Source organism: Anastrepha ludens, chromosome 2 (genome assembly GCF_028408465.1).
Source record: "Anastrepha ludens isolate Willacy chromosome 2, idAnaLude1.1, whole genome shotgun sequence".
NCBI lineage: Eukaryota > Metazoa > Arthropoda > Insecta > Diptera > Tephritidae > Anastrepha > Anastrepha ludens.
The window spans coordinates 36217103-36289191 of record NC_071498.1 but is presented as its reverse complement, the minus strand read 5'-3'; the positions used below and the strand labels follow the sequence as shown (position 1 = coordinate 36289191).

Here is a 72089-nt window from a genome sequence, read left to right as displayed (position 1 = left end):
AGAATCGGTTATTCCAGCGGTTCTGTACTCACCAGAATAACGTATAGCGGCTTCAATGGAGATTTTTGATGATGTTCTCGAATTAAGGGATGGAGAACCAACAGTAGCACCATTAATGCTATCAGCATTTCTTGCATCGAATGTGAGATGCGGGGAACCAGAAGTATCGGAATTTGTACCAACACCCAGTGAACTTGGGACTGCAGTGCCGCATTTAGTAACGCAAGCCGACTTCAATGGCCTTGTACGAGAAGGAAATTTGTCAAAGAGAACAGCCGAACTCCTTGCATCACGCTTTAAGCAGTGGAATATAGTGGCGGCTGATTTTAAAATAATAGCCGCTCGTGATCGACGTAGCAGTATTCCATATAATTTCATTCAAATCCGTTAAGCTAATCCTGAGATCGTCTGGCTATACAGATATGCATACAAGAATTGCTCGTTTAAAGTTATAAAACACAAATTGTGACGTGTACCTGTAAATCGCTGATACACGTGTATTTTTATTTTTTATCCCCTTCCCGAAAAAGTATATTTGGTTCATAGGACAGAATGTGTGTAACGCGGTGTAATAAGCGGACAAATTAGTAACGAGTAAGTCACTGGCACTGAAAATATTTCACACATCACTTTTAAGTTTTTTATTAAAAGCTATGTGTCGAGCGAATGAAAGTTCCTGAAACATCAAGCACCTATCAATTTTTGATTCGAGCAAAACATATTAATTTTAGATTCAACAGTAGCCATCACTACGTTGCACCACGCTCTTGCCCATGAAGAAGAATCTTTCTCAGAGTTTCGAGAACTGCAAGGCTTAAACAAATAAGGAAATAATGAAAAGAATAGCACGTCAAACACTTCTCTTCTCTAATATCTCGGTTTCCCACTCTCCCTCAGGCAAGCCAATTAGTAATAATTCTTTACAATTACGGTGCACAACCTATGAGATACAATTTCAACCGCCTTACAATAGAATTTCACCTATATTTACTTGCCACCTTGGCCGCCTTATTGTCGGTATCCCAAGTTGATGACACTAAAAGTTGAGGAGAATTGAAACGCTTTGAATTCCATGGCAATTAAAAGGCTAATAGAGTAGATATTAAAAGCAGACAAGCAACAAAATGGCTACAGATTTACAAAATCATACATACATACATACATACACACACAGCCGCCCTAATGCCACCAGATACAATTCAATTTTTTATAGTTTCGCAGGCGGATGTATTTTTATATATATGTGCTTACATGCAACAAAGATAGAAACTTAAATACACACAAACTTATATACTCTAACCGTTGCCAGGGAGCAACGTGCAACAAATAACTGGTCAACTAACTGACAATGGAATCAATGGAAAAGTCAACTAAAGAGGAGCACGGACACGAAAGAATGGTTAAGCACCATTGTATTGTGAAAGCGTTTAAAAATAAATTCAAGTGCCACTGCATGCCTGGACGTTGAAGAAGACTCTTGCATTGAAAGGGGAGTGCGTTTAGACTTTGAACTGCTGCAATCAAAATGATGCACAGTGGACGGTAAAATAACTAGTTTTGCAAGGGGCTGAAATTGGATACACACAATGTGTGTATGTATGCATGCTACATGTATAAAAGGTATTTTTTCAGATGTATGGTATATATTTTTTAGAAAATCGAAATATAAACAATACTCAAATCCACAACACACTCAAGACCTCATATATTCTTGCCAAATACCCATGGTTTCTTGCCAAAAGTACAGCTGAATATAAAAAAACATTTTTTCTTTAAGGATAAAACAAAATATAGAAAATTAAGCAGGAGCAGATCTCTGACTCCTTAGCTAAGATGGGCTCTGAGGCCAACTTCTTTGGCCCAGAGCCCGTTTTGCCACTCCCCTCTGCGGCCATCACGGCCACGGTTAGCAAATGGGTAACTACCACCCACAAGCAAGCTTGGCAGGCTGAGAGAGGCTGCTGATGGACAAAACTGATACTGAAACTGTTACCTGTCATGTCCGATCGACTGTCGCAAACCCTTCTGTCATTAGGCAGAGGGGAGTGTAGACGGCTGGTTGGACTGATGACGGGCCACTTTCTGTGGGCAAAGCACATGGAAAGGTTGGGCATCTAAGACAGTGTACTCTGCCCAGCCTGTGAAGAGGAGGATGAGACGGCGGACCACTCCCTGTGTGTCTGCCCCGCCTTCGCTCGAATCAGGTTTGAGGCCTTTGGCACTGATGTGTTAAGAAGCGACCATCTTGACTCCTTGGCACCACAAGATCTACTCAGATTTCTTCGGAGATCGGGTAGATTTAAAGAAAATTAAAAGGAAATCCAAGTGTAGTACAATGGACTCAATTAATGTCTGAGTGCTGCACTTGCTAGTTGTCCCGACAAAAAAAAAAAAAAAAAAAAACAAAAAAAAGCAGGAGCAGCGAATCTCCGGAGGCCCTCGAAAAAAGTTGTTTTGCGGCAACTCGCAAGAGGATCATGTGTAACAAAACCACCCAAATTGCATTTGTTAGGAAAATATTCTTTGAGGTATTCCTGGGAATATTTTTTTCTTTCGATTTTTAAATTCAGGGTTATGCCGTACACGAGCTTAAAAAATAACAAGTTTCAGAAAAAAGATTTATGGTCGAGCAACCCGACACGAGGCAACGGACGCTCCAATACTCATAATTTGTCAATTTTCCGATCTATTTAGAGCTTAGACTCAATTTCCTTGACCCACTAAGCAATACTTTACAGGTTCCTTTCTTAATTCAGTAATGCTCTAAATAACATCCATTTGAAAGGAGAAAACATCTTCGAAGAATAGCGAAATGGATAGCAGGCTGGACTTCACGCAAGCGTTGAAATTTCGCAGTTTGGTGTGCGTAGTTAGGTTATTATTTGGCCAAAGTGCTGCAAGAGTGTCCATCCCAAGTAATAGAAATTATCCACTCTTTCAAAGACCTGCACACGCACTTTTAAAGAATTTGATGGGGAGCAATTCAGTTTTAATGCTTTTGTTTCCCTATGTTGATTTTAAGCCCCAAGTCGTCCCCAAACGTTCATCAACAGCTGATTGAGCTGCATAATGCTAATTTTTTGGCCTCGAATTATATCCAACATCGATTTACGGAGGAAGGTTAATCAATTCGATGTGGCGACTGAAATCCGCAGAAGAAAACGGCTACGGTTCGGCCACTTCCTGAGGAAGAGTGACGACAACATCGCCAAACAGGCGCTGCGATGGTACCTTTTCCAACAGACAGGACGAAGTGCGGGAGACCACGAACCACCTGGCGCCACGCAACGGAGGTGGAAATCTCTTTTTCTTCTTAATTGGCCAGTCGTTTCTTTCTCGTGCTAATCGGTGCCAGTTGGACACCCCAAGTGAAGCCAAGTCCTTCTCCACCTGATCTTTCAAACGCAGAGGCCTTCCTCTTCCTCTGCTACCACCAGCTGGTAGAGCCGGAGCGTTTGTAGCCATTCGGACAACATGACCCAGCCAGCGTAGCCGCTGGATCTTTATTCGCTGCGCTATGTCTATGTCGTCGTAAAGCTCATACAGCTTATCGTTCCATCGCCTGCGATATTCGCGGCTGTCAACGTGCAAAAGGTACAAAAATCTTGCGCAGAATCTTTCTCTCAAACACTCCAAGCGTCGCTTCATCGTATGTTGTCATCGTCCACGCTTCTGCGCCATACGTTAAGACGGGTATGATGAGAGCCTTGTAGAGTGTTAGTTTTGTTCGTCGAGAGCGGACGTGGGTGCCGATAAAACATTAATAAAGTGGAACAAGAGTTGATCAAATTGAACATTGTTTATGGATTCGTTCAGGACATTTTAGTTACTGATTTTGGGCATCGCCAAGGGCATAATTTCCAAGGCCGAATTCGACACAACATTCATCAAACGCATCATTACTGGAGACGGGATGTGGGTTTATGAGTACGATACGCAATCCAGATATCAGCGAGTGAGTGGAGAGATCCTAATAAATAAAGCCCAAAAAATCACGTCGTTTTCAATCAAACCAGAAAACGATGCTCACAGTTTTTAGGATTACAACGGCAATGTACACAACGAATTTTTGTCCGAAGGTCAGACAGTTTATGATGACTATTAACTGGGCGTTATGAGACGTTTACGTGAAGCATTTCGCCATAACGGAAAGGATTTTAACAACCGAAACGAAGTAATAGAAAAATCAAAGACGGCTTTGCGAAAAGTGTTAATTTTCCTCCTTCATTCGAAAAACCGGCCGCTGAAGCGCATCGAGAACTACATAAGGTTTATGGAGATGCTGCTTTAAGTGAAACAACGTGCCGAGATTGGTTCCGTTGCTTCAAAGACGGTGATTTTAATGTTGACGGCCGTCCGCGTGAAGGAAGGCCAAAAACCTTCGAAGACGCTGAATTGTAGGCATTGCTCAATGAGGATCTGTGTCAAACGCAAAAAGAGCTTGCTTCAGTATTAGGAGTTACCCGCCAATCCATTTCCAAGCGATTGCATGCCTTGAGAATGATTCAGAAACAGGGGCCTTGGGTTCCTTATGCGATAAAACCAAGGGATGTTGAACTTCATTTTTTCGTATGTGAACAACTGCTCCAGCGGCAAAAAAGGAAGGGTTTTCTTCATCGCATCGTGACGGGTGATGAAAAATGGATTCATTACAGCAATCCAAATAAAATAAAGTCATGGGGTCTGCTCGGTTATGCTTCCACGTCATCGCCTCGGAGGAATATTCATGCTGCGAAGGTTATGCTCTGTATTTGGTTGGACCAAGTTGGTGGTATTTATTATGAACTGTTAAAACCTACCCCACCCGCCATATTCTCCAGATATTACGCCGTCCGATTATCACCTGTTCCGATCGATGGCACATGGTCTAGCTGACCAGCAGTTCCATTCATATAAAGACATCAAAAAATGTCCTGATCTGTGGATTGCCTCAAAAGATAAACAGTTTTACCGGGACGGTATACGAGATCTACCCTAAAGATGGGAAAAAGTAGTAGCCAGCGATGGTCAATACTTTCAATGATTCACTTGTAACCATTTTTTCAGAATAAAGTTGTAGTTTCATCAAAAAGCAGCGAGAATTAGTTTTATTACCCATTGTAAATTTCTTCTGAACATTTCGACATAAATTCAAATATGTACAGCAAGTGAGGGAAAGAGGCTATTCTAGCGAATTCCATCAGAAATTCGGTCTATCAATTGGCAGGGCCTCGGTTATGTGAGTTGATTCCTTTCCGGCTGTACTAAAAAAGTGGTACAAAATTTTACTAAATGTATAAACTTTATACAAAGCACTTTAAACAGTTGCAAGAATACGACTTAAATTATTTATAAACTGTCAAGACCAAACATCTTTCAAGCTAATAAAAAAATAAAAACCATTAAATTAATTTCTGTTTTTGCGTTATGTTTAGTTTGAAAAAAAAAAGTTAATGCAACTAAAAGCAGCACCCTTTATATCACAGATAAATGCAACAAATGCTTGCAGAAATTTAGTAAGGTACAACAAAAATAACAAAGCCCACAACAGGACCAACTATCAAGCAACAGGATACCGACTGAAGCAGAAAACTGCAAGGGAAGCTCAAAACTGCTGGTACATTAGAGCGCAGACCAACTTTGTCTGCCATTCTGGAACTAAAAAAGCCACAAAAAATATAAAAAAAGTAGATATAAATAGCCAGCAATATAGAATAGGTGTCAAATTCGCTTCTTTTTTTTTGGTGGATGCTGCGCTATAAAAATCATCAGAGCAAATTTGAGTGCGAACACAACCAAATGCTGTCATTTAAAACCAACACAACTGTTAATTGAAATAAGTAGGGAAAGGTGCATGCGGGGAGAGAATACACCGAGGTAATGAAAAACAAAAAATTGTAAATAAGTAAAATGAAAAGTGAGTGCAGAGAATACTAGGAGAAACATAGAAATGTGTAAGATGATCAACGGAAAATGAAGCGTAGCCATTAAGCAACATGAACACGAAGATAGAAACACACTCATACATACACATAAATGCGAGTAATGTGGGGAACTTGTAAAAATATGCTTTAAGAAAGCGTATTGTTTTTACAAACTGAAAGAAAAATATGGTTGAGGATACTTTGGGAAATGAAAAATTACAAGAAACAGCTGAATAGAAAAGTTTTTGCCGCATTACGATTGCTTCAAGTAAAAATGGAGCACAAGATAGATTATCGCAGCAAAAGAAAAAACGCGAAATTAAGAGCAAAATATTGTATTTAATACACGTAAACGTTTATGCTAAAGAAATGAATTTTTATAAGGAAATATAAACTTGTACAGAAGATGTATAATTTTGATCTAAAGGAATAAATAAACTGTAACTCTGTAGTTTAATATAAAGGTTGGTAAAATTTCAAGGGCCGATGTTGAATGTGAACCACACCTAAACGTCAGACGACACGGTTGAACTTCTTTTTTTTTTGGAGTATTTGAAAGGAAAGGTGTACGTCGATAAGCCAGCAACAATTCAAGAGCTAAAGGATGAGATAATTCGGCACATTGAGGGCATAGAACCTCAATTATGCCTCAGCGTCATCGAAAATTTGGACCATCGTATGGAGGTGTGCCGCGGCAGCCATTTGGCCGATATTTTGTTTCACGCATAATTGAGCCATATCAATATTGACATAATAAAGAGAAATAACAATAATTTAAAAAAAAAAATTGTATTTTATTCAAAATCAACACCGGCCCTTGAAACTTAACCACCCTTTTCGAAATAACCGGTACTTTCAAGCTGATATTCGCATGTAACCAAAACTTTAGCAGGCACTTTTAAATTGTTTAACTGTCGGTTCGTGCGGGCTAATCACTGCAACAGTCGAACGGATTTTGATGATGCTTTCACTGACAGATAAAGGACTTTTCGGGTCGTTATTACTATACGATTATTATTGTTATCATAATTTTATTACTTTATTTTATTACTTTATTTTTTTATAGGAAGACGGTGTAGAGTTGGGGAACTATCGACAGTTACACAATCGATTAGGCCTTTTTGAAAACTATCAACGTCATCGCAATGGTATCACTACAAAAATTAGCCAAATGAAAAGTCTGTTATGAAAATTCGTTTTTAAGGGCTTTAAAAGAATTTTGGTGTAGATGTATACGAGTATAAAGATTACGACCAATTCTGAAAACCATGTCAAAAAAAAAAATGCCAGTAACCTTAACTTTCAGTCCAAGCAATAGTTAAAGCATTTTGAGAGGTTTGTTGCGGTTTGTTTGAGGAGCTAAAAGACAAAACAAAAACAAAACTAATTATAACGGGTGATTTTTTAGCTATTATCTTTTTAAACAGTTGGTGTAAACAGCTGACGCACGTTTCGTGTTTTGTTTCACTGTCAAACATCTTCAGTTTGGTCTATAATTTAACCATGAATCGTCTTACAAACGAACAACGCTTGCAAATTAAATCAATCCCATCAATTATCGATTCGTCGCCGTTCGCAGCAATTGGGCCTCTGTTACTCAACAACGTGGAAAATTTTGCGAAAGGATTTAGGTGTGAAGCCTTTGAAAATACAGCTGGTGCAAGAATTGAAGTGAACGACGTAACGCAACGTAGAATTTTTTTGGTGAATGGGCTCTTGGAAAGTTGGCCGAAGATCCACTTTTTTATCGAAAAATTGTGTTCAGCGACGAAGCTCATTTTTGGATCAATGGGTACGTAAATAAGCAGAATTGTCGATTTTGAAGTAAAGATAAACCAGAAGAATTGCAAGAGCTACCAGTGTATACAGAAAATGTAACAGTTTGGTGCGGTTTATGGGCTGGAGGTATCATTGGACCGTACTTCTTCAAAGATGCTGCGAATCGTAACGTAAATGTGAATGGTGGGCGCTACCATGAAATGATATCCAACTTTTCTTTGCCCAAGCATTTCAGCAAGATGGTGCCACATGCCACACAGCACGCGTAACAATGGACTTGTTGAGAAGCGAGTTCGGTGAATATTTTATTTCAGGTTCGGGACCTGTCAATTGGCCACCCAGATCGTGCGATATAACGCCTTTAGATTATTTTTCGTAGGACTATGTTAAAACTGATATCTATTCAAACAAGCCTGCTTCAATTAACGCATTGGAAGACAACATTAAAGCATTTATATGTGAGATACCGGCCGAAACATTGGAAAGAGTATGCCAAAATTGGGCTAAGCGGATGAACCATTTGAAGCGCAGTCGCGGTCAACATTTGCATGAAATAATCTTCAAACATTAAATTATATGGACTGTATTATCGTTTTAAATCAAAGTTTCATGCATTTTTCTGAATTTGCCGTGTGTTTTTTTGAAAAACTTTCCCATAGCTCTTAAAAAATCACCCTTTATATATTTACGTAAAATTTGAAACCGATTTCTACAATTTTAGAATTAATTTTTTAATTTTATATTTTAAAACCTATTAGAAACTCTGCTAGAGTTCTGCACAATCAGCCCAACCAGCACCGCCGACACCGAAAGAACATTAAATTTTAACAAACATTTTTATTTTCCCAAAAAGTATTTTTAGTGAGAAAATTTTGAAAATTCCAGAGAAAGGAATTAATGGAAATTAATATGCAAAGTAACTATCGATAGTGTTGGAAAATTAAAATTGTGGATAGTATCATCGAAAATTTTGTATCTCTAGGAGGGTGGAATATTTTATGCACTGCTTGAAAATTCTAATATAGTATACGGCATACTGACATGAATGTGGACTACGAACGAGTGCACTCACCACGTGTACAAATTTCTAGTTTACTCACTAAAACCCTAAGTCTTTCCACCAGCGCGTTTACTCCGCATCAGGAACAACAATGGCATTACTTTAGATGCAGAGGTACGCTGCATAAGGGATATTCTCTCTCAGGCTTTTCTTTAGATTTTTCTTAGTGGATAACTCTAAGCAGTTTTCCGACATGGTGCACTTTGAACATAGCTCACAACAGATTATCAGTCATTCAAGTTTAAGATGGCACAATCTGATGAAAACGTATTATTATTGTTAATATTATTAATATACGTATATGTACATACAAATATCTCCGCCTCGATAATTCATATTTCATTTCAAAAAAATATATTTTAGCTTACATACGTAATCAAATAGCTTTGAGTGTAATATTTATGTAGCTAAACCGGTATTATTATCTAGGCATGGCGTAGTTTTTAAAGCATTTTTTTTTAATAAAATTAATATTTCGCTTAGATTGCTGGACTGTTTACTTACCGATAAAGCCTTACCAATCAGAGAATGCATTCAATTCAGCAATACCTCTATCGTTGATAATATAAATTCGTTTCAATATCAAATGGTCTAACCCCCATTTTTCTCAAAGCTCATATCTTTTCAAGGAGTAATAAACACTAACTTCATTAAACTTTTTACCAATTTTTGGTATTCTACCATAAATGCGTCCAGTGATATGCAGTATGAAAAATCCCATTTGTATAGGAGGTGTCACGCCCCATTTCTAGCTATCACCAGATTTCATGCAGGTGTTAGGTATTAACCTTATATAATCTCTTACCAAATTTCAGTTGTCTAGCCCAAATACTTCCGGAGATATGGACAATGAAAAATTGCATTTACATGGGAGGTCCCAAGCCCCCTTTTTCGTTTCTCTCAGTTTTCTCGGAGGTGTTAGGGATTTACCTCATAAAACCCCTTCCCAAATTTCATTGGTCTAGCCTAAATACTTCCAGAGATATGGACTATAAAAAATTCCAGTTGTATGGGAGGTGCCACGCCTCCTTTTTCGCTATACGCAGTTTTTCTGGATGTGATTAGGATTAATGTCATATAACCCCTTACCAAATTTCAGTAGGCTAACGTAAATACTTCCAGAAATACGGACTGTTAAAAATTTCATTTGTATGGGAGGTGCCACGCCCCTATATATATCAAAGTATTTTTTAGCCCATGACCACCCCGGTAAGGTATCCAGTTCGTGTTTGAAATTTGGTTACGATCGGTTTATGCGTTTAGGACGCAAGTCGATCTATAGATACATACATAATTTGAATTTTATATATATAGAAGATTACAGAAAACAACGCTGTCCTTATTTTCCTCTAGACTAACCTTAGAAGTGGCCAAACTAATTTTAGCGAGACTTTCAAGTAAAAAAAAAATGTGGAAAACATACCACCCTCTAAATGGCATCATACCACGAGAAAGGAAATTAGTTTTTGAAACCGTTAGCACACTAGATGGCGCTGGTATCAATATGTTGCTGAAGATCATACTTCCGGTCCGGTATGTTATATATTCTATGATTTAAATTTATGATGAAAATTAATTAATTTTATGAAAATTACTAGGTAGGTAGGTAAAATGGCAAAAGTACCACAGGCACACTTCAAGTAGTACTTACGTGCCGTTTTGATACCTTAATGTGGACCATTACCTGTGCAAAGAAAAATGTTTGGGAGAGAAAACCTTCTACAGCCATCCAGTGCTGTTGATGTAGCGGAGGAGAGAAAAGGGATCTAGGCTGGAGAATTCCATCAAGTCATCCCCAAAGGGCATGCTAAAGAATCTCAAGCGCCCAGTCGCCAGAGCCGGACATTTGCAGAGAAAGTGTTCAACAGTCTCTTTCTCTGCAGGATCCCCACAGCTTTTGCAATAGGGGTTGTATGGAATACCGAGCTTCTCCGCACGAGTACCGATCACCCAGTGACCAGTGAACACCGCAATGAGTTTGGAAATTGAATGGCGGGGTATTCCCATCACCTTAAGCGTTCTGTCTCTATCGTATTGAGGCCATAGTGTTTTTGAAATAGCGCACGATGAGGCAGACCTGTCTTGCGCTTTCTTAAGAAAGAAATTGTGTAGTTTCCCTTTAACAACGGACAAAGGGACGCCGATGTCTGAGAGGGGGACAGCTGAAACCGGTTCTGTCGACCCCTTCCTGGCAAGCTCGTCGGTAATTTTATTTCCCTCACCACGGCTCGTTGCGGCGCCCGGAAATAATTTTTTCATCTCCATCTCTGATGATTTTGTCCCACGGAGGTCTTTTAGAATTAACACTTCTTCACACTAAAATCTAGCCCTCAGCGAGAAGGACTTTTCTAAGCACAACCATTAGCTACTTGTGGCTCAGGCGTTCATGAAAGTTATAGAAAGTTTGATATCCTTGCTCGGCTAACCTCTGAGATATCAACGCCGTGGGACACAATGCTACCGATATTCCATTTTGTCAAACGCTTCTAGGGGTTCTTTCTTTGGGGTTATTTGAAAGAAAAGGTGTACGTTGATAAGTCAGAAATAATTCAAGAGCTGAAGGATGAGATAATTCGGCACATTAACGGCATAGAACCTCAATTATGCCTCAACGTCATCGAAAATTTGGACCATCGGATGGAGGTGTGCCGCCGAGGCCGCGGCGGTCATTTGGCCGATATTTTCTTCTTGACGTAATTGAGTTAACCAATATTATCATAATAACGAGAAATGACAATAACGTTCTAAAAAAATTTTATTTTATTCGAAATCAACACCGGCTCTTAAAACTTAACCACCCCTTATTTCTTTTGCTTTTACAAAACTATATGGTAATGGTTAGTAGCTAAAAACTCGATCTAGACAAATATTATACAAAAGTACGTCGTTAATGGAAAATGAATAAAGTATGCACTCACATTTGTCAATCGAAAAATATTCCACTCTTTTCAAACTCTCATTTCTCATATTTTCACTAGCTGCCAAATTGTTTTCTAAACTTTTTTCTGTTTAATTTTCTTTCGCTTCATTTAATTTAAGTTTTAATGAACTAAATCTAGCTTTTTTCCATTTTCCCTTCCTTTTTCTTTCTCCATCATACAGCGCACCGCTAAGCCATGGCCAGTCGAGTTGAGTACCAAATAAAAAATTTAAAAGCAAACAGCATAAAAAACAAAGCTAGAAAAGAAATTTTAAAAGCAATTAACAACATTTACTGTCAGCATACACACACGAGCATTTGCACAGGCGAGTATATACGAATGAAAAAAATAGACATGAAATACATGAACTACCCTGCTGGAAAATTTACCAACGTCAAACTGGTGTGATTCTAGTAAACATAAGACTATTACTGGTCTACGTTCCTCCTTTTCTATGTAGGTGACTCACGCTTTTTCTATAGTTTATGCTAATACTAAATAATATCTGGTACACTCTTCACTTTTTGGAAAGTTTAGAACTTTTTATTAACTCGGAACCAATAGTGCATTGGAAGGACGTGATCTATTGAGCTTTGCGTTCCTTAACGTTAATTTCACGCTAATGTCAAGTAAGGAAAATTAGCGGAGTACTCATACCCCGCTCTATAAAATCACAAATTAGTATTCGGGAGCAATCCATTTGCATTTTTGTTTTGTCGTATTTGTGTATCATATTTATTAGTGTAATGGAACTTCCATTCGTGATTAAAATAACCAATACCCCCCCCCCCAGCATTAAAAAATTATAATTTACTCTGAATTCCAGTTGTTATTGATTTTAAACATTTATGGTATTAAATTTGAATTTTATTCCCAAAAAGTTTTAAGTTTATAACATCTGGGGGTCGATTCTTGTCCTGCGTTAACGAGAAATGAAAAGTTTTTTCCCATTTTCATTACACTTTCGATTCGCGTTCCGTGAAAAAATGAGAAGAAATGTCAAAATATTTTCATATGAAAATTTTCTTTTCACTTCCAATTTGTGTGTTATAAAATAGAGAAGGAAAAATTTTAAGAATTTAATGAAAATTAGAGATGTTCTTTTAACTTGCACGAAGTTTTAAAATAGGAATCTTATGGTTATTATTTGAGAATGAACTCTTTTTATAAAGGTCAATATCTGGTCAATATAAATTCGAATCCTTGACTTGATTTTTAAGTTGTTAAATTAAACTGGCTTTTTTTAATTTTTTAATTCACGTTTTATTCTAGCTTTTTGTTCATTACGTAAATTAAATTAAAATTATTTTTCGGTATTTATTTGAAAAATTGTCATAGCTTTTATGATATTTTCGAAAATATTTTTTAGGTTTTTATAATTAAAAAATCACTATCAATGCTTACTTTCTTCGGCACAGTTTTTCGAGTTGTTTTGTAGTTTTAACATGAGGAAAGTTGTTTGTGGGTGTGTGCGCATGTTGTTGCTAGTTTATTAAGGGGTCACCGAATATATTAATGAAAAACTTATTGTACACTAAAGATGTAGTAAATCTTATAAAAGAGAATACTGGACCACTTTGCCTGAGAGCCACTGTCTGCATTTATGCATAAATAATATTTATGATTAATATTTCTTATCACAGAAAAAGAGCTTATTTGAATTGAATTGTCATACCTTAATTGAATTATCATACCTTTAAACAATAATTTTAAACAAGTGTGGTTTATGCGCCAACGTATTTTTAAAGGAATGGAAAAAAATAAATGAACATGAACAAACTTTATAATTGAATTTTATTGGAACAAACATCTTCCACTATTTGCAAAAGTTGTATTTCTGAGGTGCTCAAAATATTACGACTTGAAATATTTGTAGGGAAACTAGCATGTACTTCAGGTTCCTCACAATCGTCTAAATACATCTCATCGTTGGTGGTAATTTCAAAGGGCTTTGTTCATCGCCAAGTGAGAATTTCAGCACTAACAACGAGTATAAATATTAAATTACTTCCAAAATAGAATTAAATTTACTAAAAATCCTTATCTTACCTTTCCTCATCACAATAATTATTTGCGGCATATTTTCTTCAAATTTTTTCTAGCTTCAAAACAAATGTCATTTAAAATTTGAATATCACACTCACAAAAGCTGCATGGCTACAGTGGCATAAACCAGAATCGCAAAATAATCGCAGTGCTGCTAGAACTTAGTAATATAAAGGCAGAATTTAGAATTTAATAAGTTTCAAGGTTACAAGATTTACCTGTCCAATACGCTGCTATTCTGGAACTGTTAGGCTAAGAAATTTAGTAGTCAGCCAAATCTGGAGTTAACCAGAATAATTTTTGGAACTCCCATCATCAAAATGGAAAGGATTGTCCCACCCCGAAGCAAAGCTCGATCCGCTGTTCGAGAGCTCACCACCACCTCTTCCCGCGATGTGCAATAATATTTCGAAATATTTATTCGCGATTTTTTTAATAATTTTTTAATAATGTATTTTCATCGTTTAAATTAAAATCACTAATTCTTAGCTTCACGTTTCATTTAACCACATTAAAATTGTTTACCTTTAGTTTGCGATAATCGACATGTTAACCGAAACAGCCAATTTTGTCTTGTCGAATTTTGTTATAAACCGAATAGTAAAATCGTTAAAATTGTGGTTAACAAAAAATAACAAAGCAAATATCGTTAAAATATGTTAGTGAATTCCACTACTCAAGGTAATTTCATTCCATGAGTCATTCCTTCAAAACTATGATATAATATTGGTTGTGCCCGTCGAAAAAAAAACAATGCTATAAAATGTGAAGAATTTAACCGAGGGGACATTCTAACGACTGTGGAAAAAATGTTAGAGATAATCGTTAAAGACCAACTTCAAAACATTTCTGAGAGAAATAACTTCTTTGGAGATCTCAGTAAGTTTTTCTTAAAGATCGTTCTTGTGATATGTGTTTTCAAGAGTTTTCGTCTTGCAATCAAAATATGGTTATCTAGGAAGACTACAAAAATTACAGAATAGAGCAGTGAGAATAAACTTGAAATGCAGTCACTTAGCCAGCGTAAGTCACAAGCTGAGATCAATGAAATGGGATATACTGATATATAATATCTTCATTTCAAAATAAATGGCATCAATGTACAATCCGCAACAAAAAAAATTCCAACATTTATTATACTATATGGAGAAAATAGGCAACACCGTCAAATAAAAATATTATACAAAAATAACCTAGTAACCTCAAGCTTGCTCTTTATTCTACGAAAATATAATAACCTCTAAAACTGCATAGGAAATTTGTTCTAGAAACTCCAAAATAAAACTGTAAACCAATTTTGGATGGAAAATTTATGGATTTGACTGCACAAACTTCGATCTCGATAAAAGACTAAGACTCTTAACCAGTTAGCTACATACACAAAACGGATACTAATATTAATAATTTTAAAAGACAAGGGCAACAACTTCCTAAATGTATGGTTAAATATTTACAATAGCATAAAGATAAAGTATCAAATATATAATATTAATAAAGTATTCCCGAGGGGTATTTGAGGGTAGTGCGCTACTTTAACGTCCTACTTCATATATACAATATTTTTTTTTTTCTTAACTGGTTCCAGGAAAGATATCGTAATTCTGAAGGCTTCTAGAAGGGACGTTAAAATAAATGCGTTTGAATAAGAAAAAGAGTAAAAAGAACCAATGGAACCTCGTATAATATCAAAGTTGTGGTTTTAGTTATTGGTTTTAAATTGATTACCTAACATCTACACTATAAAAGAGAATCGAATATGTAAAGTTGAGCTAATGCAGAGCAAAACTTATGAGATATTTCTGAGTCGTTTAATATGTCTTCAGATAAGTATTACATATTCTAGCTTAAGTATCTCTCAAATAAAAGTAAAAATAAAAATAAAATAGAAATAGAATCTGGACTAAAACGGCAAAGGAAACCTATCATAGAGTATGACTTGGCTATAGTGTAATGTATGTAGCTATGGAAATAGAATTTTCAATCAAAAACCACACCCAGAGCGAAGATTTACTCAAAGAGGCCGGAGACACCTACATACACATAGAGTTGAGAGATAGGGATAAGTGGGCGTGACTGTGAGGAAGAGATATGGAAGAGCTTCTCAGAGTTAAATGAAAGTGGCTTCTAGCACGCCATTAAATTGTTAAGACGAATTATTATAGTTATTAAAATAATATATGTAATATAATATAATATATAATTATTTTAAAATATAATTATTAACAACATTATTAACGGCCGATTAAAGACTATCTAGATTTATTCGCAGTTGAGTATAAAATTTGTTTTATTTAGAATTTTTTTTCTTTTGTTTTCTCTGCAGGAATTGCATCACTTTAGCACAGAAGAAAACGAAGTGCGTTAAAACTTTAACAAATTTAACGAATTACCAAATATCGCACTCGATTTTATGTTTTTTTTTTTTGCAATTGTAATTACTGGTAACTATAAGATGTAAAAAGCGTAGAGCTATGGCTACTATGGCCTTAAGCTAAGTAATTTACAACGTTACCGAAGTCTGTCAGAAGAACCCTTATATGTATGTGAAGCAAAACTGCTGGCTAATCCGCACAATTTCCGCTGTCGAAATAGCCATTAGGGTTGGCATTGTTGCATCATTCAGAAGATTCTACAAGGTTTTTGCAAATAGCGTCGTACGTCAGCTGTGAACTAAATAGCCGCAGTGTACAACAGACACAGAATAGAGCGCGTGCAAGTCAAGAATCTTTATCTTAGAGATTTATCGCTCAAAATCACTTTTTTTTTATTCAATAAAACAGTTATTCGAAAACCAAATTTGTCTTTTATATTTGCATATTGTATATGTGCACTTCAATTCACATGTGACATAATACGGGTATTCACAACCTGTTTTTCACTTTCACTGACGCGCTTTGTTAAACTCGGCCAAAATCGCGTAAGCGGTTATAGCGCCAATTAAGAAGAAGAAGAATACTTCTTTTAGTTTATTAGGGTGAAATGTAGTTTAGGTGGACAGATACCTGTAAAATGTCGAATTTTTTTTTTCATAAAGTCTTAATATAATCCTTTAAGAATATATCAAAAACTTTCAGAACGTAAATTTAAATATTTCTTATATTATAGATCGTCAACCGTGGCGACTCTATTCTTTGCGTTCGAGCGCTGGGAGAGGTATAGCTACGTTGAATTTTCATGCAGTCAAACTTTAGACGCGTTTTTCTCAAAACTATATTTTTCGAATTGGCGTACACGATAACTCGAAAAAAGTTATTAACCGATCTCCCTGAAATTCTGCGCACATCTTTTTTATGATATTACTTTCAATGTGAACGTACAAGTTTTCGAAAATATTATAATTAAATATAAAATAGTTTTTTCGAAGCAAAAATAATAGGAAAATTCGCCCCAAAATTCATTTTTTTTTTTTGAGGCACTTTATTCCGCGAATTTTTTTTGTTTGCCATTTTTTTAATTCATATAGAAATTATGACATTAACAAAAAAGTTTTGGTTTTTTGTATTCAGGTCACTGACACCGATTGAGAAGCCCCGCTGCGACCTTCCTGGAAGAATTGAGTGTACATCCGCCATTTTAAATGATTAAAATAAAAAAAAAATTTGTTCTATTATTTTAATGTATAAATAAACTATATGCCAATTTTGAAAAAAATATATTGACTTCTTCATTTTAAATAATTTGAATGAAAATCAGGGAAAATATGGCCGTTTACAGATATCTGTCCCCTAAAAAAAATTGTTTTGAAAAATAATTAAATTTTTTTGGTTCAGAATGTTTTTCTTATAATCATCTAAAAAGTCGTTAAATCAAGGTAAATTTCTGAAGGTACTAAAGACTAACAAAAAAATTCTAAATCATGCAATATTAACCATATCACAATGGAACCATTTCGTGGTCTAAGTGGCATCGCTGTCTCTATGTGTGGGCTGCCAAACCTAAAACCATATCCAACAGGAGTATTAAATATTTAACGAACGTGGAGCATGATAATTTTTTACTCAGTAAACCAATGGAAAATAGTTTAACGAAAACAAAAGTCGTCCACAAATTTACTAAATAAAAAGTAACAAGCAAATATGTGAATACCCTTACTACTCATCTTACATACATTGAATTAAGAAGAAAAAAACTCTCCTTGAAGGCCGAAGTCCAACCTAGTCGTAATGGGTAAGAATGTGACTGATTCCCGTTCACTTTTCATCTTTGCGACTGTGTGGCACTCTGAAGGCAGGTATTGCCACTTGCCACGTGGGTCGGGTAATGGTTTTGTATTGACTAAAATCGTACTAGCGCTACTAGCACGTGAACAAAATTTCCCTGCAGGGTACGAACAGAAGCAACACAAATGCAGAAATAACCAGAAGATAGACAACGTGAAGAGCAAGGCCAACACAAAGAGTGGATCTGAAGCAGCCAGATAGCATTTTGTTGCTGTTTAGATGAACTCGATTGGCGGGCAGTTGGCATTGTGACGAGTTGGTATGTGCAGTGAAGTACAGAATTGGATTTTTTGGTTAAATTAGCGAAAAGTGCAATTAAAATATTAAATCTGCTGAGAAATAACAACAGAAAGATAAATAACAGAAAATATCTGTGCAAATTTTTGCAGCATTTCGCCGCAAAAAGCGCTTAAAATAAAAATATTTACATAAGGTTGCATGTGTGAAATTCTGAAAATTAATTTAAAAATTCGTATTGTCAAATAAAAGCTGTGAAAAATGCATACATTCTGCATACAAAAATATCTCATTTTATATAACGCATTGGCAACACTGTCACCGCACTTGCCACAACACCAGAACCAACAGGACCGGCAAACTGCGACAATGATTGTGTCAGCAACATCAATGAAAACAACTGCAACTACAACGCATGCAACAACTACAGTCACTACAAGAGATTTTGCTAGAGCAACTACAGCACCAGCAACGACAAGGACAGCATCCGCATCCACTTTTGTTGATGAAGTGTTGCCGCATAATGACAGTGTTGCCACTACAAAGTTGCATGCAAAAGCCATTGACAGCAGCAGTATGATGAACAATAAAAATAACAACAGTACCAATGACTTTCAGCAGCTGTTGGAGCGCAAATTGCAGAAAGAGGCGAAGAATGATGGTATTGCTGCGCCACCGGACCGTTTACTCTCTCGCAAACGTCGTTATTTGATCTTTCCGGAGGGCAGCTCTTTTCAATTGGGTAAGTCTGTTGCAAGTTGACAACGCGCTTAAGAGCCACTGGACACTACTGAACAATAAATACGTAGGAGGCGCGTGGATGTGTGTGTGTGTGTTGCTCTGGCAGTCTTACCATTGCACTATGGTCTGAAATTCAAATTTTTTGGCATAAATTAGAAGGAGTGGTACTAGGCCATTGAAATTTCGCATACAGGTTATATATGACTTAGTTAAGAAAAATTCCAAGAATGGATAAAATCTTTCATTCCCCAGGGGTACCTCCCTTGGACCTATAGTAAAAATTTGTGAATATCAGCTCCAAAAATTGCGGTATCTTAACGAAAATTGGTAAATATGTTATTCTCGTAATACGCATCGACGATACCGAAAATAGTTGAAATCGGCCAGTCCCTAGGAGTACCTCCCTTGGACCTATAGTAAAAATTTGGTTTCATAAAATGAAAAATTTGCATAAGAAGCTTGCATTTAATTACTTCCTCATAGCTTGGATATATATTGCAATTCCTTTCTTTATTTAACAACAAGTAAAAATGCGAGAGCTTCTTCCGGAGTTAGTGGAACTGCTTCGGGTTTTTTGGAGGTAACAGCTTTTCTTATTTCGCTTTGTTCTACTTGCCAGCTTCCTCTTGAGCCGATCTTTTGCACCTGTGTAGCTAACCTTTGGTCGTGCTGCTTTACTTGAACAGGGTTTTTCAAAATCATTCTCAGAAAATTCAATAACAGTTGTTGTGGAAACCCACTGGGGTATTTCTCTTTAAATCTATTAACCGTACGATTACATTTTGATAATTTTTCGCTAACATATGCTAATAAATTTTGTATTTTTTTTTCTTATTTCATCTTTTTTCTTTAAACTTAACTCATTAGTATTAATTTTTTTAAAAACCCAATCCAAAACAACATTAGTTTTGCGATCGCCCTCTATCCAAACTCCAAGCATTTCTTCGTGTTGGAATTTAAAGGTTGCTGAAAATTACAAATATACTTAAATGGGGCAAAAACGGGTAAATGTTACATACATGTTTTTAAAGAGCATACCTCAAACTTCCACCGAACATAAAAATCTGGAACAATACGGGACAATACACACAACTTTCACTCCACAGAACACAGGATAATTCGAAATTTTCGGTTAAAAAAGCTATTAAACAAAACTCCACACTATACAGATATGACACAATAAACCACATTTTTTTTTATTAAGTTAAAAAATAGATACCTTTCTTATATTCTTCTATTATAAATTTATTTCTTTTCTTTCCTTTTTAACTAATATATTATCGAACAGCTGTTTTCTTACCATATTTTACTGAACTGTTTACAAGTTTGTTGTTGTTTCAGAAGCATCATGTTTTACAGCTCATATTTAGAACAGAGTTGCTATATCCAAATATTTTTTTGTATATTTTAGACCACTGAAATGTCTCAATTAATACTGCGTACCTATTTTTTTGAAATAAGAAAAAAAAAATTTGGATTTATGCCAAAATATTTGAATTTCAGACCATTGTGCATTGCAAAGTCTATTGCATAAAAAAGAGTGTGCTTGGGAAGGTTCTGCAAAGTGAATATAAATGAATTTCAGGCAGCAAACAAACTGAGAATTTCAAGATGAGAATTCAATTTAGCGCAATCTTATTCTTTCAAGGTCAGGAATGACAATCGCTTTAAGGCGTTATCATAAAATAGTAATGACTGTTTTTCATTGGTTGTCCAAGGTATCTAAGAGTGTTCGCAGAATGCTGTGTTGAAGAACTACATTTCTCTTCAGGTTTAGCAAAAATAAAAAAAGAACAACTGCTACCTGGTGAAATTTGATAATGCCTAAATCACACTGAATTTTTTCAGAGGCACCTAACAATAAACGCAAACGCATCCTTGACTGTTTTATGATCGCTCAGTGTCAAATTGTCTTTCAAGGCTTACATTTTGGACAGTGAATTTCATGAATGGGTAAAATTTGAAAATAGTAAAGTTTATAACCAAGACTGGATGTCCATAATTGCAATTTTAAAAGTTTTTATTTTGTTCACAGTTGTTCTTGAACAGGATTTGACACTGTGGAAAATTTTGCGGAAACATCATAAATATGCTCCGCACCACTTGAATAGCACATCTCCATGTTTTATTTTTTTTTTTAATCTTAATTTCGTCTAGCTAGAGGCTAGTGGTGTGTGTAAGGCAGATGTAATTTATTTTTAAAGCCTAATTGATTCTAGAATAAGTGCTGAAACAAAAAATGTAATTTGCGAAACTGTTAATTTTGCATAAATATTTTCTAATGGAAACAACAACCATGATTTCTGAACTTGATAGTCCTTAAATATCACATCTCCTCAAAAAGGCGTTAATTAAAATAATTGAGTGCCAAACAGATTAATTTTTTTTTAATTATTTTTTTTACAATAATTTTCTTATTTTTTCACAACTACTAATTTGTGCATTTAAAGTCGTATATATTAAACTAATGATGGGTTGAGCCTCCTTTGTTGAGCACCATTTCGCTTATCCTGTCTGGCAAAGAGTCGTACAACTAGAAAATATTGGGCAGTGAAATGGTACTGCAGGTTTGCTTGGTGTTCTCGAAAATTGCAGGTATGGGCTAATAGGTATTTCGGTTTCGACCCATAAACTTTTCGGGCTAAATATCCTCAAATGTTTTCGTTAGCATTTAAATGTGATGAGTATGGCGGCCAGTTCATCAGCGTTACGTTTTGGCTCTGTACAGGTTAGTAATTTTTTATTTTTTTTATTTTGGAAACAAAATGAGGAAACAACTATTTTTTTCTGTACAGGGTGAACGATATGAAGTGTTACCTATTCAAAACAATATGACTTTTTTGTGTGAAATTAGTTTTCATTGATTTCAAAGACAAAATTGTTCAAAAATGATTACAATTTTAACATATATTCACTTTAGCTTGATATGATCACCTTTTGCCTTGACTATAGCCTTCAAGCGGTCAATAAATGAGTTGCATGCTGCACGAATGTGATCTTGAGGTATTTTGGCCCATTCTCGTATAATCGCTTTTTTCAGCGCATACATACTTTCATATTTTTTAGTCCTCACATTGCTCTCCAAAATGGACCAGATGGAATAGTCCATCGGATTTGCGTCTGGCGAATTCGAAAGCCATTGTGTGGACGAAATGAAGTGTGGAACATGATTTTTTAACCATTCTTGGTTCACACGAGCTTTATGAGATGGTGCCGAGTCCTGTTGGAACGTCCATGGTCTACGACCGAAATGTTTGCGTGTCCACGGCTCTAAAGCAGCTTCTAAAACATGTTCCCGATGATAAGTCGCATTCACTTTGACACCAGACACTGGAGAGCGTCCATCAGCGATCACTGCCGCCCAAACCATTACTTGCGTTGGGAAATTGCTTCGAGTGGCCATACGTAGGCTCAAATTCTTGTAAGAGCGTTCGGTCAAGTAAACACGATCGTTTTGAGTGTTTATGAACTGCTCAATTGGGAAATTTTTTTCATCAGAAAACACAATGTTAGGAAATTCACCACGTTCGTGGCAGCGCAACAACGCCTCTGTTCTTTCGCATGGAACTTTGTGTTGCTGGGGTTAAAGGTCGTGTGCTCTTTGGAACTTGTAAGCCTTGATCTTGAGCTCAATTTTCAAAATGCGTCGAATGCTGTCTTGCGATATTTTCAGTTCTTTGGCCATTTAAATTTGCTTCCCTAACTATTTTTCGAACAATTTGGGGTTGGCAAGGATTTCCTTTAATACTTTTTAGTCATTTCAGTTAACTTTGGAGCACCTGTTGATGGATTTTTCATTACTTGGCGCACTAATCACTGGCACTCTTTCTCTGTGAAAGGTTTATTTGGAGCCTTTCGTCCCTTATTTATCACATGATTTTCATGCATAAGACGTTAAATAATGTGCTGAACTATTGACGAACTTAAATGTACAATTTCAACTATTTTACGATGCGACATTCCTTTTTTGAATTAATCCAAATCTACCTCACATTTTTCTACAGAAGTACGCGATCCCATGTTAAAAAAACAAGCGTACATAAAATTTCGTATTACTTTATATCAAACTCACTCTGAAAACTCTCGCATACTAGTGGTACTTTTGACTGTATCATTTCAGCTGCGGCGTCTGTATGTTTCGCATTACAATGAAAGAAGTGGACACTTTGTTGAGACACGAAATAAAACAAAATAAATAAAATATCTGCATACTCTGTTTTTCCATTTCCACAAAATGTTATGAAATATAGAACTCTTTACGAACAAAGCGTATCTGTATCACATAAAGTGTGAGTGACTGTGTACGTTCATACGTGCATATTTTAATTTTCAAACAAATTCTTCAAGATAATTATTTTAGAAAACATCCTATGCTAATAATTGCCTTGTAAAAGTAAATTTTGTTACGAAGCTTTTTAGAGTGAATATTTTTCTGTTTTCATTACATTTAACAACTTATAGGTGTGCAACTAAGTTCTTGCTGTTTTTTTGATGAAAATACAACTTTATTCTGAAAAAATGGTTACAATGATTCACCATTGAAAGTATTGCCCATCGCTGGCTACTACTTTTCCCGATCTTGCTGGTAAATCTCGTATACTTTCGCGTTAAAACTGTTAATCTTTTGAGGCTATCCACGGATCAAACCATTTTTTGATGCCTTCATATGAATGGAACTGCTCAGTCAGCTAGACCATGTGCCATCGATCGAAGCAGGTGATAATCGGACGGCGCAATATCTGGATAGTATGGCGGGTGGGGTAGGATTTCCCATTTCAGTGTTCCCAGGTAGGTTTTAACGGGTTTGGTAACATGAAGTCGAGCGTTGTCATACCGTAGAATCACTTTTCCATGCCTCTCCGCGTTTTGCGGCCGCTTCTCACAAAGTGCTCGGCTCAATCGCATCAATTGAAGTCAATACCAATCCCCAGTGATGGTTTCGCTTGGTTTTAACAGTTCATAATAAATACCACCAACTTGGTCCCACCAAATACATAGCATAACCTTCGCAGCGTGAATATTCGGCCGAGGCGACGACGTAGAAGCATGACCGGGCAGTCCACATACTTTGGATTACTGTAATGAATCCATTTTTCATCACCTGTACGATGAAGAAACCCCTTCCTTTTTTGCCGCTGGAGCAGTTGTTCACAGGCGAAAAAACGACGCTCAACATCCCTTGGTTTTATCGCTTAAGGAACCCAAGTCTCCTGTTTCTGAATCATTCTCAAAGCATGCAATCGCTTGGAAATGGATTGGCGGGTAACTTCTAATACTGAAGCAAGCTCTTTTTGCGTTTGACACGGATCCTCATTGAGCAATGCCTCCAATTCAGCATCTTCGAATGTTTTTGGCCTTCCTTCATGCGGACGGTCGTCAACATTAAAACCACCGTCTTTGAAGTGGCGGAACCAATCTCGGCACGTTGTTTCACATAAAGCAGCATCTCCATAAACTTTTTGTAGCTCTCGATGCGCTTCAGCCGCCCTTTTTTTCGAATGAAAGAAGAAAATCAACACTTCCTGCAAATGACGATTATTCAGCACAAAATTAGTCATTTTCACAAAACCAAAAGTATATGTATGATACCAAAACAAAATCACTAATGTGTCGAAACAGTTTGTTTACCATATGTCTAAGCTTGTTTTATGACGTTTAGGTTATGTTAGAATCGACTAGCACACACTGCTGGCGGCATCTATTGACAAGCAACGGGAACTTAATTGCGCACCTAATACAAAATGCACTAAATGCAGCAGTGGCTTGAGCTTTTCCCTGTACCACATGTATTTTTATTTATTTTTTATCATAACGTTGCAAGTTTTGCTATAACAATTAACTTGATAATTAACTTTTATTTCGCAGTTTATGTTTTCACTCTAGGTACTTATTTTTATCAAATTTCCATTATTCAGAGAAAAATTACATACAACTTTATTTTTAGCAATTTTCCACAAACGAACTTTCGGAAAATTATAAAAACCTTAAAAAAAGAATTTGAGAAACTGAAGATGTAGAAATTTTCTATTCTCCTTCCTCCATATGTTACAGTCATTGCATATTTAAAAACTCAATTTTTGGAGATTTTACTTAAACAACGAAAGAAGTAATGCACATCACATCAGCTCACGCCGCATCTGTTGAATAGTTGTGTTTGTACTGGACATAATTTTTTTTTTAATTTTCATTAACTTAATAGTGAGTTCGACTCAGCACTTTAACTTGCTCAAAAACCTCATCTAAAACTAATTATAAATTATACATTGCACTTCACTTAGATTATCATATCATATAATCTCCTTTTCTTCTTACTACAGTGTACGACGGCATCTATGGCATCGTAGATTATACCAACTATCTGATTCTCGGCATCACCGTCGCCTTAGCCTGGGAATTACCAAGTAAACCTCAAGGTGAAGTCATCGAAGAAATCGCCAATCGACTGAGAGATGGTAGACTGGAGGTGAGGCGTAACGACACAGCGACAGACATCATTTATGTGGACACGAAAAAAAATCAGCCAGACGCAACGAAACAGCATGCATTGCAAGCTGTAAAGAGCCTCCAGCCCAATTACATCGACGTGATGACGGGCACAAACCCTGCTGCAAAGAAGAGTGACTATAAAAACTATTACACGAATGCAGGCCGGCTGCCCGCTGCTTTCCATGCACCAATGCATCAGAAATATTATTATTACAAGGGAAGTAATAAATATGATAGCAACAACTACGGCAAGTATTCTCTGTGGCAGCGGCCTGCAGACAGTTACTACCGGCAACAAATGGCGTCGCCAATTGGTGGATACTACAAGGAAAGACCGAATGATTGGCGACGTAAAGACAATCACTACTATAGGGGCAGCAATAAAAGCAATAAAGGGAATAAAAACAAAAACATCAACAAGAGTTACAAGTTGAGCTCACTGAAAGTGAATCCTTTCAGCAAGTGGGCACCAAAGCCACAGCGTCCATCCTCAGTATACGGTTACAAAACACCTCAAGCGATGCAAGGCGGCTACGGCCAATACCCTTGGTGGAATTTGCCAGCGAGGTAAGGGCGTTGATACTTTATAAAAACCGTTACAGTTGAGTGGTGCTTGCAGATATGTGATGTGAAGTGTGTGAAAATGCAGTATCAGCTGTCACCCCACGCTACACACATACATGCATACATACTTACCTGCTACATGTTGCATGCATGCTGGAGTGGAAAATTTAAATATGCGCTGCCTTGCAGCTGCTCAAATTCAACTTATGTTGCTACACATTCAAAGTGTATCATTTTTTCTGGAATACTTTATACATTTTTCTACTACAATTTTTGCTTTTTCTTTGCTCATATTTACACACACACGCACACACACATGCATATGTACGTACTTTGCTTTGCTTTTATAGACTATCGAATTCATTGCGTAGAAAACCAATTCCCTCAAGACGTACTGACAGTAGCAGCACTAGCCAGCCAGTGCAACAGCAACGCCTAAAACAACAACAACAACCGGCTAGACAACAGCAAAAAGGATCCGCATCCGGATTTTATCGACAGTCACCTGCCACAGCACGGAAACATCGAATTTATCCGGTTTTCGGTAAGCGTAGCATAGCATATGAGCCTCCAACTGCAATGTCAGCAGCAACACATAACAACAGCTCAAGCAGTACGAACCATGCACAGCAACAGTCAACGCCGCATCATCGCCATCGTCGCAGCGGCATCGTCGGTCCGGATTTGAGTCGTATGGAACGCATTCATATACGACATCATCGCAGCACGAGGCAAGCGCTCTACGAGAAGATTGAAAAGTATCTGGACAAGTAAGTGACAAACTCATTCTGGCTGTACACAGCGGTGCATGTAAGACTATTCCATGTTTACCTTTGCCCAGCTCATCCCCCTCCCTTCGCTGCAGCCGATGCATGCGTTGCAGTTGTGTCACGTCGTAAGCGTGATATTTAAAGTAACGATACATTCGCAAATACATACATATGTACATACATTAGGGTGCATCACTCTCCATACAAACAAAGAAGCGGTACTGTTTTTACAACGGAATTACAAAATTTATTACAGGGTTATCTTTTTAAGCAGTTTTATTAAACCTTTCGACTTAAACAACTAATATTCTTCAAAATAGGACCCTTGTGCGTCAATACACCGCTGGTAGCGGTCCTTCCACTGCAGGAAACATTTTTTAAACTCATCCGTCGGAATCGCGTTCAATTCGGCTGTCACAGTTTTTTGGATCGCCTCGATGGAGTCGAAACGCCTCCCCTTCAGCTTTCTTTTCAGGCGCGGGAACAAGAAGAAGTCCGGAGGGGACAGGTCTGCGCTGTAGGGATGGTAGGGAAGCACCGGAACCCCCATCTTGGCCAATGCAGAGGTGCAGAAGAAGGCGGTGTGCGCTGGCGCATTGTCGTGATGAAGGGCCCAATTGTTGACGAGGGCGGGCCGAACCCGGGCACTGAACAGAGATTGGTCCCCGTAAGCCTCCTTGAGTAGCCCAATGGTTTCGGTAATCGTTTTGTTTAGCTTTACGCAAAATTTGATCGAGTAACGTTGCTCCTAACACACTTTTAAAACAGCGTTCACGCGCGGAGCGATGTTGACTGCACCGCTGTTGCCAGCGAACTGGGACCGGTTTCTAGTGGAAGGGGAAGATCCAACGCTCATTTTCCCCTACCAGCCGATTCGGTTGATCGCTTGGCAGACGCTCCGCGCGGGAAGGCTCATTACTTTTCAATCAAACCCTGTATACGTATTTTAAGACTTATGCAGAGATGAAATCGTAACCAATGAAGTTCTACTGAGGTGCGATTTTTGCTAGTTATAAAAGAAAAACGACAAAAGAAATATTTCTGAAAAATATTAGATTTATAGTACTTGTCTTGTCAAAATAGTGATGATTTTTGATGACACTTTTGACTTTTTTTGGAAGAACAGTTAAAGTAAAACTTGAATAAATCCCTATCGAAAGGTTTATAATTTTTGCAAATGATGTCTTTTTTACGTCAATCTTCACTGTTTGGCACTTGTAAGCAAGACAGCTGCAGTACACAAACAGATAAGCTATAGAGCGCGAAAAGGTCAAAATAAAGATTTCCATCACACAAAATCACGAGCTAGACACACTTATCAGGGGTGCAAATGTAATCATATCAAAGCGCAAGGAATTCTATGGTAAGGCGACATTCTACGAATGAGAAACGATAGAGCTATAAAAAAGATCTTAGAAATAAATCCACAAGGCGACAGAAGAAGAGGCCGGTCGAGAAAACCATGGAGAGATGTCATTGAGGGCGAGTTTGGAGCTATGGGCATTTCTGATATTAACGAAAAGCTGATGCCCGAATGACGTGGAGGCGAATTGTAACGGAAGCAATGGTTCACCACGAACTGTGATGCTATGATGATAATGATCACTCAAAATCCTTTATTTTTTAATTCAGCAAAAAAGTTTTTCAAAAACAAAATTGAATGATTAATTTTGCGTCACCATGGGAAGGGTGTTTTTTAAAACTTGAGTACCTAAAGTAACTATAAAAAACCTGGCAGATAATTTCATAGCACTTATTTTTTGAATATGATATTCGCATAAGCCCGCCGTAGCTAGGAGTGACATGGTCCATTCCATCAATCCAATTTTTGATCATAAATCTGAATGATAAATCTAAATGAGGTCAATCAGCAAAAAGCAATGCAAACAATGGTCGTTTGGCTTCAATTCTTGCACGAGCTGTATTTTATAGGCACGCAAGCCAAGATCCTTACATAGTATTTTCACGTAGTCGAAGGGCAGAGGCCAACAAGCTGAGACCGACGACGAGTCGCCATTTCGGTGTATTCTTCAAGACTTCGCTGCATAAATTCGTAAGCTGATTTTTTTTTTCATAACAAATTTTCACAATTTGGAAGCGTTGTTCTGGCTTTTTTTTTTTTTTTTTATTTGTTTATTTATTATCAACTAATATTATTAAGTACTACAATAAACAATAGTATTAGTATAGTAATGATGTGTCGTACAATGTCTCTAGACGAGCGCTCAAGTACGTATATTATCTGATGTCGAGTAACTTTTCCTTAGTATTGAAATTAATTTTGTTTTAATTTAGAAGTTATTAAAATATTTTATAACTTTGATGCAGGGAAAAAGGGAACAAAAACGATGCATAGATTATTGATTATAATAAAAGGCTTAAAAGTAGTAAAAGAAGGTAGGCAGACTAGAAAGGTGGTGTGAGTTAGTGTTGCGTGTCATTTGTTAACCACCAGCAGTTTTTAATGGTAAGGGTGGATTCGATTTTGTCGCAGCTTGAAATATATGTATCAAAACGTTTATTATTTGCATTAAGTGTTTTTGATGTGATTATTTTATTGTTCGCTCTTCTGAATATGTGATATATTATTGGCGTGTGGTTTTCGTTTTGTATAAAGCCTTTTTTGTCGAGGTATAAGAATGATTCGGGAGATGTAAATCCATTAGAAATAGTTAGTGAGAAATAATCGTCGCTTTCGTAGTAAAACGCTCTAATTAATATGTTATTGGTATTGTATAGGCAACGCCGGATATGTTTTCTTATTAAATTTATAATATGACAATCAATTCTGGGCACTTTCGCTGTGTTATAAAGCTTTGAGTTCGAGATGTATTTGGTGTAGTTACTATTTTGTGATCTATATAAGGAAGTACATGATCGTAGTATTCTTCTCTCAAGCTTCCTTAGTCGTTCCATATATGAGGGTGAAATGTTGTACCAAATAGCGTTGTTCTGGCGTTAAAGGATGCATGATGATTGTCACATCTTACTGAACTAAAATGTCAACAGAGTTTGCCATTTTCAGCTGCCAAAGCATAGTTATTGAAATCGATAGTTCTTATGCAGTTAAAAAAACACCCAATAATATGAAACCTTAAATCTAACATCAGACAAATATTTCATAAAAATTAACATCTAATAGCTAAAATTATTATTCCTCACATTATAGAAACCTGATAACTAAATTTAGTGTAGAGAAAGGTAGTTAAAAAAGGAGAACGAATTAGAGAAAAGAGAAAAGCTAAGTTGCTATCACTTTCCTCGTATAAATTAAAGTAATTATGCATTATCCTTTTGTAGTTGCATCTTAACAGTATCAGGAATGGAAGTCCAGATTAGTAAAAACAGACTCAAAGAGGACAAATATAAATATTTAGGGAAAATCATTAGTGTGTATGTTTTCCTTCTTCGATATATTCAAAGATGTTGCATCCAAAAATTTTTTTTTTCGAGAAAGAAAAGGGGTGATATTTTTTGAGGTCATAAACAGAACGCGTAACAATGCGACATCAATTTTATGATACGAAATACATTCAAGCTTGCTATATGGCATAAAAACTTAGGTGTGGTGCAAAGAATTGATTAGGTACCTTTCTAAGTAAAACAAAATACACATTCATCACAATTTTATTTATATGGTTAGAACAGCTCAACATAGAATTAATAACATAGCCTGAATTTCTATTTTGTCAATAAACACTGGAACAATATTACCCACAAAAAATGTTGTACTACAGCATTATTGATAGACAACTCATATGAATTTGCCGCATTTAATAAAAGAAAATCTATTACTTGTTCATTGCGAAATTGCAGGCAAGTCGGTGTTTATTTTATAACACCTCGGCTAGACCAGCGAAACTGAACAAATGCAATTAAATGTCTGCAGCATAAACAAGGTAATTGACAAACTGACACACAGGGAACAGCTCATTGATTAAAAGAAGGTGATCAAGCAATTAAGGTGATCAAGCACAGATCCTTGTGGCACACAGGAAACAACAATATTTTTAAGAACTAATTTTATTTATAAAAAATACATGTTTAGATATATTTCAAACTAGTCCAGCTCACGTAAATTCTAATAATTTTCCGTCATATTTAGGTGGAAGTCTTAAAATATAATAAATTTAATTATACTCGTGGAAGAACTGCAACTTTGTTTTGTGACACACCCTAATATATGTATGTATTTACATATGTATATAATCTTATAGACGACAACTTAAATGCGTGTGTGCTCATGTCTGTGCATTTAAACATATCTGTATATGTTTGTCTTTGATGTGCTCATACATTGGCTGGAGAAAAATTGCAAATAGCGGCAAAGTAAAGACAGCCACGAGATTGCTTTCGTGTCGATACTTGACATTAAGGTGATTTGTTTGATCTGTATCCATCGAGGTTTGCTTTTAAAGTCATGACTTTCAAGCTATTAGAGTAAGTAGAATTATGTATCGTAGTTACTTATGGATTCGGTGTACTTCAAGCATAAAAAACGCAGAAGTACTTATAGAATGTACATTTACATGTAGATAAAAGGTTTTGTTCGGCTGCTGCCAACTTTATATATACTCCTTTTTATACCCATACTTTTCTACAAGCGTTTGTATGTTACCTGTATATTTATGTACACCAAAATTTTCAGAATGACGAGAGAATTGACTTAGCTACGTCTGTCCGTCCGTCCGTGCGTTCGTGCGCACAATAACTCGAGCAAAAACTAATATATCTCAATGAAACTTGTTAGGATCTGTACTTTCGTGTTCTTCTTCTTGATTGAAGCTAAAATCGCTTACGCGATTTTGGCCGAGTTTAACAAAGCGCGCCAATTGTTTCTTTCTCGTGCTAACCGGCGCCAATTGGACACACCAAGTGAATCCAAGTCCTTCTCCACCTGATCTTTTCAACGCAGAGGAGGCCTTCCTCCTCCTCTACTACTACAACGTTTTGCCTGAGCGATTAAGTTCTGCGGCTCGTACGATGAACTCTAACATCAGGTTAAAGAAGTCATACGACAGCGAGCCACCCTGTCTGAAACCTCGTTTGGTATCAAACGGCTTGGAGAGATCCTTCCCAATTCTGACGGCGCTGCTAGTGTTGAGCAACGTCATCTTGCATGGCCGTACTAGTTTTGGGCGGATACCGAATTCAGACATCGCGGCATACAAGAAACTGAAATCGACGAAAAGATGGTGTGTGTCGATTCTCCTTTCATGGGTTTTTATAAGATTTGGCGTATTGTGAATATTTGGTCGATGGTAGGCTTTCCAGGTCTAAAGCCAAACTGATAAGGTCCAATCAGTTGGTTGACGATGGGCTTCAGCCTTTCACACAATACGCTCGCTAAAACCTTATAGGCGATATTTAGAAGACTAATCCCGCGTGGGTTGGGTAGAGCACACTTAAATTCCAATCGGCAGGCATGCTTTCATTCGACCACATTTTGCATAGGAGCTGATGCATGCACCTTTCCAGCTCCTCGCCGCCATGTTTGAATAGATCAGTCGGCAGTCCGTCGGCGCCCACGGCTTTGTTGTCCTTTAGCCGTGTTATCGCTATTCTCACCTCGTCACAGTCGGGTAGCGGAACGACAATTCCGTCGTCAACAATTGGGGTGTCGGGATCTTTACATTCTCTCTGACATTGGTTTAAAATACTGTGTAGCCGAGAAAAGAAACTTGAATGAAAAAAGTTGGCCGTTGTAAGATATTTAAAAGCATAAAAACCAAACAAAGAACCCCCCCATAGATAGAAATGACCAATTCTTCAATTTTATATTCCATTTTACAAACCATTCGACCTTCAATAACTACACTTGCTTCAATGTTTCAATGCTTCAATACCACACAGTTAGCATTTACCAACGCATCATTGAGTGGCAATGCCATTCCTAGAAAAAAAAACCAGTGCTGCTGCAACTGTTGGTGCAGCAATAACAGCAATTACATACAGACATTCGTAAGCGCCCAGCAATATCATCTGCTTGTGCAACATGCAAATTGCAGGCAGTCATTGACGACAATCCTATTTGGTTGCAGTTACGCAAAACTTCCTGCTTTATGGCGATCTACTTTGCAACGGCAACCGGCAACCAGCAACCGGATGCTACAATGGAATTGAGTTGCCAACATAGAGGCTGTGTAAGAACGACTAAGGTAGCAAAAAGTGTAAAAAACAAAGACAACAATAACGCTGTTGATATACTGTTATATTGTGACTAACTGGAAATTGGTTTATTGGGAGCTTTCCACGGTAAGTGGTAATATATGGCTATGGGATAATATCTCTTTTCATATACATTTTTTAATATCACCCAAAAAGCAAAATAAAGCAATGAAAATATTATTTTTTTGAAATAACCTGGCCGAGTTTAGGTAGCGTGAAATGGGTCCTAGTCTCTTCTTGCATTTGTATGTTCCCTGTTCTCATGCTCCCAGCAAACAACTTACCAACGAAAAATGTTTCCTACTATCAATGGCAAAAGTACCACAGGCACACTTCAAGTAGCACTTACGTGCCGTTTTGATACCATAATGTTGACCACTACCTGTGAAAAGATTTAGGGAAGAGAAAACCGTCTACAGCCAACCAGTGCTGTTGAGGTAGTGGAGCAGAGAAAAGGGATCTAGGCTAGAGAATTTCTTCAAGTCATCCCCAAAGGGCACGCTAAGGAATCTCAAGCGCCTAGCCGCCAGAGCCGGACATTTGCAGAGGAAGTGTTCAACAGTATCTTTCTCTGCAGAATCCCCACAGCTTCTGCAATAGGGGTTGTACGGAATTCCAAGCTTCTTCGCATGAGTACCGATCACCTAGCGTCCAGTGAACACCGCAATGAGTTTGGAAATTGAATGGCGGGGGATTCCCATCACCTTAAGCGTTCTGTTTCTATCGTATTGGGGCCATAGTGTTTTCGAAATAGCACACGATGAAACAGACCTCCATCTGTCTTGCGCTGTTTTTAAAAAGAAATTATGTAGTTTCCCTTTAACAACGGACAAAGGGACACCGATGTCTGAGAGGGGGTAGCTGAAACCGATTCCGTCGACCCCTTCCTGGCAAGCTCGTTGGCAATTTCATTTTCCTCTATTTTCCTGTGCCCAGGAACCCAGATAAGGGAGATGTTTCCTGCTCGTTCGAGATGTTTGAGTTCCTCCTTACAGGAGTTCACCAGAAGAGCGCTCCAATACGGCGACGACAGGGCCTTGATCGCAGCTTAGCTATCGGAAAAAATATTAATGTCTCCCTCCCAACAGCGATCCCGAAGCATTTTGCATGCCTGCAGGTTCGCGAACTGCTGGCTGATTTAGAGAAAACCCCCGCTCCCACTCCAGATTCTATCTTGGATCCGTCAGTGAAAACAGAGGTACCTATATCCTTGGTGACTCTCCCCTCTTTCCAGTCTTTCCTGCTCGGAAAGATAGCCCTAGCACAACCCTCAAAGCATAGTTTGCGGATGGAGAGATCAGAGCGAAGAACAGAGAAGGAAGGAGAGATCTGCTTCAAGATGCTACTATGTCCTACAGGAAATTGTCTGCAGAGGCCAATCTCCTTCAACCTAATAGCGCTCTGAGCAACAATGGATTTAACTTGCAGATACACAGGAAGTAAGTGCAGTGGGACCTGTTCTACAAGCACCAGTGATGCCCACACATACAGTTCTCTGCACTCTCTCTAGTTTAGTGGTGTTGTAGCCCTTCTGAAGAACTACCCACCAAACTAGGCAACCATATGTCAAAATTGGCAGAACCACTAAGTTGTACATCCGAAGTACGACACGTGGCTTGAGACCCCATTTTTTGCCGAGCATAGATTTACAGTCATAGAAGGCTATACTGGCCTTCTTAACTCGATTTTCTATGTGCAGCTTCCAGTGGAGCTTGAGGTCAAGTATTACACCATGATACCTGACTTCCGATGCGAGTGTAAGACACTGGTTGTTTAGTCTTGGAAGCTTAAAAGCCGAAGGCTTGTATTTCCTGGTGAATAGCATCAATTCCGTTTTGTCAGAGTTGACTCTGAGACCGCAACCTTCAACCTACCTACCATCAAGGCTGGTACAAAGCTGGCTGCCAGAATCCACCTGGCAAGTTGCTCCGTGACTCAGCGACTTTGCCGGTAATAAATGCTGAATGCATGAAATCTCTAAATCTCAGTAAGTGGGACATTCGCCTAACTACCGCGGTAATTACTGGACGTTGTTTGATACGCTACCATTTCCGTAGCATATTCCGCATTTTGGAAGAGGAAGATATAACAGATATAAGGATATAAGACACCTTCTCTGCACCTCTCGTCACCATCTAGGCGAAAAGCTCAAACATCTCTAGGCTCTTCCGTAAGGAGCTTGCTGGTCTCAGTACCATGCATATCAGGAGCATGGCGACATTTCTTCAGGTTCAAACTAATATTAAGGCGCAAGGGTAACTGTAACCTCTAGCGGCATGTCAAAGGGTCTGAATCCTGACCGCCCTACCAAACTTAACCTCGCCATACAGAAAAAATTCTTAATCGATAGTGCATTTTCATGGATTTATTTCTTTTATCATCGGTTGATATCCCTTTGATTACATCTAAGTCTAAGATAATTAAAAAAAAATAAAAATCGATTGTCCATGACTGGCAATCCATACTAGTTTTATATACCTAGGTCAGTCTGACATATCTTTATTTTGGGCAAAAAGAAATCCATTCTGTTTATTTTTTTATTTATTTTGCGCAAATGGTTTAAAACTATTTTATGGTCGATCTTTAGCTCCTGGGCGATGCTACGACTACTAACATTGTCAGCCTGTAACTCACAACCGAAAAAGAATTTGGTTAGGGTGCAATGTCACCTTGACAACGAGCATGAAATATAAATTGTTTGATCGATACTTTACGAGATATTTATCACTACACCCCTCTACCGAGAAAATAATGGATTTGTTTACACCCTTTATTGGGTTTTTGACCGAGGGGAGGCCCCTATTTGTGATGTATGTACGTATTGTTGTTGTTCCACAAATGGGTGGATCTACAATTTTATCACGGTTCCGAATGCAGATGGTTTTTTATGTGGAGCTTTTTCTCGGCTGAAATAAACTTGGATGTATGCCATTGCCTACCTATTAAAAAAAAATGTTTGGTATTTCATGCTCGCAGATTCGAACCTGGGCGCTACCGAATCTTAGTCACGCACCAGGCTATTTAACTACGGCGACCGCCTGAACCAGGAATATCCACAAGGCTCGTTGTTATCATTTATCTCGACCATGGTATCTTGGCAGCGTAAATTTCTAATTAAGTGACAGTGTTTAAAAAGGATGCACATCATAAATGGCTTCTCAACGAGTGATTCACTTTGGATGTTCACCAAAAGTAATACAAAGCAAATAAAATTTTAGATGCTTACAGAACAAATCAGTTCTAAGAAGATGTCAAAAAAGGCGAGAGTTGCTTCTAGCTATCAAGCGACGCAAAACGGTATATTTGGGACATATCGTTCGAGGTACTTAAAATAAGATAGACAAAATCTGAATCAGAGGAAATAGAAGAAAAGCGTGGCATAGGGTGGAAGCAGATGTCCTGACTCGGTCATATTCACGAATGGGCCGGACTGAGGACGATTGGAGAACTCATTCACTCTGCCCGAGATAGATAGATAAGTGTGTTCAAATTATATAATATTATAAACTTATTCTAGTGTATAAGTCGTTTAATTTGTAGGTATATTTTTGTATCTTATGAAGATACGTAGATTCATTTGCAAAGTAAATGAGCGTATGCATTTGAGTTAATAAATGTGACCGCCAATATCTAGGAATGGGTAGGCAGTTCAAGAAAAAGAATGAAAAAAATCAAGCAAATATTTTTCTAGTGCAATCGCTACTCGGCTGATGATCGCAAACTGACATACCTATGAGAACAAAGTCATTATAACAAAAACCGAAAGGCCGATGGCTCTAGTGACAAGTGCCTTTTTATTCTGATATTAATATTTATAGTTATATTTTGATTTATATTTATTGAAAGCTTGCACTTCGACCTCATGGTCTTCTCCCCACGCATCACAATACCTGGTTCAGTCCCAGTTCCCTTATTAAACTTAAGATAGAGCTGGGTTCGTTTGAGCGCATAGGCCTCAACCTTCTCCACGCTATAGCGCTGCATTCAAGAATAAGGAGCATGGGAGTCTCTTGGGATTGATCACAGAAACGACAAGAGTCAGTGGAACATATCAGAACTTGAACTCACAGGATGGCAAAGCCTTGAGTGCCACCTGACTGTCGCTCAGAATGACAATTCGATCATTCCGGAGGTCCCTGTCTAAGTTAATCTCTGCACCTAGACAGATGGCATACACCTCCGCTCGGAAGATGCTTAGATAAGTATCCATCAGCAGAACGATATATTCCAGCGCCTATGCGTCTATGTCTTCGAGCCATCTGTGTACCAATGCAGAGTACACTCTTGGAGTTTACTTTCAAATGCCGATGTACTCCAGTTTACCTCGTCGTCCAGTTCAATTCTGAATTTCTGTTTGAATGTGATGTATTTAGATGACCTCTTAGATGATATTACTTTTCCTTTACCGAAATCTTCCCTATTAATATTTAACTGGGTACATTTGGCTGATTGCTGGATAACTATATGAATCGGTATCAGCACGAGCATCACCTTCATCGCAGCTGTGCCATCCGCATCTCATTATATAACATAAATAAATAGTATAATAATTTTTTTTCTATTATTCGTATGAATTGCTTTAGAACTGCAGTGCAATGTTTAGATATAGGTATCCAAAAGATATAACGTATTATCTTAGATCCGACTTTTCTACAAATTTCAGGGATATAACACTTGTAATAGAGTTTTCTCAACTTTTTCTTGAATATTGATTTCGAAAAATATTCTTTGCTTTTAGGGGGGTCCATCTAACGCTTGGAATTTGGCTAAAAATAAAGGACACAGCAATATTTTTCAATCAGTTTTTTATATTGAAGGGAATGTCAATCATGGCATTGCCAGTTATAATGACGCGCATTTTAATTCAAATGATATTTTCGCTTGACTTTACAATGATCAATTATATTAACACAATTTCTCAGTGCATTTTGACAAGTTTCGGCACTTATTTCACCATTGACAACTTCGATTTCATGCTTCAACTCTTGAGTTTTGGAAATGTCTCTGGATGATTGGCGAAACATCTAAGTCAAATTACAGTTTCTAAACGCCCAATAGGCGTTTCGGCAGATTACAAAGGTTCGCAAATAACTAATAACTTTTTTTACCCAAGAACTAAATCATCCAATGCCACTATAAAATCTGTCGTTGACTCCGAAACTTAAATGAAAAATATTTTTTTTTTGTCAAGTAGTATTCCAGATACCGCCAAGTACCGCCAGTTGTGGGTAAAACAAAAATTGAAATCAATAAAATTTCTAATATCTGAAGGATCCCTTAACCGATACAAACAAGTGATATATCAAAGTAAAGCTAACTTAATTTTATACAATATATTATAATCATACTTAATTTTTTATTTCAATCACTAGTTTTGAACATATTTTCTTAAAACAAAGCTAAAAAAAATTTTTTTTTATGATTAACCTTTTTCTCTTTAATCAAAATCTTAGAAACTGCATGTTAAAACTAAATTAGCTACTGATTTGACATAGGAATTGAATGGTCTGATTCTAAAGCTTTTTCGGTGTAAAAAAATAACATATTATTTGCTTTTCGAAGACAGTGCGTAAAAGACGGAATATAGAATTAGATGTTGGCTGTGTGGCACAAAGCGCTGACGTGGTTGAAACCAAATATCGCCTTTGGTATACTCTTCAATTTCTAGTTAGAGAAATTTAAAAATGGTTAGCATGACGCATTAGGAATCGCTATTGGCTGTAGCAGAGATTTCGAAAAAAAATTATCCAATAATGCCGACCGACCAAACTCAGCACCAAGTAATTGTGGATGCATCGTCGTCTCCGTGACGACGTGTTGATTTTCAGACCACCAAATGCAACAATTCGATTTATTACCATAGGTAACGAAGTGAAAATGAGCTGCTCAAAAAAGGCTCATCTTCAACCAACCAATATTTTCCCTTTGTTCAATTGAATAGAACATAGCATATTTTATATATAAAGGCTTTCCAGGTGTTATTTTGAAGAGCCCGCTATTTTGGTAGATGTCAATTTTGAAGCTGCCATTTTTTGATATTTGACAAGTAGAAACTACGCCATTGATAAAAATGGTGATACACGCTTAACCAACGCATTGAAATTATTAAAATTCACTACAAAAATGGTGAAAATTTGACAGAGACGGTTTGTAAAACTCGAAAATTTTTGGGTCATCGTGAAGCAACTTGTCGGACCGCAATACAGAAGTTAGTGAAAAAATTCGAGCTGTTGGGACAAGTTAGTGATGTGAAGAATAAAACCCGCGCATGTTACTTACCCGCAAATTAAATATCTGACACATCACGGATGTTATTAATGCTAAATGAACCACCCAGTAGTAAGCTTAATTAAATTGCGGGTCAAAATTGAGATTTGTTTCACTCAATAGTTTCAATATAATTTGAACTCGAGTATGTCACATAAATTCCGATAAGTTCTTAAGTGCAGCATTTGACACGCGATAACGTTGAATGGAGCAACAATCCACATTGTTGTACTATCAAATATTCTACATTCTATCTAACAAACAACTTAAATCGAAAAGGCTAATACGAGCATACCTAAATACGCATACATATGTACATACAAATGTGCAAATGAGAAAGAAATTGCTGTATTTTGAGGATTTTTCCAACATAAAAAAACTTTGTAAGCGTCCTTGGCCTTGCATTCAACATTTCAAGCTACCATTTATACACTCAAATATGATTCTATCTATGAAATTGCCAATCAATTTCAATTTACTTCTGCTTGAAAAAATTATAACTGTACGAACATACGATTCTGCTAACATACGTGTATGTGTGTGTATGCATGTATGTACATGTTTGCTAGTATGTAAATGATGCTGATGCACCTAAAACTGTATTTCCGAGCAACCAAAGAAATAAATTCAATCGTTTATATGTAAATATAAATTTACATACGTATGTACAGCCACGGACATATATCCACATCCATGTACATATTTATAGATGTAGAAAATAGTGATTGTTCACATGCTCGTCGCTGCAGAGCATTAGATATGTCAGCAACAATAACTATCTTGTAACACAATTCAAATTTCACAGCAAACAAAGGACATGTGCTAAAGACGAATTTCAAATTACACACATACATACGCATGTATGTACTATATGTCGGTATGAGCTCGTATAAAGTTATGTTCGTTTTTAGAGATTTACATGAAATCGGAATGCTTGCAAGCAAAGTGAAAATTGATTTTATCAACATATCAGTTAACATAAATGGAAGAACATACAAACATATATACAAAAAAATGCGCCCAGCTGTCAATCGGTAAATCTCCAAATGAGCTCAGAAAGAGCATACTTTAGGTAGTTAGTGATGATCGGAACAACCAGTGGTACCTCGGTGTTTGCGTGTCAACTGTTCGTCGTTGGACTAAATCGGTTTTGTTGCCAGACTAAAAAAAACAAAGGTAGTTTCTCCTTCTCAGCAAAAAGTTGAGGGAGTTCCACGTGATACCATGGGCATTTTCTTTTCGCCAAGCAACTTAGCCAGTTACGAATAGATGAAGCAACTAGTAAAAATGAACATATGTCGGCAATGCTTGAAGAGAGCTGCCTTAAATTACATATCGATGGTTTTCGAGAAAAGTGGCATTAATCAAAAATACAAATACTGAGTTGGGTCAGTTTTCTAGATAAGTGGCGCGCCAATTCGATCACCTGACAAAACGACACTAACGCCGTCTCTCAGAATTGCTTCAAGATTCGCTTATGACGCTTTTCCAGATAAAAATATATAAACTCTGTAGTTGATTTTTGCTTTTAACGGCAAAACTCCGAATTTGAGTTAATTTTGAGTTGTGTCGCTTTTCTCGAAAACCTTCGATATGTTGGTAAGACAGTGCTTCTGATAAGCTATCACCATACCTGCTATCGGCGAATCTTACTCGATAACTTTGTTGTTGCTTTCGCATGCAAATTTTTCGTCAAGTTAATCGAGCATAGAGATAGCAACCGGGGCGTTTCCACGACAGTCGGTTCTATGTTACCGAAACGACCCGGATTTATATCCGGCCAAGGAGTGTCACTACAGCAGCATTCCCCGTGTGTAGGTAGGGGGAATGTTTATGCTGCTACAACAACAACAGCAACAATAGCAAGCGGGGAAATGACGAATAGAACAGGCCCAATATTATCTTATGTGCTGGACTCGATTTTACTGTTACTTAACCGCTAATAAATTGAAAAGTATGATTTCATGAAAAGATTAGGGTCAACGTTACTTTATACGGATCATATTAATCCTTTTAAGGTTAATTCCAATATAGAGTGACCAGATGAGTGACCAACGACAACCAGCTATTAAATTATTCCGTACAGTTTGCATCGTTTTAAGATTTCTGAATGTGAGGAGTCTTCGAAACTCCGGCTCAATTATAAATGTGAATTTTATCCTTAAGGCCGGTCGTCATCATGGCTGCCGTGTGCAGACAAGTCGTCACACCGTGTGAGCGTGAGTACATTACTTGGCCCACAGACCACAAACCAGAGAGAGTTTGGTGGAAATTAAACATAGTCGCTGAAGCGGCCAGTATCGAAAAAGATGCAGATATATTGATTCGGCGCCGTTCAGCTGAATTAGGCATCGCGTATTTTTCCACTTAATTTGGGCCCCAATTCATATAAGATTGTACTGGCGCAATAATTGAAATACGACGAAATAAACAGCGGTGTGTGCTCTCTAATTGGGTGCCGAAAATGTTGGCCATTGGATGTTGAATGTTGGACTTGGACCAAAAAATCATTTTCTCAGACGAGTCTGATTTTGTTTCAGGGGCCGCGTCAACAAACCATATTTCCATTCGTAAAGATTTGCTATTTGATGAGGTTTATGACATTTTTTTAAACGAGGAAGGAGACACCGTTAATATCAATGGTCTTCGGGACAAGTTGGCGCTATATGCCAGACAAATCATGGTGATGAAAATTCAAACATATCAGACCATTAAACGGCCTTCAGCGAATTTTAAAGGAACAGCTGATTGGCTGGCCTAAGCGGGGTCATATTTATAACAAATCAACACAGCCTTCACTCTTGTTGCTTCGTTGCTGTCTGAACAACGACTGATTGGACGAGTGTGTGAATATGTGTGAAATAGGCGGGCAGAATTTTACTGCCGAGTACCCGGTGGCGTGGCAGCCAAAGTTTATTCGGAGCGTTCGAAGTGTTCGCAATTGTGAAGGAGAGAACGGCGCGCGTTCATCAATGATGCGACTTGACATAATGCCAGAACCACTATTTTATTTTATTTAAAACTAGCTGTACCCGGCGCGCGTTGCTACGCCAACAACTAAAATAAATTTAAGAACATGTCATATTCGTTTCCTTTGTGTAAAAATACATGGTCATACTAATTTGTATGACAATCGGTTGAACGGAGCAGAAGTTATTACTCTGCAGCGCCACCTGGTGGCGAGTGGCATCAATGAGCATATTCTGCATATATATACCAATTTTTATAATAATCGGTCCAGTAGTTTTTAAGTTCATCGATGACATACAGACAAACATTCATTTTTATATATAAGAAGAAGATTGTTTTCATATCAGTTTTATCGGCACTTTTGACAACATCCTTTTTATCAATTTATGCAACTTTACTTACTTTACATATAAGTGATTACTTCCGCCTCCAGGTTATGAAATTTCATGTTGACATTCATCGTCGAAAAATTCTTGATATTTTATTTATTTAGTTTATGAAAAGAAAACAAAAAAATGGACTGCTTACTTGTTCGAGCCGCTGCTTACATTTTCAAGTTGAGTTCTTCATTTTTCAACTTTTTAGACTCCAATATTGTTTTCTAAACATCTTAAGCAAGGAAATTTTTTTAATTTAAAATATTGAAACCGAAACATTTACACATTATGTCTCCAAATAGATTTGTCAAACTAATAGCAGCAAGACAGTAAGATCTTCTTCTTATTGAAAATATTTGCTCCAGCTTACAGTGCACCATGAAGCTAGCAGAGCGGCTGCATTATATAATATCAAACTTTTATTTAAAATTATTAATTAATTACTCCCCTTAGCCTTAGAATTTGTTACTGGGCATCGTATATATGTACATACATAATGTAAATGTGTGCGGGAGCTTGTACTAAAATCAAATGCTCACAAACACATATAAGAACTTTTACACTATGCTTATTAGTAGCTTTTGAAATCAGAAAAGAAATCATCCATTGTCATGTAGGAAAAAAGCTGATAAGCAACTTGACACACCCACACCCTACACGCATTATTCCGATAGTGCAGCGACTGACATATTCATAGAAAATTCCTTCACATTCAGCATTCAAAGTGCAAAAGACAAAAGTGCATTGATATACGAAATTAAAAAAGAAGACAGCTGCTAAAGCCACTTCCTGCAGAGCAAAACTCAGCTACAACGGAAATCTTCAATTACTTAAAACAATTACATGGGATAAGAGAGCTTAACAAAATTCAGAAAAGAAAATGATGAAAAAGAAGTGTTAGTTGAACTGATAGAAAGGGCATCTTTGTAGGGATAAAAACTGCAAGAAAAAGTTAGAACCGACATTGATAAAGAGAAAAAACTGAAAGCTCATAGATGGTTGTAATGAGAATTAACCAGAACAGCGTAAATTTTATTGAGTGTGAATTAAGAGAGCTTTGAAATGTTTGTTTCATTCACATTGTCTAATATTTTTTACAAAATATCTATGTATCGGGAAAGTCATCCCAGATATTTAAGGACATTGCTATCAGGGTCATTTCTGATTAATATGGTTATATGGCATGGTGTCAAAAACGTAACCGTTTTTGCGATATTCGATTTCAAAGATTCAGGGCTATATGGTGGATGCATCAAAACTTTCCAGCCAAGCTCTCCCAGTTTTAGCCGAGTCATCAAAGATGTGTGTGGCCTAGCGTTGTAATGATGAAAGACGACGCCCTTTCTGCTGATCAGTTTTGCCGTTTTTTTTTCGATTGCTTGCTTCAATCTCATCAGTTGTTGACAGTAAAGCGTAGAATCAATCGTTCGAGCAGGCTGGAGCAGCTCATAGTGGATGACTCCTTTCCAATCCCACCAAACACACAGCATAACCTTTCGAGGCGTCAATCCTGGCTTTGCGACCATTTGCTGAGCTTCACCACCCTTGCACCATGATTTTTTCGCATATTATTGTCGTATTTGATCCACTTTTCGTCTCCTGTTACCATTCGCTTCAGAAAGAATCGCAGATGTTAATTCGGTCCATTAAATTTTTCACAGACAATTCATGTGGTACCCAAACATCGAGCTTCTTTTTGTAACCAACATTTTTTAAATGGTTCAAAACCGTTTGGTGATGAATGTTTAGTGCCTTGGCGATGACATGGCAGCTTATGTGACGGTCCTGGCCAATCTTTTCCATAATTTCATCGACTTTTTCAACGATAGGTCGACCGGAGCGAGGTGCATCTTTCACATCGAAATTTCCAGAACTGAAACGAGCGAACCAATGTTGTGCTACACGAACTGATACAGCATCGTCTCCGTAAACTTCACAAATTTCATTGGTGGCTTGCGTGGCATTCTTCCCTTTTTTATACAAAAATTTCAAAATATAGCGAATTTCTTTATTATTTTCACTCATTTTTGAACAGCTATAACTTTTTTCAACTTCTCCGAATTTAAGTTTTTTTTTTTGTTAAATGAAGCTTAAAATGTCACCTCTCTAACACCATATGATATGACACAATGTGATTGGTAGCACTGGAGATAGATGACTCCAACGACATCTATTGACAAAATACGAAAAGACTTTTTCGACTACCCAATATATACATATACACTTGTACTTGTCACATAAATGAATCACTTATACAATTTTTGCAATAATTTTAATGCTAAATTTGTTTCGTTAATTTTTTATAAAAATCTAATTCATTATATGTATATCATAAAAGTACATTTTGAAGCTTTCCATTGCCTGCCGTAGGGCGAGCGCTATTCGAAAAAATATTTTTATAATTTGTAGATTCATGCCCACCGTAGGTCTTAGCCTACCGAATAGTAGCCACGTACAAACCCATACCCCAACAGTGGCCGAGGCGATACAAAATTCAGAGATAGCTAAGTGTTAAAAAATAAAATAAATAATTAGCGCATACACCTCGGTTAGGAGTTTGGCCGAGCTCCTTCTCCTATTTGCGGCGTGCGTCTTAATGTTGTTCCACAAATGGAGGGACCTACAGTTTTAAGCCGATTCCGAACGGCAAATGGTTTTTTATGAAGAGCACCAAACCATTCGGCTACGACGACCGCCCGAGTTAGTTTGCTAAGTGTTAGTTCGCGGTTAAGAGAATACAGAGGGTCCCCAATTAAGGTGTTAGGTTCTTCATTACTTTCATATTATTTTTATAAGAGTGAAGTGAGGGCTCCATAATTTAAGTTCAATCGATGGTTCCAAATATGCCTTTATTATTTCCATAAAAAGTGTCTCCGACTGTCCTAACCTTCTGATGGGACTCTGTTCGGATTTTTCTGCTAGCCAATATTTAAGGCCTGTGACTTCATATACAGAAATAAACGAAAGTGAAACACGTTTTTGAATATCATTCACCTGGGCGTAACCTAAAGAGGGCTACTTTGCAAACATTTCAATCAATCCTCAACTTTAGTCAAATTAGCTCTGCTGAGCAACCATATAACCGATTGAGTGGAAGTTTAGTTGAGAAGGCGTACCTTGACAATGTATTCAGTTTAAGAGCCTACGGCGGTCTTCATCATTTATTCACCAATTAGTGTGGATGCTTTAAATAAACAAGACCTAAATGAAACTATTGCCCTGGAACGGATTGCGGGCTGGATTTGGCATGTACACCGTTAAAATATCTCCCCATAAAAATAAATTAAAGGCTCCGACAAGCATTAGGGTCCTCTATCGATTAACCAAACCATACTTTATAAGCCGCTCCAACCCCAAAAATATTCAAAGCGATATCTAATTCGTAAATATAACACATGGGCAAGAAAAACCTCTAAATAGCATGAAAATCCCACTAGTTATACTGGGGTCCTGCTGTAGGGGTACACTTTGACTTAAAGTTCTTAGGAAAATCAAACTTCAGATTAATTATGACCCCCGTAATCGAATGGGTTGATGCGTCACTACCATTCGGAAACTCCGGGCTTGAAACATATAATAATAGAAACAGGTTTTTAATAGAGGAAGACCACTTCTCGTTCAGGGGCGGCATAAAACTGCTGCTCGCTTTATTTGTGGAAGGAGGGGGAGCTCGGTCGAGAACTCAACAAAGGATGCACGCACCAATTGTATGCCATATACTTATCTCAATGTAACTATTACTTAAAGCACCTCTTAGCCTTCATTAAGGAGTCTGAAGATGCTTAGGGTATTGGAGGTTAGGGATGTAATTCGAGATACAAACGTGTTTCTAGGTCACAGTAGTTCTCTGTAAAACCCAAATATTTTATTATTAATTTCTTATATGTAATGAAATATTTGAATAAATGTCAAAAAAAATATATTATTATGAATTTCTATATTCTCATTTGTAGACTTGAAATTAAAAACAGTCACCAATGCATTTTGCGGGCCCTTTGTGAGACCGGACAAAAATCCAAAGAACGTGGACCAGGCACTTTTGTAGGTGAAATAATGCGAGCTGTTTTTACAATACCAGAAGCATTGGATCAGGACCTGCTTTATAATCGCATACATTACAAGGACCAACGCTACGATCGGGCAAATGCTTTTGAAGGTAGCTGCGACAAAGAGTACGCGTTATGTCAGCAATCGCTTTGGGAAACGCAGTTCGTCAAATGAGAATAATGACACGGATGCAGAGATATGAAGAACTAATGACTAGAATGGCAACTGTTTAATCGTAAACTATCTAAATAAAATATATGAAACACATTCCAATTTTTTTGTCGCACTTTTTTTGCTTTTACTAAATTGTTTTTGTTTTTTCCATTTTATTATATTTGTTTAATATCACCAGTTGTTAGCCCTGTTTCTGTCCCATTAGCCAAGCGAGTATGTTAAAGGGGCACGCTGTTCTTAACTGCGCATCACACGTCTCATAGTTCTGTTTCACAATTCGGCTGAATTCGTCCTCCAGGCCAATTTTAGTGGGAAAGCTTTGTTGAAAAAAATGAATTTATTTTATTTCTTCAATAAAGTTTTTTATTCTATTTAATTTAACTTTACTATTTATTATTTTTTTTAATTTATTTTCCCTAGATTAATGTTAATTTTATTTAATTTGTTATATTAAATAGTTAATAGTTCCGATCTTCCTATTTCTCTTAATTTAATTTTATTTTATTTCAATTTGCATTTTTTTTTTTATTATTATTCTGCACTTATTATTTTATCTATTTTTCCGTTATTTCTGTTTTTTTTGATTCTTGTATATTATTTTATTTGAGTTTAATCCATCTCGGCTATTGCCGGAACTTACACATCCCGGATAAAATTTTCAAGTTATTGTACTCTTGTGGAGCGTAGTCAAAGTTCTACTTAAATATTTAAAAATCTGCAAACCATTGCACATGTATCTAGTATATTTATTATACATGTCTTCTATTGGCAGTCACACCTCTTTAAGTTTTGTATTAGATGCTTCGGTACTAATCCAGTGGAAGATTATTGGAGTTATGTTCACTTCCCTCACTTTATACATCCGGTTTAATTCAATAGCCAAAGCTGCACATTTTGATACATTAATGGAGAATGTGTTTTGGATGTTGCCATTAAGAGGCACCACTATACGAGGTGTGTTCAAAAAGTATCGCGAATTTTGAATTTTCGCAGGTTACATATATTCGAATTTCGATTTTTTTGTGGCGATATGTTGGTACTCATGTCTCTCACTCATGCCGACGCGTTCGGCCGTTTTGATTGTTCAGTTAATTGTTGATATCTGCTTTGCTTGTACGTGTTTCGGCTCGTCCTCGATTTTTACCTATTCGAAAAGATGGATCAAAGAACCTGTATCAAATTTTGTGTGAAAAACGAAATTAAGTACGCGGATGCATTCCGAATGTTGACTGTGTCATACGGAAAAGCTACTTTGGACCAAAGCAACGTTTATCGAACGACGAAACGCGTTCCGGACAGCCGAGCACTTCAACAACAGACGAAAAAATTGATGAAGTGCAGAAAATGGTATAGGCCAATCGTCGAATCACCGTTAGAGAAGATGCTGAGGATCTAGACATATCGATTGACTCGTGCCATTCGGTTTTTTTTTTCAATGATTTGGAAGCTGCCGCACGAACCAAAGCCGAAAAAAGAGCGCCAAGTTCGGTCAAATGTAAAAGTTTTGCTTACCGTTTTCTTCGATTGCAGGGGCGTTGTGCATTGTGCATATTACCTGCAAGTTATGCGCAATTTGCGCTAAGCAGTCCGCCAGAAACGCCCGGATTTGTGGAAGAACAAAAATTGGCCCTTGTATCACGGTAACGCCCCTGCTCGCACATCGTTGCTTGTGCCACAGCCACCGTATTCCCTAGATCTGGCCCCTTGTGACTTTTTCTTGTTCCCGAAACTGAAGAGGCCCATGAAAGGACCACGCTACCCTACGATTGTCGAGATAAAGACGGCATCGAAGGAGGAGACGAACAAGATATAAAAAAATGATTTTTGAAGTGCCTCGAAGGTTGGAAAAAACGTTGGCACAAGTGCATAATATCTCATGGGGATTACTTTGATGGGGACAAAATAGATATTAATGCGTAAATAAATAATTTTTGAAAAAAAAAACAAAAAATTCGCGATACTTTTTGAACACACCTCGTATATTCTTCTTTATTTCTTCTGCTGTTATGTCGCAGAAGTGCATGGATGCTACGTTGTCAGATTTTTCTTTTTCATTGGCTAACCAATTCGCATCGGCATTGCTTGTGCCCATATTTTCTCGCAAAACTGTTCTATATCTTGTTGTTGTGGATACGATGTCTCAGATTCTGCATTGCTTTTTTGTTGCAGACTTCTATAAAAGCTCTTTTGGTTTTTGTGAAAAAGCTGGTTTCCCCTCCGTCTCTGATTACTTTTGAGGTATCTTCTTAATCGTTTTGAGTAAGCGGCGAGTTGCTGCACTTTCCTATCAGTTGTCTCGAATAGTTGGTGAAGTCTAAGGTTTAAGCGACGTGATGATTCTAGATACAGTGACTCACAAAAGTATTTTGCATGAGAAGACAAATAAGTTCACGCTTCAATTCCTGTATATTTTTTAAATTCATTTGTTAATTATTTCATAAATTCTTAAACATAAACCTTATATCTACATAAACAATGTATTAAAACTTTAAAAGAAAAATATGTTCCAATGTAAACGTAAAAAAAGTAAAATAAAATAGAATTCATTGCTCACAAAAGTATTTTGCTTTTGACTAGGTGGTGTACAAATATACTAATTTCTATTAATTCAATATTTCGTCTGATAACCATTATTTTTGGAAACTGCTTCCAAGCGCCTTGGCATAGATTCTATTAACTTGCGACAAAAGTCAAGGGGTATTTTTTCCCATTCTTGGAGTAAAACATCTTTAAGGTCACTTTTTGACGAAATGTTGTGTTCTCGCACTCTTTCTTCGAGATAGGCCCACAGATTTTCTATGGGGTTGATATCGGGACTTTGGGGAGGTGTTGGCAAATGTTTTGTATTAAAAAGTATCCACATTTTGACATCATGAGCTGTATGCTTGGGGTCGTTGTCGTGTTGAAACAAAAAGTGGTTAGACGACATTCCCATTTTTTCTGCACTGGAATGTAAGTTGTCTTTGAGAATAGACAAATAAAGATGTTTATCCATCGTTCCATCTATAAACACCAGCTTTCCGACTCCTTGGGCCGACATACAACCCCACACCATGACGGAACCTCCACCGTGCTTAACAGTGGATTTAACATTTTTTAATCGCAGCTCTTCATTTGGCTTCCGCCATACCATACGACGTCCGTCCGGACCAAAAATGTTGTATTTGCTTTCATCACTAAATATGACGGTTTTCCAAAACTCAAAACTTTTGGTTTTATAGGTGTTGGCGAATAAAAGCCGCTTTGCTTTATTGACTTGTGAAATCAGTGGTTTTTTCCTTGCTGCACGACCGTGAATATTGTTGCTTCTGAGGGCTCTGCGCACTGTCTCATCGGATACTTCAATCTGAAAGGTTGCTTTTATTTTGTCATTGATTTTTGGGGCTGATAAATGTGGGTTTTTGCGATTTTCTTTCAATATTTGGCGTTCTTCTCTCTCAGTTAGCAACTTTGGTCGACCAAAACGGGTTAAATTTTCTAAATTACCGCGTTCTTTACACCGTTTTATTACATTTTCTATCGTTTGGCGGCATCGACTAAACATATTGCAAATATATTTCGTAGATTTTCCTTCATTATGGAGATGTAAAATAATTTTTTTTTCAGCTGTAGTTAGTTCTTTACCCTTTGGCATTTCCGATATGCACAGTACCACAATTACAAACGAAATGAACTCAATTACAAATAAAATTGATTATAATACGCACTTGTAGCCACAACTTCAGCGAAAACAGAAAAAGTAACTGAACTGCGTCCAGTAACGGTATCTATAAACAATAAGCAAAATACTTTTGTGAGCACACATTTTCATTGCTACGCACGTTTTTTGTTATATGCACCTAACGGTACAATTTTTGTGCATGATGTGTAGCCCAATTGCTAAGACAGTGCTCAATAATGCGTGTAAGTATTAACATTTTTATTTTCGGATACTTAGTACATACAAAATCTTAAATTTGTACATACGCGCTATTATGCAAAATACTTCTGTGAGCCACTGTATATGCCTGTACAACCTTTTAGATCTAGCAACATTTCTATATGAAGCAAATGAGGGAATAGATTCTCTTAGACCGACAATTCGTGTTTCGAGTCTTCTTTAGCACATGGAAACTACTGGTGATTTTTGCGTTGTCGTATTTTGTTTGAACAATGTTTGTACCTTTGGGTGCTTCCCCAGTGATCGTACAGTAGTGAGAGCAGAAACATAAAAGAGAGTGTTAACATATTCCAAGTGGGTGCTATTGGCGACATATGCTGGCAGAATTTTCGAGTTAAGTGTTTTTACAACTTCGTTTAACTTTTCCGATTCGCCTAATCGGGGTATCCTTGGTCTTAGCAAAGGATCCATAGCTTCATAATTCGCCAGATAATTATTGAAAATGTCTTTTACTTCCCGTTCCTCATAAGTTTCTGGACTATCGCTTTCAGTACTTTCATAAATCAAGTTAATTTCTGGTCGTACGTTGGTAAATTCTGCTAAATTTTCAGGCTGTAGGTGGCGTGCCTCGTTTATATCTTCGCTTCTTTCCACTTCTCGTAGCTCGTTGCGTATTGCACTTTTAATTTATTCATGCTTTTCTTTTCTTGCATATTCGTGTTGGAAGATTGCTTTGCTTTTTTTGTAGCAAGGCTATTTTCGGTAAGTTTCCCATTCAGATGTCTGTAACTTCTCAGAAACAGGTCTAGTATTCTCTCACCATAGGTCGTCATGTGCACCGGTTTTTCACAATTTATAGAGATGTAGTAGCAGCGCAGGACATATTCATTCATTTCCGTTGTCCATTAATACGCTATCTACACGGCCTGCTCCTGTAGTCCCATGATTAACTTGAGAAACACTTGTCGCAGTGTTGGGGTTTACGTGTTGTACCACTGGCGACTCCGCTATCTGATGTCGATGAGCGGAGCCCTCGCTGGCAGCCGTGCCTTCTGCCGACACGAGAGCGAATATCTTCACTCGGCTGCAAATATTAGATTTCTCTATAATGCGGTGGCTCTCCGTCTTTTGAAATGGGAAACGCTGAAACTTCGGAGCTGTGGAGTCGTTACTTCCAGCACCCCTCTGTGAAAGATATCCATGCGGGGTCGTGACTAGGGGCCGCGGGGTTGTCATGCCCGTCAACTCTCTATGAAAGATGCCCTTGCGGGCACATTATTTTAATTTGTTTTATACAATTTAATTTTACTTTATTTTAATTTTAATTATTTTTATTTATTTTATTTTCTATATTTTTTTTTTAATTATAACTTTTTTATTTTGTTGTATTTTATTCTTATTTTTATTATTTTACTTCTAATTAATTTTTATTATTTTTGCATTTTTTTATTTGTCTTATTTATTGCATCCCAAAAAAGGAGTAATTTAGATTAATTGGCGACAGCTTAGCTGCAACCCAATAATTTATAAAAGGTACAAAATATTATAATTAAAATGTATAAATATTATCTAAAATAGTTAACAATTTTACAAGCAATAAAACGTTTACTGTATAAAGTTTCGGACATATGACAGGAATTGAGTAAAACTTATTTACTTTAATTTAATTTTTTTTTTGTTACAATATTTCTTTTACTTTCCATTTTTTAAATTGTCTTACATATTATTTCTTGTTCACCTTATTTCATTTCCTCTTAACTTATTTTATATTGTTTTCATATTATTTTATTTTTGTTTTTTAAATAATCTTATTTTATTTAATTTTTTTGTTTTTTTACTTTATATTAATTTTATTTTACTCTATTTGGTCTTATCTCATTTTAATATTTTTATTTATTTATTAATCTTTTTCTAAACTGAATTAAAATTTTTACTTACGTAAACAACTTTCTCAGTATGTCCTGTACCATTGAATAACCTGGTGGAAGCAGGAAACGTTTGCAGTCACAGATGACGCGCAGAACACACGACTTCAGGTCGATACCGAGACTGTAAAGGGAACGATGTTAACTTTTGATATAGACAAATCAAACTATATATTTTTTTGTTAAATGAATATAAGAGCATGTGTTCATATTTATTTCCTTACTACTACAAAAAGATTTGCTTCCAAATAAAATACTTAAGGTATGAACTCTGAGCTGAGGACATTTTCGAAATAAAAAACTCTTACTTTAGTCTCTCAGCAATCTTAAAAGTATATGATATTAAGGAGGCAAAAACTAATCAATGAAAGGTCAGAATATACTAGAACACATAATTTTTTTTTTTTGTGGATGCGGACGTTTAAAATGCCTAATGCAGCATCAAAGCTGTCGTCGCAGCAGTGGTATGTCCGGAGACTAAAAAACGGCCCGTTTGGAACCGCTAGTAATTTGCCCTAATCAATGTAGTTCGAAAACATAGAACTCGCTTATACTCGCATACGTAACTGCCACGGAAAAAGCGCGGTCCTGTGAGATTCTTATGCCGTTGTAAGTTGAGTATTGGTTGCAGAAGCAGTTCGAAAAATCATATTCTTATAGCTAGGACCACTTAAAGAAATTCCGGTTTCATAGGTGTAACTGGTAGTTCAACCAACATGCCAGTAACAGTGCTAATATATGGTAGTTCACATTCCACTTTTCGCGAGACCCAAAGAGCCCTCTTGAGGTCTTATTCGAATGAAAATATTCGAATTGAAGTAAAATAAAACCCATCCTCATCTAGAGCGACATGATTGAAAACGGTTATGAGATAACTTTTTTTTCTAATTCTGTTGTCTGAATAATATATTCGTTTAAAACAATAACATTATATAACCTCCTACTAAGATATATAAACTCTCAAGCTAAGAGATACTACACTGACTAGGAAAAATTTGAGGGTAGTATTTTAAAGCAAGCTAATGTAACAAGTCAGAATTGAAGAGGGGCACATATTATACATACATACATGTCTTAACGCATTTATCCCACTTATAAAGACCCAATCCATCGAAACGGATACTATAACTGGTAAATGGTAAATGATGGTGCCAAGCAAATAATAAATAGGTGAATCTAGCCATGTCGACTCTTTTTCAGTCTTATATCTATGGTAACTCCAGAGGTACTACTGCGTTTTACAATATTCAATGAGAATATTTGAGCATAATCGAGCCAGTTCATTTTCTACTGAAACACAATTTTCAAATCCCGTTCATTTATGGATTTTTGCTTTTCTGAAACACTGACCAAAATGTTGATATGCTATCGTTTGTCTCGTGATGTATGTATTATAGTTAGACATATTGATATCTTTACTATTTTACCACATATCCTTCAAAAAGTTTAGGAGTAATATTCGTTTCAATAAACTACCAGCTTTGACAGCATGCTTTAGAATAAATAATATAGGGTCAAACTAGAAGATTGGCTGCAAATAGTAGATAGACGCACCAGTTGCAGTGTGAGAGAGGGGATTAACCAAAGATCGCTTATAATAGAACTGACAGACGGCGGCGTCAGTTCAGATAATTGGGGCAGTTAATCGGTCGCGTAGCCGAATGGGTTGGTGCTATTCGGAATTCAGGAAGAACGTAGGTTCGAGTCTCGGTGAAAGATCAAAATAAAGAAAAAGTTTTTTCTAATAGCGGTCCCCCTCGGCAGGCAATGGCAAACCTCCCAGTGTATTTCAGCAATGAAAAACTCGTCATGAAAATATCAGGAGCTCGGCTAAACAAAAAATGAATCGCAACTTGAAATTGAAATTTGAAATTTGAAAAGGTCAAGCCAAGGAGCACCAGGGGCTTTGGTGGCTCCTAAAACACTCAGGTTAAAAATCCCATTGTATTTAAAGCTCTGGAAAGGGGGTAGATAGTCAAGGAAGATAGGAGAAAAGTATCAGAGAAAGAGATAGGAAAGAACAGAAACAGAGATAGAGATAGTTAGTACTGTGAGAATTTTCCAGATTCTTTGGCAAATCTGTAAATATCCTCCACTTTTAGAGAACGAATATTACTCATTCTCATGACATCGGAACCAATACTCGTAGCCTTGCTCTAGCAAATGCAGGACACTCACAGAGAAAGTGCTCAGTGTTATCCGCCTCCTCCAAGCGCGACAGGCACATTGGGTCCTCAATGATTCCAATGGTGGTCATATGCTGACCCCATGGGTTGTGTCCTGTAACGATACTGACCATCAACCGAACGCCTTTCCTTCCAAGTTTTGGTAGAAAGTCTGACAGTTTTCTGTTCAGACTTGTCACAAAACACTTTGCAGCTCTGCAGCGTTCAAGACCGGACCATCGCTCTTTATGTAGATTTCCTACATAATCGCTGATCCAATTCATGATTCCTGCAGAACTGATTCAGATTATTGACTGTGGTCCTTGTGGGGGGACCACTGATCCACGGTTGGCCAATTCATCGGCAATTTCGTTTCCTTGAACCTCGGAGTGTTCTGGAACCCATATAATTACAAGCCTGTTTAAATTAAGCTTCTTCTTACATTCTTGAACAATCTTTGAGGTATACTTCGCGTTCTCCAGGGCCTTCAGTGCAGCCTGACTGTCACTGAAAACTCCAATCTGTTTCCCGCTCCATCACCTCTAGATTATCCATTTGGCTACTTTCAGGATTTCAAAAACTTTCGTTTGAACTTAATTTCGATCGTCTTAGTGTAAACTACCATTGCGTCCACTCTTTCTTGTTCTTCTTTTTAAAAATTTGATTATTTTTCATTCACAATCGATATTAAATGCCACATTTCGGTAGTTTTGAATAGAAAATTTCCCGAATCCGCTTAAATTATGAGAATTAATTCTAGTAGTTAATTCGTATTAGTTTTCATATTACTTTCCGAAATAATTTTGAATTAAGTCGTTAACCCCGATCAATGCCACCGTCTATCTAAGCTTTTAGTTAGCGAAATATAATTTGGCTTAGTATTCCAATTTAAGTTTCACTGCAAACAGCCAACTTAGATACAATAAAATTTACAGCAAATGAGCTATTCAGCATAACAGCGATTCCATGCCGGACATTTTTCTCATGAATATTGCTCGAAATATTACGAAAAACCAAAATGGGCTCAGAAAGTGATTGCTGAGGAACTGGATTTGAATGTTACAGTCGAGTTTCAAATACTTAGGAATCATCTTGGGTGCATGAAAGGACTCAAAAATCTAAGGAAACTAGCGGCAATTATGTCGACAAGTTAAAAATGCATGGAGCTTAGAGCTGTCGAACTAAACTTGATTTTGGCCTTTTTCCTGTAGTCTACTAAGATACATTTTGTTAGACACCTCGTAAGTACGCTTGATAAAATAGAAGTTACTGCCCGACCAAGACCGCCCGATTTAAAATGCAACTAAGCTGAACTGAGAGGTAAGTACTAAAAAAGCTTCTGTTCAGAGTTAAACAGCTCTACCTATGCACTACATTTCCGCCAATTAACGTTGGTACCGCTATATTCTGCAGCAAGTCTCTATGGAGTTTTCTTGGTTGAAACTTAAGCAGATTTTTTTTTGCTCATTAAGCACAAAACTTGTGCGTCATTGAAATCTCTGGGCAAATTAAGTAGACAGTAATTTCCATTTCCTGGCTGAGAGAACTTTCTGCGGCACATGCCATAAATTTGAATATTTGCTTTCATTAAATAATAAAAAAACACACTTACATGTCACTCAAACCATGCAACTGATGATACAACTGTCTACGATCACGATAGCTATGGTAATGTTTCCACTCGTGATGATCCTCCAGTTCAGGAAAATGTGCATACAGCGGTTCAATTTCCTCCAATTCCTCTAAAATTTCAGCTGGTGCAGCAGGTTCCATATTTTCAATGTCTTCTATTGAACGTGTATCGCGCTGCCAGCGGGCGTTTTGTGTCCAAGCGTTGTTATCCCATTGCTGCCATTTACTGGCTTTTTGCTGCCACTTCTCTTTCGGTGCCACCCACGGCAATGGCGTAGTAGTCCACTTACTCCATTTAGAGTCTTGCGACAGCCAAGTGGGCTGCTTCTCCGGCCACTGCTTTGCGGGTGTCCATTCATAGCGCTGCGCATAGCCAGGCGCGCCATACTTGGACCATTGCTGCCACTTCAGCGGTTGCGTGTAATATTGGGCGGCAGCAGAGGTGGGAGCTGCTGGCTTCGCACCCACCCATTGCAACTGTTGGCCCGATTCATCGATGCGTTGTACTTTTGCCGGTTTGGCAGCGGGTTTGGCTTTATAGCGTATCAATGAACCAGGTATTTGTACGATTAGTGGCGGGGTGGGGCCGTTCGCTTTAGGCTTCGGTGTGGTTTTCGGACGTAAGCGCTTAGGTATTAAATCTAGGCGACTTGTGATCATGGGATAATAAACAGCCAATTCGATGTTGAAGTTGAAGCCTGTCGGATAGTTGGCAAGTAGTTTTTTGCTCATTTGTAGTGTAAATTTAAAACGTGTCTTGGCTGGTGCAAGTAGAAAACGTTTCTTGCGTGAGAAAATGCGTTCCACTACAGGACGGAGTGTAGTGGAGCCTTTGCCGGCGCTGAGACTATGTGAACACTTTGAGGAAGACGATTTGGCGTTAGCTTTCGAAGTCAACACATTTTCGAAATTTGCGGCTGCTATTATGGATTTCATTGACGAATTTGTGAAGTTCACTTGAATTGTATTTTGATCTTTGCCGTCTATTAGCACAAACATAAGCAATGTACACAAGCAATGGAGCGATGGTATCAAATTCATTGCAATTTTTCTCTTATTAGTGAACACAAAATGCAAAGCGTACTTTTCGAACGACTTGAAAATGGAGACTACTTGCTGTGACGCTTTTGAACTATCGTGCAGTCAGAAAAACTAGAGTGAATTCCATTTTACGTTATTGAGTAACAGCGCTCGCATGCTCTGATTAAAAATGAAAAATCTTACAAATTTATTCTTTCGATATCAGTTTTTCAAATATATATTTTTTGTATTATTATATCTTTTTTATTACCTCTATATCACAATAATTCCACTTGCGCTCTCCACTAATTGAGCCATCAACGATCTTTCATATAATTCTTTTTTTATTGACTCAAGCCATTTACGGCTCGTTAACATTTCTTTTTCAATCAACCGTTAATCAAGTTGTCAGCAATTATTTATAAACGGCAGTCACTCTGATACTCCAATAACCTAGTTGCTCGAAAATAATTAATTCACTGCATCAACAGTAACTTGGAGTTGGTTCTGCGCTTCAGCTATCTGAATTCTCAGTCAGTCTGATTTCGTACTTCTTAACAGGAATATCAGCCGTCGGTATGTGGCTGCAACGCATTATTGTAATACTCACCGCATTGCTAGTGAGACGGCTGCAGGCTTTGATTTATCCAGAAAATTCGACCTCTTTAGGTGTAAGTAGCACACAATATATCATAAATATCCTCCCATTTTGCTTTCTTAAATAATATCGCTCAACTTTTTCCTCAGCTTGTCCACTCCGTTTCATATCCTGTCGTTGAGTATCTGCCCGAGCGTAGCATACTCATAGATTGGTGCTTTCAAATGTCCTACACTCTACCCGGTAGTGTTTCGGCTTTTTATAACATACCAATTTGGCCAGGCTTTCAAAATCCAAAATCACGCAGTGTACGTGAAAGCGAAAGCCCTGAAGTACAACAGCATATGCAGTGGTTGGAGAAATATAATCGCGCAACCGGTGAAAACCAGCATCCAATGGATTTGACGGCTGGTGAGCTTTACCGTGGCATTGAAGATTATTTTTCCAGGTATGTGAAAAATCATCTATGCAATACTAAAACTGGTCAGTTATATGAGTAGAAGTGATGTGATAATTTTGTGGATTTAGAAGGTAAACAGATTAGGATATAATAAATATAATTCGCGCTTACATTCCAGAGACAGTTCCTTGAAAACCTCTATCGTGCATTTAATACTTACTCCAATCAGGTAATAAACAGGGACATCTTGCCCAGCATCTTCAGTATTTGATGCAAAGATGGCATACGAAGTCTCCTTGCTAATTTTTCTAACTCATGTTGCCTGAATATATCATTAAGGGAACATCCCATACATTAGCGAAGCCCAGGCCTGGAGTTGCGAGGATTTTCACCTTTCTTATCCTCTACCCACTATTGTTTCGCACGTTAGAAGGTTAGGTACTGCAGAAAGGGATAGAAAGGTAGGGAAGAGAAAACAGGGTATCGTTGAGCATACTCAGTCTAAATATCTAACGTTATTGTGGAAACGGAGGATAAATTAGCATTAGCATAGCTCTAGGAGTATTTGAGTGCAGGATTTATCCAACTACAGCCTTCACAAGACCCTTAACTTTATTAACCCTGCGGGTTAGTGGCCCAGGTAGCCACTAAGGCTCTTCGACAGAATGTTGGCCTAACATCAATCAACTTTCGGTAGTATTTTGTTTTTGTTTTGTAATATTAATTTTTACTTATATCTTCCATTGCGTGAAACTGAAAGGGTATTTTTTAGAGGTCTGAGAGATTTGATTTATTAGATGGCAACACAGCTTTAAATTTACCACGTTTTTCTATTTCCACCTTAATTGAAATGTTTGCGAATTAAATTAATCTACCTTGAAAACCATTGATCAGTTTCCAAAACTCAATGAGCACATTTGAGACCACCAAAGCAAGTTATAATCAGCAGAAAAATATTGACAAGCGCTTAATTTCGCGTGTTTGGATACTCATGTGATGTCACTCCAATGGAGTATTTTATATCCGGATGTATGACGTCGGTGGTGTACGCGAATAAACCAGAAACAATGAAATAAAGGGTGGTTAAGTTTCAAGGGCCGGTGTTGATTTTGAATAAAATATAATTTTTTTAGGAAATTATTATCATTTCTCTCTACTATGATAATATTGGTATAGCTTACTTACGTATGGAACAAAATATCGGTCAAATGACGGCCGCGGCCTCGGCTACACACCTCCATCCGATGGTCCAAATTTTCGATGACGCTGAGGCATAATTGAGGTTCTATGCCGTTAATGTGCCGAATTATCTCATCCTTTAGCTTTTGAACTGTTGCTGGCTTATCGACGTACACCTTTTCTTTCAAATAACCCCAAAGAAAGAAGTCCAACGGTGTCAAATCACATGATCTTTGCGGCCAATTGACATCGCTGCGACGTGATATTATTTGGCCATCAAATTTTCCGCGCAAAAGAGCCATTGTTTCGTTAGCTGTGTGACAAGTGGCACCGTCCTGTTGAAACCACATATCGTCCACATCCATATCTTCTAATTCGGGCCATAAAAAGTTCGGTAACAACTCACGCTAGCGAACACTATTCACAGTAACTGCCTGACTGGCCTCATTTTGGAAAAAATACTGCCCAATGATGCCGCCGACCCATAAACCGCACCAAACAGTCACTCTTTGTGGATGCATTGGTTTTTCGGCAATTACTCTTGGATTATCATTCGCCAAAATGCGGCAATTCTGCCTATTGACGAATCCACTGAGGTGAAAATATGCCTCATCACTGAAGATGATTTCCTTCACGAAGTGCGCGATATGTATTTTGATTTGAACGCCCATTTTCATAATAAGCCTGAATAACTTTAACGCGTTGCTCGATTATGAATCTTTCCATGGTTCAAGTTGAGTTAGTCTAAAATTGAAAAATGTCAAATGAAATGGAGAAAAAAACTTGACGTTTAGGTGTGGTTCACATTCAATATCGGCTCTTGAAATTTAACCACCCTTTACTTAGCTTAGACCAGGTTAAAGTTACAGCCTATGGCATATGCTGGCACACATAGACTTGTGATTGTTCTCATTGTGATACAAGGGTTGCTATTTTTATTTTTGGCCTAACAATGGAAATATTAGCATTGCTGTTTTTCAAAATATTCTTCATGATTATTAATACTCTTTTACAAAATCTTATTGATGCTTGTCGTACTGATGTGCAAGGATATCTCAATCATTTCGCGCACAGGCTCGATATTTTCTGGCACATTGACTGATTTTAGATAACCTTCCCGGAATTCGTCGGCGAACATGACCGCGGCCAGCTTTTTATGGTGCTTCGAAAATTGTATAAGATAATCGAATGAAAATTTTCATGGTTTAATTCCACTGATTAGACAAGAAATATTATATAAATAACGATCCCCGTACGAATCTAAAAAATTTTCGTATGCTAAACTTCTTGTTAGCTGTATCACTAATTCTGACCCTTCTAGGGGTATAAGTTTGGTTTTATTATGGTACCAAGTTGTGTCCATTTTTAGCCTGCATATTTAAAAAAAAAATTGTTTATGTACAATATTATAAGTATATTGAATTTTGAAAAGTAAAGCGATAGACCACTTCTTTATTCTTAACTGGTCTAAATAAGTAGCCTCAATAAATAATTTTGGTAGGGGGTTTCATCGATTCATATTTCCCCGTACTTTATGTTGATGCTTGTCTCTATCGCCTCGTAATGTGGTGTGCCTACCTCAAGCTTCTCACCAACTCGATGGTTGCCAGAGTTGCACACCCATTGCTCCACTGATACAGAGCTGCGCCAAGCTTTGCAGCTTTTTTGTAGAAAGGATGGGTGTTTTCTGTCTTAAGGCGGGCCACCTAACCACCATATCTCATAGCGGCTTGGACATAAACAATGCATTATTTTGAAGGCATGCCACAGTTTTTTAATTGCTCTTTTACAGTGCATAAATGTGTGTATTTTGTATCTACTTTAGTTTGTTTTTGATTCAGTAATTTTCGAATATATTTTCTGATTCATCAATTTTAAGTGTAGTTTTACTAGTACCGATGTTCGTGGGAAAGAATCTTATGTTAGGTAAAAAAAAGTTTTAAAAATTCGTTGGCTTTATTTCGACGATAAAATTAATATAGTTATGGTTGTCCAACTGAACTTGTGTTCCTTTTAAAGAAAATTTCATATTACCGCCCTCGTCCCTATTGCTAAAAACATTGACCAGCTCATTTTCACAAGTACCCCTTCTACCAAGGCACAAAAAACCATGAAGCGAAGTGCAAACCTCATAAAGAACCTAAATCCCTTCTACCATCAAGAAAAGTTTGCCTTGAGAGAACACAACTCTTCCTATTTACCCATTCTGGTCATTGTCGGTCAATCAGGCGATCTTGCAAGGCATAATACAGGATCTACCCATCTACATACATGAAAAAGTGGTGATGTAAATGATCTCTATCGGTAATCAGAATGACAAGTTGGAACCAAATTTGTTGCCTTTGGTCTAAAGGAGTGTCGTACAAATATCAACCCGGAATCTGTTGCCTACAACACCCATTTATCCATGCTAGAATTTCATCTTCTACTCTAGGTGTAGATAACGACCTTGATCTTCCAAATAAATATCATTGTATTGAACCGTTATCAAACCCTCTTTAGTGAATTTTAACATACGATGTGAAGGTGGCAATCCTATTAGCATAACAATATATGAAATTCATGTCGGAAAATTCTACATTCCATGCAGACCAGCCATAGTAAATCAAGATTTGTCGAATTGTTGAAAATGAAATAATATTTTGGATGGTGAACAATAGACTTGAAGAATACTAAAACCCTTTACTGCTGGTAGGCACATCGATTACTCTCGATGGTTGGGGAGAATCCCTCTGTACAGAGTTGAAACCCCATTCTTTTTTCGAACTCAACACAAATAAGTTCACAAAATATCAAGCAACTGTTATAAGAATATCAATATCAATATTAGTTTGCGGACCCATGCTTATTAAGAGTCGTTTGCTTCTTGTGGCCCATACTACTCCTCTTTAAATATTATATTTTATAACCGATTTTTAACTCTTTTTACTTCATTCTATTAATTACTTCATTCTATTAATTCCTCATAGCTTTGGTCTACACGAGACCTGTCTTCTACGCAGCGTTTGTGAGTTGGCTCAACATCCCTTCGATGACAAATACCACACTATAATCACCGAGTTATTGACATTTATATTGACGTAAGTAACACGTTTTGAAAAACCATAGGTATTAACATAAACACTTATTTTCCTCTACTCTTTAGACCATCTCTGCATCAAGGCTTCGCTAAACACGAGAAAACGTACCAAGAAGCCTACGAAGCAGCTGAACTACATGGTTTTCTGGGGGAAAATTGTACTGCTTTATATGCTGATTGTAAAAGAGATATATTAAGTGTATTAACTAAAATTATATTAATAAATGATTGAAAAATTAAAAAATAATTATACAATGTGGACTTAAGTATATAAAAGTTGCTGTGAATATCTTCGTCAATATTCTTTTTGAAGGAAAGGTTGAACTAATTTCCGCCGATATCAGTTGTTTGGTGACTGAACGTCAATACTTTGTGTTCTCTGTCCGTCTTTGGAATACCTTCTTCTTCTTCTTAATTGGCGCTATAACCGCTTACGAGTTTAACAAAGCGCGCCAGTCGTTTCTTTCTCGTGCTAACCGGCGCCAGTTGGACACACCAAGTGAAGCTAAGTCATTCTCCACCTGATCTTTCCAACGCAGAGGGGGCCGCCCTCTTCCTTTGCTACCACCAGCTGGTACCGCATCGAATACTTTCGAAGCCGGAGCATTTGTTTCCATTCGGACGACATGACCCAGCCAACGTGTCCGCTGGATCTTTATTCGCTGCGCTATGTCTATGTCGTCGAATACCTTACCTTATAAATCCCCACTATTTAAATCTCTTCCTATTAATCCCTACTCTCACTACTACTATTTTTACCGTACTTTCCTTTTAATACTTTCTCCAACTTATACTTCTTTACTACTATCTGTAATTTTAATTTTAATTGTGATTTTACTGTTAATCCTTTTATGTAAACTATTCTCAAGGTCAATCATTGTAAAAATAACCTATGGTTGTATGTTTTGACTTTAATAATAATAATAATAAATAATAATAATAAAAGTAAATCCTACTGATATCTAACAAATTAACAGGAAAAAAAACCAGGAAAACAAAGTTGTGAAAGTTAAGAAAGTGAGTTGGGTAGGATACATCCATGCCGCCAAGAGAAGCAAAGCCGCTCAAACACCGATTGAGCATCTGTATCCAGCGGCGAGGAGCTGCAGCATCAAAACTGAAACAGAATATGGTCAGATAAATGCGTGGCAGCAGTGAAATTGAAGTGCATATTTCACAATTCACAATAAATGGGTGCTGTAATCCTTGAACACCTCTCTAGAATTAATCTCCATAATGAACTGATTGGACGTAATCAATGCGACCTTAGACCTGGTAAGGACCTGTTCGAGTACTTCCTATTATATAACGCAGAAGATTGGACGTTGGCGACCGCTACGACACTTAGAGTATTCGAGATAAAAATTCAGTGGATTCAAGAAGGACTGTTGAAGTACCATGTTAAAGATGAACTCGGCTCATTTTGGTGTCTTGGCCGGTTGGTCTTAGCGTCGGTTAGCCCGAGTAAGAAGCTACTAGTGTATTTTGTTGACTGACCCTCTTCGAGTTGAGAATTGCCAAATAAAGCAAAACTTGCACCAGTATGTCGTCATGCCTCTCTCATGGAATGCATATCCTTTAGAGAAAAAGCAAAAAGAGAATTTTTCTTCCTCACTAAACTGGTATCGAAAGTTAATAAAGGTCGAAAGATAACTTAAACAAGAGCTTAATTTTTGTTTTGTGGCTCGCGTCACCACTGGCTTGTGATTGTTCCCATTGTGATACAAGGGTTGCTATTTTTATATTTGGCCTAACAATGGAAATATTAGCATTGCTGTTTTTCAAAATATTCTTCATGATTATTAATACTCTTTTAAAAAATCTTATTGATGCTTGTCGTACTGGTGTGCAAGGATGTCTCAATCATTTCGCGCACAGGCTCGATATTTTCTGGCACATTAACTGATTTAGATAACCTTCCCGGAATTCGTCGGTAAGCGAACATGACCGCGGCCAGCTTTTTATGGTGCTTCGAAAATTGTAAAAGATAATCGCATGAAAATTTTCACGGTTTAATTCCACTGATTAGACAAGAAATATAAATAGCGATTCCCACTGGGAACTCCTAATTATGATTGAGAATATCTTCCCTCTACTTGGTTAGAGTTTGTAGACATCGTCGACTGTGTCTACTAATTCTTGAGCTGCTATTGAGCGCCCTTCAAGATGACAGCATCCTACTGCATTTTTTTCTAAGCCGAGAGGTGCTTCAGGAGAGCTTAATTATTTTATTTTGCTTATCGACTATTACTTGGATTACATTACTTTGGATTAATTACATAATCTTAACCAAAACTATTTCACGTTTAGGTTTTCCGGACCAGCCGACAACTACACTATTTCAATAAGTGATCACCTCGACCTTAAACGTGTCATGACTTAAGGGGGGAGCCTGGTTTATAAGAACAAAAAAATTAATTTTTTTTTTCATTTTAAGCGATTCCTAATATATTCCAGAATATTCACACAAAGTTACAGAGCCTAATTCTGAATATTTCCGTAGACACAAAGCCATAGGTAGGCGAGCGTTAGGTAGTTACGCTGTGACCGGACAGCAATAATACAAACTTTATCTTCTTTTCGCGACTTTTCATTTTTATGATTTCTTTGAATTGGCGTACATGAATGAAAAAAACTAATGAACCTTTTGAAATTAATCATAGCTTGTATTAAATTCTCTTCTATTTGAACTAACAAAATAGATAAAAAAAAATTTTCAAGATTTTTATACCAAGTTGAAGTGAATTTTTTTTTTATATTGTAGAAAGGCATTTTTTTAGAAATCCATTTGAATTTTTTGCTTTAGATAATAATTACGAGCTGTATCTTGTACGCCAATTGGAAACTCCAGCGTTGCAGCGCTCTACTAATTTCTATGTTAAACATTTTTTTCAACTTATTTTAATCAGTACAAAAATTGTTTATACTTTTTTAATGATCATTAAAAGATAGAAAAAACTTTGCAGTGCTAAATTAATTTTTTCCTTAAAAAAAAATCGCAAAGAGATGCAACTTTTAGACCTCATAAACCAGGCTCCCCCCTTAAGACATAGAGAACTCTTGCAAAATCAGGCAGTCCCTACATCTAAGAAGCTGGAGACACCCCCTCAGCTTTAAGCCATGCGTTTCACCCTGAAAACTTATACCACCAAGATGTGAGTGGTTTTAGGTAGACATGACAAACTCCCTACCTTTGACAACTTCCGACTGAGAGGAACCCAAAGGGGGCTGTTCGAACTCAGTGCTCAATCAATGATCAAAACTGGCATATTTCCTGATGTCAACCGATAGTGAGCAAATTTAGTATGGAAAGACAGTTTGAAACCTGCATTCGAGGATTGGTTGCTAAATAACGAGACTGACATATTTTTTTTATATTAATATATAAGTATTATTACTATTTATTAGCTTCCATAAAATATATACCGCTCGAAGCAAGGCGAATCTATTAAAGGTGATATCGGTGGACCAGCTTATTTGTTTTTTTCTTTCGCCGTGTCCAACTGGATGTCAGTATAAAATGAAATCACGAAAAGCCGTTCCATTCGCACTACCGGTGTATTCTTCAACCTCCAACCACATGTCGGCTGAGAGACGTAGTTTGTCCCTTCCTTTTTCTTTCTACTCTCTTCGCTGTGATATTTTTCATGCCAAAACGTTGTTTTCGTCTAGTGCCACCTGCTTTAATGAATACGCCTTGGCTCGTGGAGAATCTTATATTGTTCAAAACAGTTTGGAAGTCTTCTGTTGTGATCCGTACGGCATCCGCTTTCTCGTCGACAGCTTAACGGATTCAATATTTTTCCTTTTACAAGGTGGCGCAAAATTAACCAACCAATTTCCAAACTTCTTTTTAAATATTTTTTTTATTAAATAAAAAATTATTTTGAGTGAGGAAAATCTTATTCTGTTCTTTACGCCCTCCATTGCTTGCCTGTTTGTTTACGGTGTGATGATGAGAAAGGAGCAAATGCGGATATTTTCTTTCAGGGCACAATTTTACTGAATCATTTCACATATACTTGTGTTCACCAAATTACGTCACATTTCATTTTTTATAAAAATATGGTTCATTGTATAATAGAAACTTTACAAATTGAAGTCCCAAGATTTGTACAAAATTCTGAAAATTTTAACAAATTTCTAAAAACTGTCATCAAATTGCTCAACTTGCTAATCTTTAGAAAAGTTCTGGTTATGTTGTTTTATAGCCCATCCAATTTTATTGTAGCAAAGTCTAAGTTTAAAGCCGCTCAAAAATTGCGTTGGTTTTTCATTTTCGCTTTTTTTTTTTACATACGATATTGAGAATTTTCTTCCATACAAAGCGGGTATTAATTATGTGAGCACAAGTGTATGTAATTATATTATATCATTTGAGGAGAATGTTATAAAGGCGGGCCCGAGCTTTCATTTCAAGTGTTTTAAATGAAGTTCTCAAAAATCCAACCATCAGTAAGTATATACGTAATATTACTGTCCTCTTAATTAGCCTGTTCCCTATGTATGCCAGCATGAATCTCAAGACGCAACTAACATTAACATGCAACAAAAGTTACAGAAGATAAACAACAAAAAACCATGGCAGGTTTCTACGTATCAACACACATTTTAACAGCGCTGGCCATGGTGTAATGTATACAAATGTACATTGCGCAGTGGGCATTGGCTTAAATCTCATCAAGGTATCAGGTTGCTTAATAAAGATATATGGCAATTCTCATTAACACATTTTCAATTTGCTCAACAGCAGTGTCACTAACACTAACAGTTATATGTTTGTTTCTATGGCTTTTCATTCAGTACCACTAGTTTACCAATTCATTAGCACTCGCTCGAACCGCATAGCCAATTAGATCAGGATAAACACTGCAAATTCCAGTGTAATTGTAATGCTTATTGTGCTCACCAAACAACTGTCACCGACAATGCGCGAAATTTGCTTAGTCGCAAACGATTTCGAATAACTTTTCTCCAAATTTAGGAGGCAGTGAGCGTTGAACATTTGGATATTATTTTTATTATGAATGAAAGAAGAGCATTATACATATAAGCACTTAAAATTTAATTTTAAAATTTTAATCTTAAAAATATTGCTTAATTGTTCAGGAAAAGTACTTAAGCGCATAACATTGAAAACAAACACAAAAAGGTTTACATGGAAAATATGTGAGATTTCGTGATTTTAAGACTAGGTTAAACTTACATTCCAATAGTCAACATCTGGCAGCATTTTTAATGAATTCGAGAATTTTCAATGCTATCGACATGCAATTTCACCACCAAAAGAGCGATAAATATGCCGTAGTGTCAAAGTTCTATCTCAAAGTTTTTTTTTTCAAATGGAAGAAGACGAAGTTTTGAACAGTCAGTTTAAAAGTCTGCAGTTTTCTCAAAGAAAATTATGAAAAAGTTAAAACTAAACAGACTGTACAAAATGTGATTGAAAATTGGGAGAAAGATGAGGCAAGTGAACGGCAACGAAGATTTTGAAAAAATTTTAGATTAAATGCAAACATTCAACATAATTGTTGCAAAACCAAAAACTTACAAACTTAAAAAATGCAGAAAAAGTTTTCGAAAACGAAACTGGAAGAGTAAATCTGTGCCAAACACTAGCGTAAAGATTATTTGATATTTGTTTAATACAATTTAATCATGGGACAACCAGGATAGGGATTTTATGTATGTTTGAAAAGGTGCGAAGTATAAAAAGATTGGTTTCTACTTAAGTTCTAAATTTTTAACCCAACAACAAAAAAACACTCGATTTTCGGAGTCAGCGAGCGTTTTTACATAAAGGGTGGTTAAATTTCAAGGGCCGATATTGAATGTGAACCACACCTAAACGTCAAGTTTTTTCTGTACTTCATTTGAAATTTTTCAATTTCAGACTAACTCAATTTGAACTATGGAAAGATACAAAATCGAGAAACGTGTTAAAGTTATTCAAGCTTATTATGAAAACGGGCGTTCAAATCATAATGCATATCGCGCACTTCATCTTCAGTGATGAGGCACATTTTCACCTCAGTGGCGTTGTCAATTGGCCCCCAAGATCATGTGATTTGACACCGTTGGACTTCTTTCTTTGGGGTTATTTGAAAGAAAAGGTGTACGTCGATAAGCCAGTAACAATTCAAGATCTAAAGGATGAGATAATTCGGCACATTAACGGCATAGAACCTCAATTATGCCTCAGCGTCATCGAAAATTTGGACCATCGGATGGAGGTGTGCCAACGAGGTCGCGGCGGCCATTTGGCCAATACGTAATTGAGCCATACCAGTATTATCATAATAAAGAGAAATGACAATAATTTAAAAAAAAAAATTTTATTTCATTCAAAATCAACACCGGCCCTTGAAACTTAACCACTCTTTATATCATTCAGGAACGATTAGCCAAAGTATCTAAGCCAAAACAGTGACAGAAAATATGCCTGACAAAATATTATTCCGCCTCATTCCTGTAGCTTCCGCAATAGTCGAAATGAGGTGCGTTCAATCTTTAAGCATATCGACCTTGGAAGCAATGGAAGTAAACCAATGAAGTATAAAATTTAAAACAAACGAGAAAAGTACTTGTGAATTTATATTATCTGTATAAGTGCTAGTATATCCCTGAAGTTAGCGTTTAAATATGGTTATATTACAAATTGATATTAAATTTTAGGGAAGAGAATTCCAAAGTCGGGTCAACTGCCTTTCTAACGTCAGTGTTTTGTATCTAACAACGAGAAGTTTCTTACAGATTTTGTAGCAGTTATTCTGAGGGTGAGGTGCCCAGGCACTTTCGAGTAGTAGTTTTTATTCAAAAGTGAAAGGAATTTGAATTGAAGAAGTTTACATAGAGGATTGCTTAGATAGTGTCAAGAAGATAGGAAACGCTGTCTATTTTAACTTGATTCCGAAACAAAAATCTTAACAGTTATTTTTAGCTTATTCCGTGAGTGCGGTTAAGCAAACTTTCCCCACTGTAATCCATCCCTAATGCAACCAAATCACAATGGCCAACTCTTTGACACTCAAGCGTGTGTTTTTAGCAACAACTACTAACAGTTGACAACATGTTGCCGTGGAATTGTGTCACCAATATTTACATCTTCGTAAGCATTTGCTTTAGAACTTTTCAAATGACTGCAGCGTATTTGTTTTATCCTAATAATACCGTGATACAGGTAATTAAGTTTTAATTAAAAAAGAAAAAAAAATTGATTTTAAATAATTTTAATTTTAAATTTTAAAATACCTTAAAATGATTTATGGCGAACAGTTTTTCTCATTTATTTATAACTTTTCAGATAACAGCTTCTATATCCTATCCGATTGCGGACTTGCCACCAAAGCGTAAAGTCCTCTGGGATTGGGGCATTCAAATGAATTATATGATGCCCTATGATCCAGCGTCTTTCTACAATGTGCCCATTTGGCCCGTGGAGGAACGCTTTAATGTTCGTAATCGAAGGTTCAGCGAAGTAGTGAGAAAATACATGGACTCATTTAACAGTACTGACTCGTTTCCAGAGTGGATGGATGCGATAGGAAATAGACACATTTTCGATTTTACAGCTGGTGAATTGTACAGGGCAATCGAACGTTTGATAGAAAGGTAACGAAGAAAATAGGCTAGAGAGTAATCATACACATGAGTATACATGTACGAGTACATTTGTAAGCAAGTCAAGTGAGCCTAATATGGCGGAAAATTTACTAAAAAACGTTCGATTTTTCTTACTCTAGGCTCTTTCGGGTCACTTACTTGCACATATTTAAAAACCTAACAGAATATTATATAACGGACAGTATGAACCAAAAACAACTGGTTAAACCTCACACGGAGATTTGAGCGGGAAGAAAGGAAGTAAGGGGCAACAGGGAAGAGTAGTTCTGCTGATTCGTTGAGCTCCATGAGGTCCTAGAGGTGGTTTAATGTGTGACTTGCACAAGAACACGCGCATGACCGCCGACCGACATGAGCTATACGAATCAAGTGATCCACACGCAATGAGTCTTCAGGGTCTTCTGAGCAGATCTTTTTGTAAAATGATTTCATCCATAATATAAACTGCGGCTAACCAAAATATCTCTCGAACGGAGGCTTATCCGGTACACGCAGCAGCGGACAATACCAGTTACGAATAAAATATTGCAAAGATTGCTGAAGCGACAGCCAATAGATAGTTTGGTAAAACCCGTTGCTTTTTCTAAAACGTGGAACCGGTTGTCATGTTAATTTCCGGCGATTTGATAAGAAGTAAAGTTTACAAAATGATATTTAGAGAAGAAAAGGTTAAAATACTTAGTTGATTTTTTCGACTTGCAACAGTCTTGTAAATACAAGAGTCAAGTCTTCAGAATTCAAAGAAAAGTAAAGTGATAAAATAAATAAATGGAAAATTGAGTAATTGACATTGTCAAATGCTTTGAAAAACCTCACATCAATTGTTCAGAGAAGACCACATCACAGCACTACAATGCTTTGCAAAGGGTTTTTATCAAAATACATTTATTTCAAAATATTAAAACTTAGATATATTTTCAAATCAATAAATTTTAAAGTTAACTGTATATTTAAAGTTTTTAAAATAATTAAGCAAAAATATATTTTATCTTCTTCTTTCAAGCTATGGCTATCACTCTAGTTGTCTATTCCAGAGCGTTTGCGATTTAGCTAAACATCCTTTTGAAGTCGAGCAGCGTCATTTGATTATAGATTTGATTGCTTTCATACTCACGTAATTTAAACAGAAACCGAAATAATTGAAATTCTATATTAACGTTTTCTTTATAATTTAGTCCTTCGTGGCATTTGGGATTCCATCCAAGTGAAGATGAGCAGCGTAAAGCTTACGAGGCAGCAGAAAAATCTGGAATTCGCGGTTTAGATTGTAAAAAACTTTATCCTATTTGTAGAAAAAGTTTGCTTGATGTGATAACATATGTGATTTTTGACAATAACTGATATTTACAGATTTTTTAAAACATTAAATTTATTCCGACTTAATGAGGAAAAAGTGAAAGCAATAAAAAGTACAAAATACAAATTAGGTCGTTTTACTCAAGCAAGTATTTTCATTTTAACATACATACATACGAGTATATTCTATGATATTGATGTTCCAACGCTGTTTTCAAATGTCTTCAGCCCTACGTTGCAGTTGGAAGCACTGTGTTCCATTCGGGGCAAAAGGAATTGATGATGATGTTGACGGTCTTCAATACATATAATTTTCTTCTGTTTTTAGTATATAAATTCATTTATAAATTTTGCACGCAAAGACTGCCCACTCGCTGCAGTATTTTTGAAGGCCAGCTTACAACAATAAAAGAATACCTTTTAGTCTGTCATGGAGATTTAGAACGCAACAAACAGATGTTGTGCTACACTAGGCAAATACCTCAGTTTGCATTGTAAAAAGGGGTGAAGCAGAAAAATACACTGCAATATTAAACATACGCGAGTTCGCCGTGATTCCATT

At 37.0% G+C, this 72089-nt stretch overlaps 4 protein-coding genes and 1 non-coding gene across 5 annotated transcripts; 4 read left to right on the top strand and 1 right to left on the bottom strand.

Moving 5' to 3' along the window:
* Positions 1 to 18266: 18266 nt before the first annotated feature.
* On the top strand, positions 18267 to 46730 carry LOC128868658 (uncharacterized). Its single transcript, XM_054110985.1, has 4 exons — positions 18267 to 18908; positions 25225 to 25960; positions 26308 to 26727; positions 46463 to 46730. Exons 1-4 carry the CDS (start codon positions 18428 to 18430, stop codon positions 46728 to 46730), a joined length of 1905 nt encoding a protein of 634 aa, XP_053966960.1. The 5' UTR covers positions 18267 to 18427.
* Positions 27677 to 27805, top strand: LOC128856174 (U4 spliceosomal RNA). Its single transcript, XR_008453823.1, has one exon. It is a non-coding gene; the product is annotated as a U4 spliceosomal RNA (small nuclear RNA).
* A 113-nt stretch (positions 46731 to 46843) lies between the features above and the next one.
* Positions 46844 to 57504, bottom strand: LOC128868652 (uncharacterized). The gene is made up of 3 exons (XM_054110971.1): positions 56313 to 57504; positions 52549 to 52659; positions 46844 to 47047 (listed from the first exon to the last, which is right to left on the bottom strand). The coding sequence occupies exons 1-3, from the start codon at positions 57371 to 57373 to the stop codon at positions 46912 to 46914; spliced, it is 1308 nt and encodes a 435-aa protein (XP_053966946.1). The 5' UTR covers positions 57374 to 57504; the 3' UTR covers positions 46844 to 46911.
* Positions 57505 to 57623: 119 nt separating this feature from the next.
* Positions 57624 to 64991, top strand: LOC128857906 (uncharacterized). Its single transcript, XM_054093775.1, has 5 exons — positions 57624 to 58023; positions 58100 to 58398; positions 62499 to 62609; positions 62675 to 62821; positions 64919 to 64991. Exons 1-5 carry the CDS (start codon positions 57931 to 57933, stop codon positions 64989 to 64991), a joined length of 723 nt encoding a protein of 240 aa, XP_053949750.1. The 5' UTR covers positions 57624 to 57930.
* A 4686-nt stretch (positions 64992 to 69677) lies between these two features.
* LOC128857831 (uncharacterized) lies at positions 69678 to 71572 on the top strand. The gene is made up of 4 exons (XM_054093650.1): positions 69678 to 69788; positions 69912 to 70219; positions 71235 to 71345; positions 71407 to 71572. The coding sequence occupies exons 1-4, from the start codon at positions 69678 to 69680 to the stop codon at positions 71570 to 71572; spliced, it is 696 nt and encodes a 231-aa protein (XP_053949625.1).
* Positions 71573 to 72089: the final 517 nt, after the last annotated feature.

Excerpts from the sequence above, each read along its gene's own strand:
- LOC128857831 (XM_054093650.1), top strand. The coding sequence starts at position 69,678 with ATGTTGCCGTGGAATTGTGTCACCAATATTTACATCTTCGTAAGCATT. Across the intron at positions 70,220-71,234 it reads ATCGAACGTTTGATAGAAAG|CTATGGCTATCACTCTAGTT; the intron begins GTAACGAAGAAA and ends TCTTCTTTCAAG. Across the intron at positions 71,346-71,406 it reads TTGATTGCTTTCATACTCAC|TCCTTCGTGGCATTTGGGAT; the intron begins GTAATTTAAACA and ends TTTATAATTTAG.
- LOC128868658 (XM_054110985.1), top strand. The coding sequence starts at position 18,428 with ATGCATACATTCTGCATACAAAAATATCTCATTTTATATAACGCATTG. Across the intron at positions 25,961-26,307 it reads TGGTGGAATTTGCCAGCGAG|ACTATCGAATTCATTGCGTA; the intron begins GTAAGGGCGTTG and ends TTGCTTTTATAG. Across the intron at positions 26,728-46,462 it reads ATTGAAAAGTATCTGGACAA|ACTTGAAATTAAAAACAGTC; the intron begins GTAAGTGACAAA and ends TCTCATTTGTAG.
- LOC128868652 (XM_054110971.1), bottom strand. The coding sequence starts at position 57,373 with ATGAATTTGATACCATCGCTCCATTGCTTGTGTACATTGCTTATGTTT. Across the intron at positions 52,660-56,312 it reads TTGCATGGTTTGAGTGACAT|TCTCGGTATCGACCTGAAGT; the intron begins GTAAGTGTGTTT and ends TTCCCTTTACAG. Across the intron at positions 47,048-52,548 it reads ATACTGAGAAAGTTGTTTAC|CTTTCCCACTAAAATTGGCC; the intron begins GTAAGTAAAAAT and ends TTTTCAACAAAG.
- LOC128857906 (XM_054093775.1), top strand. The coding sequence starts at position 57,931 with ATGTGGCTGCAACGCATTATTGTAATACTCACCGCATTGCTAGTGAGA. Across the intron at positions 58,399-62,498 it reads ATTGAAGATTATTTTTCCAG|CTTTGGTCTACACGAGACCT; the intron begins GTATGTGAAAAA and ends AATTCCTCATAG. Across the intron at positions 62,610-62,674 it reads TTATTGACATTTATATTGAC|ACCATCTCTGCATCAAGGCT; the intron begins GTAAGTAACACG and ends TCTACTCTTTAG.